Raw genomic sequence first — 72,089 nt, 5'->3', positions numbered from 1 at the left:
ATAAATATTATTTATCCGTTAAAATATCAATAAAAGACGATGTTTTCTATAAATGGAGAAGGCTTTAAATGGATATAAAAAATCCTCCTTATTCTCATGATAAAAAAAATTTATAAGTGAGTTTTTCACTTTACTTTTTTATAATCTTTGATTTTTGTAACAAATCTATAAGAAATTTTTTAACTTTTTCAATAAAAAAAAAGTAAATAAAATGTGATAAAATATATTTTAAAATCTGATAAATCTTAATTATAATAAATAAATTTTATAATTTTTAATCTATTATTAAAAACTAATTGACTTAACTATCGGAGGGACTCGTAAATAGTACTGTTTTTTAACATTTAAATGGAGATAAACAACATCTGAGTGAATCCATTCGTGAATATTTTTCAGTATTCATGAACAAATGCATTCGTTTCAATAAGTCGAATCGCGATATTATGTTATATTTTATATTCCAGATTAAATTCGCTTCAGTTCAATTTTCAAAGTAGAATATGTCTTAAAGTAACTGATTATCAATATACAAAGTACAGAAAAACATCCATCTTTCAGTAATGTTACGTCTCGAGTTATGCAGTAAACATCGAAGAACATTATACGGTTTCAACATACTATGCAGAATTTCAATCTGTACTATTCTATTTATTAAATTTGAGATGTTAGCGAATCATTTAATTAAATTTATTCAATATGTCTATCCAACTAGTTTATTGAATTTGTCGAATTAACATCCATTTTTCTTCAATTTATAAAGAAAATTTAAGATTTTTCCATTTTAAATAAAGTATATATATTTAGTATAATCGAAAATCCTTTAGATTTTCGTTTAATATCACTAGACTGTGACAATTCATTTATATATACTTTATATCTGTTTGCTGTTTAACAGGCGTAACGGATAGCATCTATAAATCGTGGCAAATGCAAACGTCTTTGAGTTTCATAATGTAGATTATCTAAGCAATGTAACCTTTAAACAGAACAGATTCCCTTTAGATATTTACATGACGTGCAAAATTGTTTATATATCAGCTCATAAATTTTCATAATTAATTAAAATAATTATTTAATTATATATTATTTTTGTAGAGTTGTAAAATATAACAATCAAATTAAAAATTAAACTCGTTAAGCGTTTAGAATTAATTTCCAAAATGGATATATATGATAATTGGATTTGATTTTACCATTAATTTTCATAAAGTTATTACACAGTTCTCGAATTGATAGAATGAATTATTTAATATAACTTTATATAGGAGATTCGATGGTAATTTATCCATAAAATATTCTACATCCGAAATAAATCTAAAATCATATTATCCTTACATATTATATTACACGATACAATGAATTAATTTCTTGTTCACTTGTATCAAATTCACAATTTAAAAAAGAATATTAGCTTAGATAGAACTTAAATTATAAATCCAATTAAATGTGGTTCAAAAAGTGTTTTATGTCATAAAAAGGCATTGTACGTTATAATCATTTGAATTATTCTATTGATAATTTTAAATACTCGAATGAATAAATATTTAGATGGCTAATGTTCTAATTTAATTATATATAATTAATTTCTCTTAATATTGTGGAAAAATTCAAAGATTATTGAAATTTAATTTGTAAACTAAATAAATTATTTCACAAAAAAATGAAAGTAGAAACGTGTTTAATGTTACTAGAAATACTAAATTTAAATATTAATTTAGTTTTGTTTTCCGAAGAAGGTTATTGGGGTGCAATTTTCAAAACTTGTAGATTTTTAAATGATGTCTGTCTGTCTGTCTGTTTTTTCTTCCTTCATCTCGAGAACGGTATTAGATGAAAGTCGACACCAGAAGTCACGTTATTTCAAATCAAATTTCCACAGAACGGAGTTACATAGATGGTCGGCACGGCACTGTCGTTACCAGGAAAAGCATGATGTACAGGGGCAAAACACTACTAATTTGAGATCGAAAGCATATATTTTAAATTAAATAAATTAAAAACATGATTAAAAATTGCAGCCCAATTTTTCCTGTTTTATAGTTTTATTTCTTTTATCATTTATCATATTTTAATAAATGTATCTATATTATGCCTAACTAATAAGTGAATATGTATATGTTTAGCAGGAGATAAATTTATATTTTGAATAATGTTTCTATGTTGTGCTAGATTCTGTAATATTACCTTTCCTTTGTAAGAAATAATAATTATACATAAATTATACATTCAATATGAAAATAAGTTTTCTTTTCTAAATTATATTTCATTACTTATGGAGAATTTAAATTAGTGTAAATAGTCTATATGCATTTTTCTGTGTGCATTTTTTGCAACGTGCACTATTGGCCAAATAATATTTGCTCCGGCTTACCACCATGAGCATCCTATATTGATTCCCGATCAATTCCTTTTTTTTTTCTTCTTTCAATCGACTTTACTATGACAGGTCTGGATAACTAGTAATAGTTATTTCATCAGATTTTGGACGATATAATAATGATTTTCAGGTTGAAAATGAAAGAAGAGAGTTCCAACTAAAATATAAATTTTTATTTTGAATTTTTTAAAAGATTTTTAAATTTTATATATAAATATAATTAAAATTTTACGGGTTATGTTGATCAATCATTACAAGTTAGTTGAAAAATACAGCGTAAGATCACATAGTAATGAATGTACGAAGAAGAATCGATTAAAAGCGATATTAGTTGAACGATTTAAAAAGACTTGAATTTTATTTTTACAGCGATACTCCATTAAATTTAATGAATATTTATGTGCAGATTTATACATATATAATATTTTTATAAAGGAAAGAAAAATTTTTAAAATATAAAAAATTATATTTTTGTTACTAAAATAAATAGTAACTTTGCGTCATATTTAGATCTAATTACCTAAGAGAATATAAAAAAATCTTCAAATTTCAAAACTAAATGCTTCAATATAAATGTAAGTGCATGTATATTGCAAATGTAAGTGCAGTATAAAAATAAGTGTGTACTTAAACGATCTGTTTCAAGAAATCTCTCTCTAACATTCCTTCTGACAGTCTGAGAACAATGAATTCTCAATCATTCTATCAGAATATCATCCGATAGAAAGCTAGTTCCTGTAAAATTCATACGTCAGGCAGTTTCAATATAAGTGAGGAATGAATTATAAAGTATTTAAAGTACGACTATTGAAGCAATATTCGAAGTGCATATATATAATATGGGAATGTTACAATGATTCATTACAAATTTTTATGTTTTCGGGGAATTAGACAGTTCAAAATCCTACAAAAAATTTGGTTTTTAGTACTGTAATATAATTTACTACAATATACCACTTTTGCTTCTGATTCAATAAATTTTCTCATTAATGTTCAGAAAAAAGCATATAAATTAAATGGTCTAAAATTTACTTTTAATTTCATTGTTTTTTATGAACGGTTTAAAAAAGAATGTCAATAAGTTTTACTATTTATTAGTAAAACTATTTTCATAATCTATTCCTTTACGTTTGTACAGAATAACAATTTCAGGGGATAATTTATTTTGACTCTTTCCTTCCTGTGGGTCCTATACCCATTATGAATTCAGCCAGGCCCACAATAGGAGAGCGACCAGCTATTTAGGGACAGGACCCAACATATGTGGGACAGCTCTCCCATGATAAATTCTGTGGTTGCTTGTCTAATTCGATTCCAGGTCCCTCCAGAGCGGTAGGATGATCTCAACTATCCCCCCTGTCGAAATAGATTCATTAGTTTCATTAACTCTACTTTACTGAAACTAATAGTGGGTTTTCGAAACATTAATATGAGAATATAATCTTGTGTGTCACTTTATCAGAAAAGGTTCTCAATTAAATCAATGATAAAATGAAAATATCGAATTTAGAAATGTAGATAGACGTTATAATATCGTATTGCACTAAACATTATACCAGTTTATTATTATTATATCATTATTATTGTACGTACATCTGTATTATGTTTCATCTACGTTACTGAAACTATTTGGAATCCTTAACTGTCAATCGACATAAAAATATTATTTACCTTTATGTTTAAATTACGTTAAGTACATTGATCTGCTAAGGATACTGAGATAAGTATTGCATTGCACAACTAATGACATTTATCTGCTTTACTTCTTGACTTGTTCGTTGAATGTAATGTCCAATTACTATAAAATTTTCTACAATAATGTTTCTAAACACGTAACATCTGCTAAAATTAATGAGTTTCTTATGGAAATGTGACTCGCATTAAAGTAAACACACGTGGTAAACTGCATTTATAAATCCAATCGAAATTGATCAAAATTAAAGCACAATGCGAATTATAAATACTACATTTGTGCAATTTAAAGCATTTATTGAATATGCAGAGACTTATGAGACTAATGAGACTTATTCACTGGCCTAATTTTATACAGAAATCTTAAGTAAATCAAAAGAAAGATTTGTAAATTAGACTGTAAAATCAACACAACGTTCTTCTAAATTCTCAGTTATCCTTCCTCAGTTTTTGATACCAATGTATTTTTTTTTCCGATGTACAGTACCACAATTACGTGCTTCACACACATACCCACACACATGTCTCACACACACTCACGTAAATATGCAAACACGAACAGAAATATAACAATTTAATAATCACAGAATATTCTAAAATAATCTATCATTTATAAAATATGTATCGATTTTTAATAGTAATCTGTACAGTTAATGTATAATACATGTTTATATTCAAAATAATTTTATCCCGGGTACAAAGATAACGAAAAATATTCTCCTTGTAAATTAAAAATCCTTCCCATTGCCTTAATACTTTTTAGTATTAAGCCTGAAGTGAGATAAAGCTTACACTTGTGATGGTCGAGCCAGTCATTCACTAATAAGAGCATACTTTTCTCCAGTTTGGTTTGTTGAGATGAGACAAAAGGCAATCTGCCTAGGAGGATGTCACTCGGAAGGACTTTTTAAAAGAAACTAACCCCTTCACATATGAAACTACAGGCTTCATATGTGGGAAAAAACTAGGAAAACGTCATGTAATCAGTCCGTTCTTGCAGCGGGAACCCTTGACCAGTGTTCAGTGGTTTTATATTGGTAAGACCGGTAGCCACACAACTCTCTCCGAAAGTTATAATAATATGTTAATAGAATTAATTAAACTAATAAATCTACACAAACTGTAATTTTTGTTAATTTCGTATTAATTTTTGTATAAAATATTAAATATTTGAACCCTTCTCTGTCCGGGGTTCGTGCCAAATAAGTTTGTTGGTCTGTCAATATCAACAACAGTAACAGGGAAAAAAGTGAAACATATATGTTTTAAAACATTTAATTTTAAAAAATAGTATCTTTAATAAAATCTTAAAATCTAGTAGTATTTAAAATAGTATCTATTTTAAATAGTAATAGAAAAGTAGATCTGTTTTCACGAATTCTATCATCAAATAAAATGAATAAATATAGTTAAGAGCATACTGACATGTATGTACAGTACTGTACAGTACATACGTACATTTTAAACAAATTTTAATGAATATTTTATTTGTAAATTTTTAATAATAAACGTTATAATTTATTATAAGTTAAAAAATAATGAGCAAGTTTAGCTTAATTCATTCTGAAACTGAATAAATATAGTAGTCTCATTTAATGTAGAATGTTAGAAGATTAAATAAAGAGAGTTTAAACTCATTAGATGTATATTTATCGTTTGATTATAACATTATTAAGTGATTTTTTATACGTTAAAAAGAGTATCTAAATATCTAAATTGCATTTGTTAGAGGAAAAAAAAACAGAAATAAAATAGCTTTTAAATTAATGTATTTGCTCTTATTTTATGGGGATTAAAACATTTTTTTAACTTAATTGTCCTAACGAAGAATTATGATTATTTTTCTCATTTTATGCATAAATTTAATCTCTTTTGTGTTAAAACAAAGAGGCAATTACACTTTCAATATATATTCCCTACATGTCTGAATTATAAAAGATAATTTAATGAATTAACACTCATTAACAAAAAGAGTTACACGCAAAAGGAGGATGAGTTAGATCGAATGAAACTTTATTAGTGCAAACGTAATGACGATGCTGATAACTGTGTATAATATTATAGTAAAGGGATAATTTTTGTAGAAAAACAGGAGGCTACTATTTAAAGGAATCTTTAGTGTGTTGTAGGATTTTTTCTTGCCTGCGTGCATGCAGCGGAACGGTTGGCATGGAGGCACACAGACACTACATGCTATCATGTAACAGATTTTCTCACAGATATTGTAACTGCCGCACAAGATCCCTCATACCGTATATGGCCAAAAATGGCTCCCATTTTGTCTCACAAATGCTCGATAGGCGACAAAACTGGAGATCGAACAGGCCTAAGAAGTGTTGCAGCATCACAGAGGAATTCTTAGGAAACCCTAGCTGTGTGAAGCCGAACATTATCTTGTTGGAAAATGACTGTCTGTAGCCTGCCATGAAAGACAACAAATGAAGGCACAGGATTTTCTGAACCTACCGCTGTGCCGTCAATGTCATACGAGATGTTTTCCCAGACCAGCATGTCAGCAGTAGAGGCAGTGTGTCGCTCACCAGTAAAGGCAAGATTGTAGCACTCACCAGTGGTCCTCATTACTCTAACATGGCAAATAAAAGGATGGACTAGATGGTTAAGGCATCATCCTACTATCTCAGCCAGAGTCTAGTCCAGACGGTCAAAACCTGTAGAAATTTTTCATGGACTATTTGTAACGGATATTTAGCTTATGCTAAGCAAATTTGCTAGCATAAACATAGGCAACTATGCTACTCGCTTGTTAAAGAGAAAGTGTACTGTAACGAGGCTTGTTTCTGCTACAAAGAAACCTTTGAAGCTGATCGTGAGATAAGTATGAACATGTCCTGGTGGTCTGTATGTGACATCAAAGCCTGCCACCCATATATGTGTATCCTAAAATCTCTTCACAGGTTAGAACGGCCTAGATGACGGAAAATTCAACAAAACGTCCACTTCGGAAGCACTCTTTATTCTGTCGATATGGTCCTTCTCAAACTCCATCAGCTATGTATAATGTCTGAGCGCGTCATATAAATATGTCACCGTTCAAAAACCTAAAAACAACGACCGAATTGACCATTTTTTATAAGATGTAGCAGTTTTAAAGTACTTTCGTGGCATTTACCCAGGGTGCAATCGGATCACAATTGTAAATACAGTCAAACCTGTTTTTATGCGCTCTTTTTATGTGCGATTTTTATTTGTGCGATTTTTTTAATGCGAATTTTTAATTTGTGCGGTATAGTTGGCGACTAGTCTCGTGCGGTTCGTCATGTCTTACGTTGACTTATTATAGCTAAATAAACTTATTATAGCATAAATGCACTTATTATAGTAATATTATTGCATGAATATGCGAAAAATGAAATAATTTACTTATTAAGTCAACAAAACACCACCTGGACAAAAATATGTAAAACAGACGATAGATCAGACGATGCAGTCAAGTGCTGACATCTGTTGTCAATAAATTCTATTTCGTACGGTTTTGAGTTATTTTCTATGTGAGACTTTTTTTATGCGGTCCCTGTTGACCGCATTAAAAAAATATTTTTTTAATTGTGTTGCGAAAACTATTATTTACAGCCATTCGTGAAGTTTCGTGAGATTTTTTTTATGCGTTTTTTTTAATGCGGTCCCTATCCCCCGCATAAAAACAGGTTTGACTGTATTTACATACTTGTTTGCGATATATCTGTAAGACGAATTTTGCAGTAATCGTGCAATCTTGGCTGCGTAAATTCTTTGTCAACGAATGTATATTACATGTATAGAAACATGTTAATAGAAAATTTATAAATAAAGAAATTTGTCATATTTCAATATTTAATTTGCAAAATCTCAGATATTTTCAAACATTCTGACTTCCAATATAAAACCTAATACAGTAGATCCCCTATAACACGGTAGATACGTCCCGTGTTATATGAACCGTGTTGTACGAGTCACTTAAATATATGAGCCAATCACAGCCCGGCACTTGTGCAGTTTAGGGGCTACGGCTGTTTGAAAGGTTTTCTTCCATAAAATTAATCGATTCTAGACTAATTTGACTCAATATTTCCAAATCACGTATAATTTTTTGGGAATAATCCATATAAACTATGCTATAAACAAAAAATTGTAGGATTACTTACCGAGTGTGCACCGTTCGACGACGCCATTACTTAAGCTTGTTTTCGTCGCGGAGCGGTTTATCGAACGGCGGGCGCGTGTTTCCCGATAAGTTATTTTTCTGCAAAAAATTCGCTGAACTTTGGAGACGTCATTAATAAAAATAATTTTTAAAGCCGTTGAATAATAAATGTTTTTTAGTACGTCCAGTGCTCGTTTAAACTCAACGGTTTGTACAATATCCGCTATTGGTCCAGATTAGACCAATCCTGTCGCGACACGAGTCGGCGATGACGTTTCACCGTGTTATACGAGTTCTTTTTGCGTGTTATACGAACACGATCGCAATTTTTTCGCCGTGTTATACGAATCCGTGTTATATGAATCCGTGTTATAGGGGGTCTACTGAATCTCTAAATAAATTTAAATCTTAAATCACTTTCATTTCTCATTAATATTTTTGAATTAAGTTAGATAAAATTGGAACACAGATTTGCCCTAGAAATTGTATGTGTAATATATTTATAAATTTTTAAAGAGTATTTTTTTTATTTTAAAAATATTTCGAACTTATTTTTAACAGTAATTGCAGCGCAAAATTTTGTATGTTGTTCAAAAGATACTAGAGAAACTACTGCATGTAAGCTGTTCCTGTTATGCTGTACAATAAGTATACCCTTCAGATATCTTTTAAAGAATAGTCCTCTGGCAATATATTTTAAACATTTGAAATGTTTCAACTTCAATTATTCTAATATTATTTAACGTATAATAATCTGAATTAATTTTATTTTAAATTGAAAAATAGCATTATATACTATTTGTTTCCATGAAAAGTTTTACTTTTCTATAATTTATAAAAATATCTGTTTAACATTTGAAATTTTAAGTAATAATTAATAGATAAAACGAATTAAAAATTAATTTACATTATTGAAGTTGTCAAAAGTCAAATTTATTAAACTCTTTTGGAAATAAGAAAGTTAAAGCTTAATTTTATATTAAATATATTCGTATATTTCTGTATAATAAATATAGTTATTGATATAATTATGTATAAAATTAATATACAAAATATTTTTAAAAATTTTTAAGCTGCAATTTTCAAAACTTGCACACCTATAAATTCCCATTGGCATCTGTCTGTCAGTCTGTCTATTTTTCCTATCTTCATTTCGAAAATGGAGTTAGATGAATCAGATATGGAAAGCTTACGGGCAGGAGATCCCAATTAGCTATATACGAATTTCCAGTTTAGATCAGAAGTCACGTAATTTCAATTCAAAGTTTTCTCCTGAATGGAGTTAGATAGATGACCGGCATGACTATGTTATTAACAGGAAAAGTATGATGTACAGGGGCAAGATATTACTAAAATTGAGAGCACTGTGACAAAAAATTGCAGCCTGGCATTGTGACGATGTCACAATAATTGCTCATAGTTAAATTTCATATACGTATATATTATGAATTATTTTATTTTCAACAGAAAGTTTATAAATTAGGGTTAAATTATATTCAATGATACTGGTAAACTTCTTTAGAAATATTATTATTTTGAGTAATTTAAGATATGTAAAAGCTAAAAAAATAAGAAAATAAAACTAAGATTCGTAACGATTCAAACTTTAACTAATAAAAATATAAAAATTAAATGAAACTTTCAAAAAAATGATGTAATTTCATATTTATCTGCAAAGTCACAAAACTCTGGACACAAAATTATATACCGCAGAAAAAAATAAAGAAAAAACTCAAATGATTATCTTCAGATTAGATCCATGTATAATAGGGAATCAGTATAACATTGGCCCTTCTACTTTTTTCTACTTTTCATTAATGTTCGCTCTGTCAAGCCATTCGAAATTTTTATAGTATATTTATTATTCTTAAAGCTATTTTTATAAATAGTAATACAGGGCGATTTACGAACGGTGAAACCCGCACTCCAAACGTCTGTGTAACAAGCATCCGTAAAAAAAGCATGCAATACAATGCATTACGCACTTTGAAAATGAAGGTGGTCATTTTGCACTTTGAACATATATTATTTATATGATTTATTTTGCAAATATATTATTGTCAGATTTCTCGAGTCGTTTTTCTATGTGGGTTGCATCATTCGTGAGTAATTTCAATTGACATTCCTCTTGATAGAAAGTTTGAGAGCATGCAACAATATAAAAAAGAGCGATATATATTAAGTTGCCCCAATAAAGGCCATCACCAAATAAGGCCCATTGTGAAAAAGACTATGAATTTACGCTTTCAACTGCTAAATAATAGCATTATCATAATCTTTCATTTCTCATTCGTCAACGTTTACCGCCATTTTTCTTAAAAGTAAACTGTGGCTGAATAAAAGTAAAAACTGATAAGGTAAGAGTTTCATCAACCAAAAGTACTTTCATACATGTTTTTAAAATTGATTTATGACATTCCAATCTATTTAAACTGTAGACTCACATTATTAGCTAATATAGTAGGATATAAGATTATATTTTCTGCAAAAGTTAAACTTTTATCATAATTCTTGAGCCGAAACATTACTACGTGATTTCGAAATGACTGATTGTTTAAACAAGACACGCAGAAATGTTCCTTTAAAAAGCCTGGGTGTCTTAATAGATACTTTACACGCTACTGGTGGTAAAGAAAATATTGCGACACTTGAAATTAAAATTTATAGGATTATTTTACTTTGATTTAATAAGACACAAATGGCTCTAACTTATATGGAAACGAAGAAACGTGCTCAATGGACATCGAAACATCTGAAAGCAACATATTACTCCATTAAAGATGGTCAAAGGATAATGAGTGTCGCTTTCAATTTTCCGCGTCGAACTTTAATCTAGTAAAACAAACGAAAGAAAAATTAGACATCAAAAGATATTAAGATTAAGTAACGAACAGGGAAAAGATTTGAAGGATCGAATAATGACAACTAAAACTCTTCGTCATCGTGCTTTCAAATTTGTTGAGATTAATAACTTACCTCGTGTCTTCAACAAGGAATATGAACAAGCAGGGAAAAAATAGCTTAAGCATTTTATGAAAGACCATCCTAATATTTCAAGAAGGTCACAAAGTATGAATCCAGGAAGGAAATGAAAGCTTAAGAAACAGCTGTCAGTGATTACTTCCAGAAATTGGAATCAGTTATGCAGGATTTGGACATTATGGGCAAGCTTGAAAAAATCTCAAGTATGGATGAAAAACGCTGTCAACCCGTAATCCAAGAGAGGTATTTACTCAAAAAAAAATCATTTAATTGCCAATGAAAATGCAAGAAACGTAACTATTACGTGTGGCAACGCTTTAGGAAATTTCATTCTTTGAATATTAATATATTTGTTGTTCCGAATTCCTCAACTACTAAAATGGAAAAAATTAATTATGAACGGTAACTATATTACTTTTTATACTGTTTTATTTTTCGATCAAGAAGACATACCATATAATTTGCTACGTTTGTGTATTTTAAAATTGTTAATTACCTTATTTCATTTTTAATAATTGTCCTTTGTTATAATATAATTTTGTTTAATATAAATGTTGGTCTTATCAGATACAGTGATGTTAAATAAAGCACGTTGCTGGAGTTCTGCAAAATGCCTTCCATGGAAAATTTACAAAAACAAAAAAAAATTCAATAGTTCTCTTTTCCAGTTAGAGAAGAAGACCAAAAGGTGACATCACGTTTATAGAAATTTAAAAGGGGAAAAACTTTTCTTAACTTATGATTTCATTGTTTCTAAATGATGGGTTTTATTGGGACAATTTACCTTGGTCTAATACAGATAAATTATTCTTGAGTAGTTAATTTTTTGAAGTATTTCCTAACTATAAAATAAAAAAGCTTTATTCCTTAAAAATTAAATTTTTTAGCTTAAATTGTCATTTTAATCTTCATTAAAACATTTCAAAAGTGTAATATGAATTACCGAGCGAACATTTAATTTTAAATTTAAAAAAAAATCACGAAATTAAGACTTTTCTTCGTTACTTTATCAATAAACCTGAATATTAAATATTTTATATGATAGAAGTTCTAGTAAAACTTTATTGTTTCATTCATTCACTTATATTGAAATATATTCTATATATATTGCATATATTTCAATGTTTCTGCAGCCATAGGTTATGAAAATCGTCTTCTTTGATGTTATATATTTTGAATTTATGTTTATTTTGAGCAATTTTGTCGTGTTTTTATTTATTTTTCGTATACTTATTGAATAAATTGAGTAAATAAATTTGAGTAAATAAATTTTAGTTTTGTAGACAAAGAGATAAGTATTTTTCATACTGCATGAAAATTCGGAGTTTCATAAATATATCTGCATGATTGTTGTCAGTCTATCATTTTAGTTATATTTTATTTTGTTTCATAAATATTATAATTACATTTAGTTTTAAAAGTCTATTAAAATCAAAAAAGAAAGAAAATTGCAAGAAAATTGCACACATTTCGTGTGTGTAAACAATATTTAGTATTGTACTGTACCTTTTCCTTAATTCCTTAGAGATATAATATATTTTTGATATTTTTAATGGAATTTAAAGAAACATTAATTGCTTTTAATGTTTCTAAAGATGTAGTTATTTGCATTGTCTTTCTTAGAAGTAAAATTGGAGCCGATATTTTCTAGTCTGCGTTTACAGAAGAAAATAGTTTCGTGTTCTTTACAAAGTAGGATATGTTTAGGGTTAATCCATTAATTACGTATACAGCTATGAGCCACTTTTGTCCCTTTTCCTCTTGTGTACAGTGATATATTTCTGGCAAATTCTTCCCCTTAATTACGTGTACAATATTCCATGGACACTCCCCCCCTGATATTGAAAAACGAACTCCTAAGTTCTGAAAATATTTTCTAACTAGTGGTTTATTCACGTGATTAATTGGTAGGTTTGTAAGGACAAATTTATTCGTATGCTACTAATATCATTAAAAAAGAGTTCACGTAGACAATGCTCCGACTTCCTTTATCATCGTGCAGATTGATATGGGCCCATCCCTCTTATAAACTGTACAAGTATTTAATGAGCAGGTCCTTAGAAATTTATATTCAGACTGTTATAATTTACTTGAAATTTTCAAATTTTTGCAAGAAATTTGAAATTATAACAAACAAAAAAGGCACACGATTTCATACATTGGTTTCATTCTTATTCTGGAATTTCAACTGTTTACATAATTAGTTAATTCGTTGAACTGTTTAATAATTTATTGGACTGTAAATGAAATGTTGATAATAAGTACCTAAAAATATATACCGGAAATAATTGTTCAGGCTATGTAACTGCATATTGAAGGATATGTAAATATCCTTCAATATTCAATTACATAGCCTATGTATATGTAAATTCTAAGAAATGAAAACTTAAAAGAAAAATATGTATACAATTATTTTCGTTCTCATGAATAACGTATTTCTTGTTTCTAAATATTTTAGTCTCTCTTTAATGTGGAAACAAGGAAAAAGATTCAAATTCTGATGATATAGCTAATCCATTTGTTGTCATAATATTGTATCAGAGATCTGCTAAAGGCCTTAAGCAAATTAAGCAATAGAACTGGATAGGCAATCAACCTTATTATAATAATCAGTATCGGTTAATGATTATTAATTAATGATTGCCTGTATAGTTATTTAATATGCTTGATTGCTTACAGATTAACATGATGCATATCCCCATGTGGCCATGCGGTCTAGTTTCTATATTATGCTGGAGGAATCCAAAATCGAACTGATTCTCATATAACAACGTTCCTACACTTTATTTGTTACTCACGGTTGAAATAAACTTAATTTTACAAATACATTTTAGATAATAAATAAAACAGATAAAAAAGCAAGTAAAGCGATTAATAAAAAAATTTTTTAATTAATTTTGAGATCTGAAATGAAGTTTGGAATGTATATGTATATATTATAAATTATTTGAAACAAAAAAAGGAATTCTTGATATATGTTAGAATTTAAATTTAAATTCAAAATACATCCTAGTACCATTTCCTAATATACGTAATTGATTTATATAAAGAAAAAAAATCCTACAATTTCAAAGTTTTTCGTTTTTAACAAAATTAATAATAATAAAAAAAATATCCAATTTTATAAAATAAGTAAATTATATTTTCTCGAATAAAATTAAGAAATTTTTAATATCCGTTTGAGTATTAAAAAAACTTATTGATTTTATGATTATTTATCTGTGATTTCTATTATTCGAAATTTATTATTTAAAAAAAATTCTGTCTCACGAGAAGAAATTTTTCTTTTTATTTTAACACAAAAACAATATTAAAAATTATTTCGAACTTTACACATGGGCATAAAAAAGTGTTATCCATCATCACACGTTACTTAATGTTACTTTAATTAAAATAAAATATTATCATGAAACAAATGAATTTTCAAAAAAAAAAATTTCAAGAAAATTTACAAAAAGAATTGATCGAAATTCTTAATCTGCTCGTTATCATTTATTTATTTATATAATTTAAATTCGATGTAGAAAACTAAATAAGAAAAATCAAAAAATCTGCACCCAATTTCCTTAACAATTAGTAATCATTTTAGCTTCTAGAGATTTATTTTTACTTTTTTAATCATTATATGCCTTTACTAAACGTAAATTAAAACTAACAAACTGTTCCAGTTTGACAATTGTTCGAAGATAAGAGAAACAAATCTCACTATTTATAGTCTAATAGTTTTCTTTATTGTAATGGTTGATAGTAAAGTCGCTTGCTTATGGCCGCGGGGTTGAAAAAATCCTAATTACAAAAATACAATTGCTACAAGCTAAATTCCAATTTCTATAAGCTTTAGTTTATCACCTATTCTATTTCAAAATTCTCAAATAATAATTATTTAGTATTAATCTTCTTAACCATCAAAGGTATTAAAGATACTTCTTATTGCCTTATTACAGAGAGAAAGTATTGAACTAACATGAAAAATAAATTTTAATTGCATAAAGAAAATTTATATGTAATTATACAAAGAATTTCATTCTTAAATGATTGTATATCTGAATTTAAAATTAAAATAGAATCAATTTATTATTGAAATTCAATTATTGTTTCTGTTATAAATTAGAAAGTATAACATAAAACATTTCTAAGCCCATTATCGCATAATAAACATTAATTATTTATATAATAAAATTAAATAGATCAAATTGATAAGTGAGGTGATGAGTAAAAAGAAATCAAAGATTTTAATTTGATTTTTTTAGTTAGGAATTTGTATTACTTTGTACTATACATAACATTCTAAATGGAAGATTACTCGCATTTTAAATCACTTATTTTTTAATGTTTTTGGAATTAAAAAGAATTTATTTTATATAATCTAATGAAAAAATTCTATGAAATTATAGAAATTAATTTAATAATTAATCAATTTATAAAGTCAAGAAAACTTAAAAGAAAACGTATACTTGAAAGCAAAAAATATAATAATTTTTATACGCTGAAATTCATTTTGATAAAAAAATTTTATCAATCCAATATGGCATTTCAAAACATTGTATTATTTTTTTTAATCAATAAAAGATCCGCAATCTTGTATGATAATTTTTAAATCAATAAATAATCCGATCTGATGAAAAAATTCTTAAATCCTCTTAATCTTACATTTGTAATTTAATCATCAGTTTCCTTCTAAATTTCCATTTATTTTTCTTTCGTAAAACTTCTAAAATATTTTACTTTTCTTTTTTTTTCGTGTTGGTTAGCACATTGTTCACTTGTATTCCCCTAAGCTTTTCTAACTTGATTCGCAATATAAATTGAAAATATTTTTCAAAATAAACTCAAATATGGACAGGTTATTACAAAACACATTCTCGACAAAATCTATCGGACTATAAGATTTCTTGACATTCTGTCCAAGACTGGACTACTCCTTAAAGTGACACCACCTCTTCCAGTTTCTTAAACTGGCCACTCATCTCTTCCTCGATCTATTTTTCGAGATTCTTCAATTGTCTTCGATTTTCTCTTACCAGCTTCTCGTTCCGCTTGTCTAACATGGCTCCTAACATTTTTCATGTCGGTGGTATTACAAACAATTTAATATTTGAAAAAGAGAATGTCAATTTTGACATAAACCGTAAAAATTTTGATAAAATATCAAATCGTATTATAAAATATTATTGTACTAAATAATGATGAATGGTAAAACAATTTTCTTGTTATATAAATTCACTTGAATAAAAAAAAAAAGTTTTTTGAAAAATTGTAAATGTAAGAAACTCTTACAAAATTAATGAAAAATCTCAAAAAATTTACTGTTTACGTAAAAAAAATGTTCATCTTTATCACTGAGGTTGCATTCTCTTTAGGCATTGAATAACACGTGCTTGTAATCCTTCCTAAAGGGCACGCTCCAACATCATCAGTTTCCTGAGAATCCTATTAAGTTTCCTCTATAGAACAAATTTCCATTCAAACTCTTTCAAATTCGAATTTTTTCTCCTTAAATGTCTTTATAATCTTCTTTTCTCTGAATTCAAACTTACAGTAATTTCCTATTTACCCAAAAAACAAAAAAAAACCTTAAGTCTCGTTCCACATTTCTTTAAATTCTAATTCTCATATATATATATATATATCGGATAACGTTTAAAGAATCTGAACAAAACATCAAACAAAAGTAAAAACTTCTTATTCGAAAAAGATTTCCCTGGATAATAAAATAAATTAAAAGGATATCCACAATAAAAAAAGGGAAAATACTTCTTCGCGTAACATAATATTCATCGAAGACAAAAATAAAAAAATAAGAGGACTACTTACGATGTGAAGTGAATAATCAAACAAACTTAAACTCAATAAAAGTATCGGGTAAAGACAAATGCAACTTCACTTGATAGATGTTAAATTTCTGCATGGCGTAACGTATTCGAGATTATCCTTTTTTTAAACAAAGTTTTCTAACACAAAGAATGCTTGCCATAGTGGCAATCACTTACATTAATTATTTAAGCAATAAAAAGCTGCGGTCTTGTGCTGTCAGCTCTTACTACACTAATTACACCTAACTGATTAATTATATTTGTAACTACTAAATCTTTCCACATCCTCAACCATAGACAACACTATACATCAAAGATACATGCTATCTAATCATCCCGAATCTATTTAATAATTTTTCTTCTTTTTTAAAAATATTAAACAAGAAAAAAAAACAAATTTTAATGCTAATTTTTTACTAAAATTTCTATCAATCAGGTAATTTTTCAGAGTTTTCTGAACTCCATTCTTCACATAGATGCGAAAAATAACAGGAAGCTGTACTTCTACTTCTTTTTTCCCCCTTCACTATAATGACAAACTCATTAATTAGCAGCTGAAATACTTAGAAAATTCCTTCCTTAATTGCACAATTTCATATTTTTACAGCATTCAAACTATGATTTATTATTATAAAAGCCATCATAAATTTAAAAATAAATGTATAAAACTATTTCAACTGAATTTATTTATTAGTCAAATAGCTCTTTATTAAACGCACCTGTTCAATTCACTAGATTTATTAATAACCTATTATTATAATAATTTTGATAATATATCTAGTATAATATTACCTTTATAATATAATCAGATATCAGTAAATCATTAGTACGTATAACGGATAATTAAATTTAATTATCTTAAATAATAAAGGATATATTTATGTATTATTGAGTTTTTAATACTTGACTTTCTGATAATATAAATTTAAGACTGTCAACAGAATTTTAATAATTAAGAAAATAAATTATAATGTATAAACGATTATTAGAGCTAAATATAATTTTTTTAAACATTTTTATAAAATAAAAACTATTTAGTAAAATATTATTTATAATTATTATCATAATAAATTGCTTGAAATGGCTAATGATGTTTAGTACGTGTATATTTATCATTTGCATATTATAATTTAATTGATAAATATTTAATATTAGAACCATTATAATATTTATTTTATAAAATATTATCATCATTAGTAATTTCAATTCATTTGTAATAAATAATAAGAAAAATAATTACTAAACGTTGCCTAAATTTCGAACTAAATTTAGTTCTTCATAGCCAATTTTGAATACATAAAAAAATTAAATATATTAATAGAAATATACAATCATTCCTGCATGTTCATTAAGTATAATGTATAGTTCTAATATGTTAATTTATATAGTAACAAACTTTCCTCATGTTCATTATATTATTTACATATTATTTGTTTAACATTAGTATTATGTTTATTATTTAAAACCATCACGTTAAATATATCATATCTTTAAAGTACTATTTGTAATATTTATCACAACATGCAGCTTTGTTTACAATATTTATCACTCTATTACACTACAGTAAGTGTTAATTCTGTTCACTACATAATATTCTCTCCATGCATTCTCTCAATTATAAAATCCTTCATTACATTTATGTAATATAAAATCACATTAGTTTAACTCAGTTAATGAGCTATATTTATGCTAATACATTTACTAAGATTTTTTGAACTAAACTTGATTAAAACAGAAAGAATTTTTGCATGTATAAACTAATATTTTTCTACCGCACGACGTTTAATACTGCATTTATTCTGTAAGAAATCGCGCCAGAGTTTCCCATTCATTATCAAAATTGCATCAACCGCATTAATACTTTTAATAGAGGAATGTTTAATGAACGTGTAGAGCTAGAAATAAAAGTAAAAATTAAAAAAAAAGTGATAACGTCGTCGTCCTCTCTGTCGATTACTAACCAACCTTTCATAAATTACAATTTATCCTTACGTATCTTGTAATTAAGCTTTGTTTTTACTTTTATAAACTTAATAAGTAAAAATAAAGATCTCGGTGAAAGTTGTTAGTTTCGTTTTCCTATTCTCTAAGGTAAACAGATTATATTCCGTTGTTGGATTATTTACTTTATTAAGGATTAACGTCAAAGGAAAAGAAATTACCTCCGACATGCTCCTGTGACGGTGTATCCCGCAGTGAGTTGACTCAATAGCCACAAGAAGAGAAGAAAAATAACACAAACTAGTGATTTGTCATCTGAAGTAGACAGAATGAAGGAGTAGTGTTAAAGCCAACCTATAACAGGGCGGGTCTGTATCTGATACCAACCTTACAGTCACCTAGCTGAGTGAGATTTTTTACTTTATGTGATCGAATGAAATTTCATCGCAACTAACACAGAGTCGTATGTAAGTGGTATTAATGGAACTTTGACATTAGACATTCCAACAGATATAGGAAAATGGAATGGAACGTTTAAAAAATAAAACATTAAAAAAATAAATAACTGTATAACGTTTCGAAAAGTAATCCTCTACTCAAATGCATTAGAAGTAGAGAAAAAGTAAAGTGTAAAAAGCACAATAATATTCAATTGCAGAAATTATATATGGAAAACTTTACACTTTGCATTTTAATTCTTATAATTAAATCTTTTCACGCATTTATGGATCCGAATTTTAACAGTTTAACGTTTCCTTTTTTATATATATTTATTGATCTGAATTTATTTTTATTTTCTTAGAATCGCCACTTAATACCGAAACTAGGCTAACGATTATTGTTACAACAAAAGAATTTTTTTTATTTATTTATGATTAAGTAGAGAAAATATTTATCCGTTTAATGATCTTTAATATTTTTATCTACATATAAATATTTTAAAACTTTACATAAAATATTAAATATATACGTAAGCCGTATTAAATTACAGAATTAAGAGCTGTTTGCATTTAATAAGATGGAGTAAAGATTTATGTTCACGCGTGAAACAAATAAATAAATTTTAATACTTCAGATTAGATTTTATAAGAAAATAAATTATTTAAAGTTTAGTTAAGCTTTTCTGCTAACAAATTCTGTTTATTTTTCTTACTTTTGTTGAATCACTATGTTAAACTTTTCAAAGTTTATTTCTCTTACAGTAGACTAAAGTTAGAGAAAATAATTTTATTCTTGTAATAATTTATTTGTAAATTTATATAATTCTTTCTTCATCTTTCTAAACGTAAATATAAAGATTAATCAGCATTTCGACTTCTTGAAAATTTAAAATTCGGTAATAATTTCCATCATTGATCCATGTATATTATCAAAGAAGATTAGAATTAAGAATCGCAAAGTAGTAGTAAGTAAAGCACTATAAATACTTTCAGATCTTCAAAATTGAATTTAAAATCTCGTGGGTATCTCATCACATTTTAATTTAGGGAATTCTCTTTACATATTTATATATATTTACGATAATCTTGACGGAAATTGGTCGAATTTTCCGATAAACTTCCCTGTCTCTGCTTATACCCATAGAGTAAGTGAAGTGGTGTAGAGGTAATTCGATTTCGTCGCCTCACTTATACTAAGCTAGATGAGAGAAGCTACGCTTTACGATCTCGTAATGCATGCACATGAGAACGTGATTAGTTTGTGAGCCGTATCGCTCATTGACACTAGCCAGAAGCCTGCATTTTCTGATATATTCACTACCACAGATACACTGTACAATTTACATCTGCACTGCAGGGTAAACATTTGCGTTAGGTTACGAAATGTTCGAATTTTAGATCTAGACTAATTATCCTCATCTCAATCTTTGAAGACAAGCAAAACGAGTTTCACATTTTAAGCATTTACTTAATTAAACAAATTTATTTTAACCCGATATTAGTTCGAATGACTTATTATATGACCTCTGGTGTATTGTAAAAGGGTATAATTACTGTTCTGCTATATATTATATATATTTCCTGATGTATTGCCCATTATGTTTACTGTTAAAATTAATAATTTATAATGAACATGAATAAGTCATATAATATCAATCCGTTAATCAGTATCGAATGCTTAAACGAATATTCGAACTTTATGAGTAAGTAAATTAAACTGTTAATCTTCGTGTATTAATCATTTTCTATGATATTACCAAATTAAATCAATAATAAAAGTATCCGCATTTAATAATTTTATATCCTTTATAACATAAAATTCGTGAGGATATTGCTAAATGCGTACGAGAATATTAATTACGATTATCGGCATAATTTTCATTAATCGTTGGTCATATCAATTAATACTAACTTAATTGATAATAAGGTAAAGATAAGTTCGAGTAAAACATTATAATTGCTTTTGTCACGTTAATGATATCTACTATAATTCACGCATCATGTAAAAAAATTCGTTACCTACTTTATTGTTTTGGCAGACATAAGAGGAGCATTCATCAACCGATATGTCTCTTTATCATTAATGTATTAAAAAGTCTATTCGTGTCATCAATCAAGATATATAATTCAAAAGATTTGGACATGGGCACATATTCAAAAACCTTTTTCCATTCTAATATATATATAAAGCTAAACAAAAACAGAAATCATTTATATTTCGATCTGGATCGTTTCCATTCACTAAGCATTTCCTTTTTTAACACACCAAAATGGCGGCATTAGTCATTTAACCTATTAATAACTAAGTTTCTGTTACACATATACAAGAAATGCGAGTTTAAGATCCATTTTCACACGATACCTTTTACTCTTTTGTTGTTGCAAACGTCAGAGATCGTTAATATCTTCACTTTCCGAGTTAGTGGATTAACGACCAAATCTTTTATGCCCACACTCTTGTCGTTATAATTAACGTAATCTGTCTAAACTGCGTTTCCTCTTCACTGCTATATCTGATAAATAAATTACACTTGTATAATTCTTTTTGCCTTTTTAGTTTACCTTTAGTCTTACTTTTTGAATTAAATAACTTAATGGAACTATTTCTGCACAATAAAATTTTATGTTTCATATTTAACGTGTTAAGTACATTGATGACATTACATTTAAGTTTTCAAAATGCAAAATTTTATTTATTGTTATTTTAAATGTATGTTTCGTATGAAGTTTTATACGTGTTTAATGGTTTTACTCCATTTTTGCTTGGATAACTTTTCTATTAAGTACTCGTTGCTTGTTTAACTACTTTTTGTATTTTAGAAATGATGCTGTAATTCTTTACTCATGAGAATATTACATTTTTCTTTCTTTCTCTAACAACATTTATTCGTCTTTTAAACAGTTTTAAATACAGTTTTCGATCATTTCGATGTCTAGAAATTGTTAGAGTGCTTCAGATTACACTAAACTTTCTTCCATTCAACTTTGCATATTCACTCCAATCATCTCGTATAAAAAAAATCTATTAACCATAATTTATCCAACATTTTTAAAAATTGTAGGTAATCAAAATGATATTAATAAAATGTCAAAGGCGATATGAGTATACCTATCATGATTGGTAAAAAAAGCATTTATGTTAAGTAAAGTTCTGCATACCTCTTGACCCTTTACTCTAATCGAGTTGCTAGTGTCATCCATCACAGCCCAAAGCCCACTTCTCTAACACAAGCGTAGTATTTCCAGTCAGCGGGCACAGTACTCTTCCTATCTGGTTCAGACTTGCCTGCTAGAGGTAGATTGTCATGCGTTGTTAACCACAGGTCTGCAGTTACCCTTAATATGCACTGGTAATTTCAAAGTTTGCGGTACAGCCTATTCTGTCTTTCTCTGTTACCTATTCTTGCTCAACTAGCTGTGAGTTATTGTGAATTTTTTTCGCTTCTTATCTTTCTTCACAACCTTTTGTTACGATAACAATAGAAGATTTCCAAAACTGGACGGACTTTATATCTTCGAGACGTGTTAATCCTTAGTTAAAGTGAAGTAATTTCTTTACTTGTATATGCATTTTAACTGTAGACAATTACGTTCCTGTAATCGCGGATTATTTGTAAATAGCAACAGATTCTAGGAAGAAAAATCATTTTTTTTTCCTCTTTCCTCCCTTCCTATAAACTTTAATCCTTTTAAAATGTAATGGACTTTGTAGTAAATTGCTACACTTTCTTAATTTTTAAACTGGATAATCATAGTAATTAATTTAATTCGTGTTAATTATACTAAAGAACTGTTAAATTGTTAAACGAAAAATAATAAAAACATCAGTTTACTAGAAAGAAAAAAATAATAATAATTTATTTTATAACAATTGTTGATTTATTTATTATTTATTTATTTTTCAATTTATATTTAATACGAAAAATAAAAATAATAATGAAATTTAATAATACATTATATATTAATATATTTATATACATTATATTTTTATATATATTAGAAAAATTAATTTTGATAACGTAATCTAGTCTTTGTTTTTTTGATAAGTTAAATTTTTATTATATAAAATAAGGACAATAAAATAGAAAATATTCTTTTAAAAAAACAGCAGCGAGGAGATATTTACTTTTATTCAGTTTCCTTTTTAGAACGAAAGATAAAAAGTTTTCTTCTGTAAACATTTTTATAGAATAGTGGAATGCCATATAAAATTTGATTTGAGTATTTCTTTTATAGAAACAAAATGCAGCTTTAGCCAAAACTGAGGTTTGAATCTATATATTAAACTCTTTCTATTGATATTTAAATACGTTTTTAACTAATCGATATTAATTTTATTTCGTTAAAATTTTTAAAATTATTCAATTTATTTTAATGCATTCTTTATTCTAAAGAATTTTTTTTCGAGTTTTTAAAATTTTATAAATTCAAAAAACAATTTTTGCTATAGTTTTGTATACTTGAAATGCATTATGTGCACTGTACATAATGCATTTCATTCGATCTAATATTTTATTTTAAGAAAATTTCAATGAAATATTATTAAAATTTTAAAAATTATTAAACAGAATCGTTTTTAGAAATGTATATATTTTTTTTATTTCAAAGAGAAATTTATTAAAATAGCTTAAAAGTTTTAATAAAAGTTGCAACCATATTCGAGTAAGTAGAAAGCACCTCTCAGAATTTATTACAAAAAAAATATTGATTTATGCATATTTTTACAACAATATTTTTTATTTTAATTCGCTTATAAGAGTTATAATCAAGTACAATATTTTCTACGCCATTCACTTAATTACAGTATAGCAACTAACAGATATGAGATGAGAAAAATTACATATAAAATTCACACAGCAGAATATTAATCAATCGAGAGAGATGAGAGTGAATAAAACAAAAATTCCCAGCCAGATAAAGCAACAGTTTTAAGTTGCAACGTTAAAAGCTAGAAATATTGATGCATGTACAGGAAATAGTATACATTAAGCCAAGAAATAAACGAGTTTATTTCTACCCTCTTTATGGCACTATAACTTACTAGTAAAGGTAGTTTGGGTGAATTTGATTAAACCATGACGTGATACCAGGATTTTCTAAATGAAACTTGACCACCTGGTATAAGTCCCTAGAGAGAACATCACACACATTCCTTTTATTCTATCCAGCAAATAAATGTTTATTGCTTACATAATGGCAATATATTATTTTCTAAGATTCTTGTTAAGATGCTAATTATCATGCATGAATGTTTGCAACATAGTTAAAGTAGGATAAATTCTTTTACGATTCTTTAAAATATTTATATCCGGTAGACTAAGATGTCAGATGTGATTGTTATCTTAATCCTGCATTTACACGTTTTCTTTCTCTGTCAGAAGAACCATAAAGATAACAATAAAATCTGTATTTTGTTGTCATCTTACGTCGATTATTACTTTTTCCGGGTATTAAAATTGTCTTTTTTCTTATGTAAAATTGTAATTTTAACTCCTTTCGAATAAATTTGTTTATACTGAATACAGGTTTTAATTGTTCGTTCTTGTACTATTCTTAAACAAATTGTTAAGGTAATGGCCTACTTAAAACTTTCTCTATATAATTAAGCAAATTTTTAACAATAATAAATGCTCATAGAGAACTTAAATTTCGGTTATATACTTGTTTTTATTTCGTGTAAAACAAATTTTCTGATTATTATGAACTTCGTACAGAAAATAATTGTTACTGTTATCGTAGTTAGACAAATGGCTAATGATCTTGTTACATGTTAAAATAGCTAAAAATCGATTAGGGGGGAAAAAAGAATGATTTATTCAAAAGTTGACATAGAAAACAACACGAAACAGCAACAGTTCGTTATGATTGTGAGTAATTACATTATAACTTTCACTAATTCTCTTAAATAAACTCGCTGATAATTTTTAGAATCAAAGTAACAAATCCTACATCAATACGCCAAAAGATACTCACATATAAATTCTTCATAAAAATTTATTAAATTACGACTTCAAGAAAAGTTTAAATAATTAAAAAGTCGAATAATTTCACGAAGAACTTATACGAAACTTTAATAAAGTATTACTGACTAAACTAATTCATAATTCCTAACATTATGGTAAAAGAAAAAGAATTTATATTTTAAATTCGAAGAAAATTCCTTGACTAACCTGTCATTTATGTCTGTCAGAAATGTCACATAAATTTGGAACTGTCACGTAAATTTTGCTATCCTCGTTTAGAAATTATCATCATTCCATCTATCCAAATGAATATATTCAGATAGGAATTTATATTTTATTAATTTTTAAAATATTGATTACTTTCATTATAAATCTACGTAGAATAGTCTACTATTAAAAAAGTTTATAATGAATATTTTAAGATATTCTTTATCAAAGAATTCAAAGATATTTTCAATAAAAATCTATGATTAGTCTGTCAATATATATCATTCAAAATTATACTTTTCTTTAGAAAATTACTCGTAATTCCAACGAAAATGCATAATAGAAAATGGAAAAGTTTTGTTTCTAACTTTATAAATTCATTTTTTTTGTATTTTTTATTTTTGATTTTTCTTTTTAAAAATTTCTCATGCAATTATTTAATTTTTATAATTAATTTCAATATATATTTTACGTCTGCAAAGTAATTTTTATTTAATTACCAGCTAAAATTTTGTAAATTTAGAGCAAATTTTAAACAGAACAGCATTATCCCTAGGAAAATTAAATCAAAATCAAAAAAGAATTCCAAAATATGAGCGAAAAAAAGTAGAAAAAAAGAAATGTCAAATCGTCTCCATCAAAATGGCATTTTATAAATTTTTGTCTTGTAAAATTTTCTCTTATGAAAATTTGAACGAATGCATCTATTTTTCATATTTCATTATTCAGCATTATAGTCAATGCCAAAAATATTCATCGTCTTCAACAATGCAATGACTATTAAATATACATCACATCCTAGCATCATCATTCACGATTCCAATGCTTAAATTTGCTTGAATAAATAAGAATCGAATAGTTTTAAAATTTCAGTTATTTAAACTGAAACAAGTTAACTATAAAGAATAAAAAAATACGATTTCATTGCAAATATTCGAAAAATTGGTAGAAATCAAATTCTTTTTATTCGAATTGAAGTGCAAGTTATCTAGTATATATGCATGACTTCTTTATACGATATAAATGGGGGTTTACTCTGCCAGAAAGATCAGCAAACCAATATTTTTCAAGAAACCTTGATCGATACATTGCGATCATTGATGAATTCGTCAACTAACTCACTGTCTTAGTTGAATTTAGGTTGCTTTTAACAATGATCTTTCAAAATTATTACTTTTAAAAGGAAAAACATCGTTTAATATTACTGTAATATTTTGATTTTTTAAAATCTATATACAGTATTTTAGCAATGTATACAATTGCTAATAAATAAGGTACGTTGATAATCAATAATGTTGCATTGTTTTTAGCTATTTTAATTATGTTTTAGTGCTAATAAATAATTTTAAAGCTTTATTTTTAAGCAATTTAAGCATTGTAATAAACAATCTGCAGAGTTTTCTGGCAAATTTATAAGTTTATAAATTTTTAATTAGACTTTATTTTTTGTCTAAATATATCTTTCCCTTTATCACACGTAAAATATAAATACTAAAATAAAAAATAATAATCCAGTAGGTGGTTTCTAGAAAAAAAAATCTAATTTGCTCTTTCTCTTCTTAGATGTAGCATTATTGTAAAAACTAAAGTTAAGGGGAGAAAAAAACACTTTGTTACTATAGTAACATATAAAAAAGAAGTGGAAACTTTTCCGCATTAAATTAAAAAACTTATAATAAGCTTCATTCGTGATGAGAAAAAGCAAAAACCGGAGTAATGCAAACTTATTTTAATTCATTAATTTGTATGTCTGGGGACGTATAATGCAATCTGTTTATGGCAGTTGCTTGAAAGAAATGCATAGTGCAATCTCGATTTTTGCCTTCTTTCAACTCACCAGTTGATCGACTATCATTTAGGAGTGAATAGACCTGTGAGGAATGAGAAAGCTTTGACACATACCAATGTCCCGACCACATTCTTTCAGCTGTTATATCTCCCCGATGATTGCTTAGAGTTTCCCTCTTATTTCTTTCCATATTTGCATATTTATAAAACACAGCAGTATTTGCATGTTTATGAAATAGGGGAGAAGAGGCATGCCAGTGCTAAAATTGCTGCAGACCAATGGGTTTTCTAATTTCCATGTCAACACGCAAAAGGCTATGAGAATCTTTTGACCTTGTATGAAAATCACTGGTTCGGAAAATTGAGCTATATGGATGAAGTAAAAAACAATACACCTCGGTTAAATTTAATTTTACTACGTAGACTAATTAAGGGAGAGAAGTAGATAACAATTTTCTTGTTCTTGTATGAATTATCGTTATCCTGTTTACTTAACTTTCAACATCACTTTATCGAACAGATACTCCTCATTAAAAAAAATCATTATAATGTTTTTAAATTTTAAAAATTCAATTTTTATCTTATTAAAAACTCATTTTTTACACTATTTTTCCACATTTTGAAAGTTTTTTTTTATTAAAAATATATCAAATTATTTATATCACAATCAAAGTAACCTCATAAAAATTTCTAATATTCAATAAACTAGCAGAGAGCATTAAAAACAATTTCCTATGTTTTTTTAAAACTAATTTTTTCCATAAAAAATATATATTAAATAAATTCTGTCTAACATTTTATAATAGAAGATTAATTTTTCTGAATGTTTTGCGTGAACAATTTTATTTTTATCTACATGAAATTTCTCAGAATAAATGTATTAAAATCTATAAACGTGACACTATATAATAAACATTAGCTACAGTATTAAATTTACTGGCAGTAAAATCAATTAAGTAATTTATTTCTTCGTAAAAATTATTTAAAAAATAATAAATATTTTTTATTATTAAACATAATTTTTATCTTGATACTTTTTATACGAATTTTATATAATGTAAAATATTTAAAAAAATAATAATATATTTTTAATACGAAATTTTATATATTATATATAATAATTTATTTTCATAATAAGTTTTAAAAAAATAATAATAATAAATTTCGTAGTCATAAATCATTTGTACATTAACTGTAAAGATAACTCATTAAACAACATTATTAGAGAATTAATATAGCAGAAAATATTATCTAGAATGTTGTGAAATGTGAGAAAATTGTTATAATGAGTTATAAATTGATTAAAGTGTTAATTTTAATTTTATTCTCTCATATTTGACCCTAATACCTTTGAAATATTTATTGATATAAGTGCGGATTATACACGAATCCGATGCTTTATAAATTGTTATACTAAAAAAATTTCATATATAAATTAAAATATATAATTGTTTTTAGTAAAAAATATATAGCTATAAAATTAATATAAACTTTATCACGTGTGTACTAATCCATAAATCTATACAGTATCTTGCTAGTAGATTAGATAGTTCCTGACAATCCACAAATAAATGATGTAAGTTCAGATCGACTAAGACAAGACTGTTCAACTTCAAACTTCTGAAGGACGTATTGTCCTTTAGTATCTATCTATTCTCAATTTACTACATAAAGAAAAAAAAAATCTAAATATCTAGAACCTGAACTAAAACAAGAAACTTTATATTGATTAATGGATCTAGTCTATATGAAACTCAATACACAAATAAATTTTAAACTTATAGTTTCAAAAATACTTTAAAATTTGTAATAAAATCAATAATTTAATGATTAAAAAATAAGATATAAAACAAGAAAAATACTTGACAGATGACCGGCATGACTCTATTGTTAACAGGAAAAGTATGATGTACAGGGGCAAGACACTACTAAAATTGTGAGCATTGTGACGAAAAATTGCAGCCTGGCATTGTGACGATGTCACAATAAATGAATTATATTAATATTAATGAATAAACCGTAATTTAATAAGCAAAAAATGAAACTAATAAAGTACAATATAATAATTATTCAATCGAATTATAGGAAAGAATTTTCTGATTTTTCAGAATTTTTTGAAAGTATTTTTTTTTTCCTATGAACAACTGAAACAAAATACACGTTTTTGAACTCTCAAGAATTGCAGAAAATTACATTACATAGGTTCTCAATTACTTTAAACGGAGCTAAAATTGAAAATAAAAAAAATACCTGGAAATTTTATATCACATTTAATTGTAGAAGAGTTTTACTTTAAGCATTAATTTTTAATATTTCTAGATAAATTCTATATAAAAATTTTTGTACATCATATTAATTCATATATATATATATATAATAATTTTAAATTCATTTACTTATTTTATAGTTTATTTTTTCTTAACGAGTTATAAAAATCTTCCGTTATATTCTGTATGTTAAAATAAATATTATTATTAATTTAATAAAACAATTATTTTAAAAATTTACAATTAATTTGATTACTTTATAAAAATTTAATATAAATTAATAAAGAATCTGAAATAATCTTATACAAAAATCATACATTTTATAAATTTTTTAATAAAATAATAATAAATTGAATTATTTTACAATACATATTTTATTTTTTATTTTTGTGGTAAAGATATTTAATTATATTTATTTTATTTTAATTAGTTAGCAGTTTGTAAGTATAAATTAAACATTATATATGGGTATAAGAATATTCGTTAAAAATTTAATTAAAGTTAATTTATAAATTATTAATTTAAAATTACTTAATTATTTTAAAGGGCATTTAAAACATTTAAATAAACGTATAATAAATAGAAATCATAATTAATAAATAAATTATCTTTTATTTTGAAAAATTTAAATAAAATTAAATTCTATATTTATATATATTATATTAATTTCATTTAAAATATTAAATTAATTTTATGAAATTAATATTATATAATTAAAGTTTAAATAGTTATTCATTTTTAAAGACAGTATGCAAATTTTTGTATATAATAAATGAAAATTTAATAAATTAAAAATAATAATATTTAATTTACAAATAAATAAAATATTATAATATAAAATGCTACAAAAAATTTTCTTTTAAATTTTTTAACGCCCTAAATAAAGTAAATATAAACACTTTTTAAAGAATTTATAAATATAATTTATTATTTAATGATAAATATTTATTAGAAAAATAGATTTAAATCAATAAAACCCGTAGAAATTTATAATAATTACATTAAAATTGTCGTAAAATTTTGCTTTAAATTCTATTTATTATAAGAAAATAAATAAAAAAAGGAAATATCAAGCGTAAACACGAAATTATTATTACTATTTTTATAAAATTGATGTATTTAAATTTTTACATGTTAAATTGAAATGCAAATTATTATTGACATGAATATAAACATGACTTTTATTATTATAATTTGTCCTTACAATATCATATACGCTGAATAAATAAATAAATAAATATTTTATATATACACGTACAATATATAAGTAAATTACTTTCTTTTCATAATTTTTCTTACTTTCATTTTAACAATTTAGAAAAAAATTAATTTTAAAAGAAAGATACATTTTTAATCTTTAAATAGTTTAATAATTTATGATGAAAATATAAATATAAATATTTTAAGCTCTTAATGAACTTTTTACGTAGATTTAATGCATCGCAAGGGATTTTTAAATGTAACATTTAAAATATTTCTTCATTCGATGCCCTTAAAGAAGATTTTAAACCTGAAAAAGAATTATTATAGAGTGAAAACCCATCTGAATGATTACTCTATTATTAAAATAAACGATATATATGGACATAACTTTAAATCTCTTTCTTAGATTATATTATCTTTGATGTTTTCTTCTCGACCAACTATCCAGATAAATGTACAGATATGAACCATCAAGATATGAAAAGTTGTAGCCAAAGGCGATAGAGTACATTTAAGACATTTTGCCAGGACTGCTTTTGATCGTTAAAGTTTATTTTAAAACACAATAAAAGAAATAAAGAAGAATAGACGCAATATCCAGGGTACTTTTGTCTTGTTGAGCAAGACATCTATACCTTGCGGGTTATACATAAAACATCAAGTAGAAGGACGGGATCATTCGGAAATTTTCATAATCTGTAAGTCTTGCTAGGAAAGAAAGATGAAAACAAAAGTTAAAAGAAAATACCTAGAAAGAAAAATCGCATGGAAATAGTCTATCCGTCTCGGAATTTTCACTCTGTTTGCAGCTTTCCAAGATTGCAGTTTTAAACTTTTTAGTAGAGTGACGATAAATCCGTCAGCAAAAGGTAATAATACAACCTTTTTGTCTCAAAAGTCTGTTCTCCTACTTTTTTGTGGCCTACAAATCTCTCTTATAAACTTTCTTTAAGCGACGTCTTAAAGTATTCTGCTATAAATGCTTTTTTAGCTAATGTTTTTCTAATGCTACTAAATACATAAACATCATTTTCTTTAGATTTAAAATTTTAAATAAATTTATATAAAAAATACCTTAATTATCATGTAAATAAAATCCAATTTTTTTGTTGAAAATTATTATAATTAAATCGCTTTTATAGCCAAAGTAAGTAAAATTCAGTGTAAAAATTTTTTAAAATATCTTTTCAAATATTGTGACTTCAGGGAATTTGGTTCCTTTAGTTTTTCGCTGGGGAAGCATTTTTATGATATATATATATATATATAAAGCCAAAATCTTCAACTTTGCCTTAAGAACTTCAACCATACACTTCAAAATCTGAAACTTGATGTCAATCAAAAAATATCTGGGATATTTGTGATTGAAAAACTGCCAATTTTAAACACCTTTCTGCTGAATTTTCTTTTTAATTGACACCTGACAAAGAATAATAATAATAATAATAATAATATTATTATTATTAATAAAAAAATCAGTAGATTTATTTTCACATTTATTAAATCAACACACTTTTATTGATCTTTAAAAAAATATTTAAAAAACACATTTCAAAATTTTTTTAAAAAAACATTCTTTAAATATTTAAGATTAGACGTTCGTATTTATTTTAGGATTCGAGTAAACATATATTAGAATGTTTTAGTTCAAAAGTTTTTAAAGAATTTGCATATCGCTGCATTAAAAAAAAACATTTCACAACATATATAATATTGAATTTTGTCTAAATTCGATAATATTTTATTTGATATTTACTTTTTAATTTCTTTTTCTGTTATTGCATCAACTGTCATGGATTTATAGATCAATAATTCACGTAAAATTTACTTTTGGTTTATCTTACATTCAATATTTCTAAATATGTTTTTTCAATTTTTTCGTTTTTAGTTTTTTTTTTACTGTAAAAATATAATAAATATTCGATTATTCTTAAAATTTTGCTAGTTTTTTTAACTTGAAATCATTAAGAATAATTTGTATAGGTAAAATTCTTTTCCAAGTATTGGTAAAAGTATAGATAATTAACAAAAAAAGCAAAAGAGAGACAATCGAATCACGTCGTGCCGCACTTCACTCGAACATCTGTCAATAGCATGTTTAGAGTAGATGCCAACACAAAACAATACACTAAAACTTCCAATAATTCCTATTATAGAATGTCATAAAGATCTGTTTTTCCATCAGAAACGACACGATTTTCATCAAATTTTGTCAGAAACATGTTTTCGTTTAATTTCCCAGCAGGAATATTTTTTCCTGGCTATTCAACTTGAATGTCGCCCGTACAATGTCCTTTTCTTGGTTAATTGTCTACTTCACCCTTAGAAACCTCTAAGTGTAGATTGCTGCTGAGTTAATCGCCAAGTTTAGAAGAAGAAATTAGACAGTAAGCCACACCATCGATCCTAACCTGATTGTGGTCCGCTTATCAATTGAAGAAAACAAACTAACTTTCAACAATTGTTCTTAATTTACTTGACCCCAACTCTTTGTTATTTTATTAGAAAAAAAATAATCGAAAGAGGATCAGACACTCGGCATTTCTTTTATCCACTCGAAATGTGATTGAAAAGTTAGAAAAACTTTATATGGCGTGGACAAAAACAATAAACAAAACTCTCCATGTCGCAAATGAAGCAAGAGACTAAGAAGATAGAATTAGGCATTTAGTATAGTAAAAGTTAACTATTTATCAAAGACTACCATATGGTATATTTCTTCCGTTGAAATTTCTCAAATTTTCATAAAATTTTAAATAAAATCTTGTTTAAAATTTCAGTTAAAGCTTTCAAAATATGAAACAAAATAAATTATAAGCAATGGCGCGTTAATATTTAGTAAATTTAACTCTTCACTTAGCAATAAGTTTCATCTCGATAAAAGTTTCATCGTTCTAACTTATATATATATATACACACTTTTCTATATATATATATAAGCTATATATGAAACTGATTTATTAAAGTAAAGCTTATTTATTATAGTAAATAAATAAGAGGTCTCCAGAAAATTTTCTTCATTAAAAGAAACTACTTTTCTTCCTCCAATTACATCATCCTGTTAGCAAAGTTATGAAGAGGTTAGTTAGGTTTTTGTCAAAGTATTGTTCATAGTATATCATTTCCTCGAGGCAACGTATTTTCTATTCATAAAAAAATATAGCAGAGATAATCATTACACTTTCATTTATTCTACTACTAAATAAAAATAAAATAATTTATTTGATTGCTTAACTTACGAAAAAATTTTCCTTTGATAAAAGCATTTTTCTTTTATTAAAGACTCGAAATATCTCAATCCAATGTCATCAACATCATTAAACTTTCTATTTTTAGAGAAATTATGGACTCTCATGGTAATCAGTATCAAACTATAATTAAAGTTATTTTCCATAAACTATATATATGAAGCGAAAGTTGTAGAAAAACTAATAAACCCTTTAATTAACTAGAAATGATTGATGTATGCTAATTTTAGCGATTACCGCTCTGTAGTAATTTACTCTTTAAGTTTAAGAATCGAGATCATTAAATAGAAGAAATTGTACAAGAATGAAAATGTATTGCGACAATACCCTGATAAGAAAAAAGAAAAAGGGAAAACTTCTGAAAGTTGAGATTTCCAACACCTCCAAAAACCCTGATCGTGTTATTGGCAAAGTGAAGGTATCGAATTGGTTTTGTTGCCATTTAATTGAAAAACTTGCCATCGTACTTGTTCAATTTGTACAGCGACTCACGTATTATACCAGTGATGGTATTGTCAGTCAAGACTTCTGCTATCGTAAAAATTCTTTTACTGTTTCGTTCCAATTTCTTAATGGAATACAACCTTGAGTCTATCTTTACTTCTTTAACCTGCTCAACATGAAAACATGGCCATCACCGTAACCAAAGAGAGACTGTAGAGAATAAGATTGATTGTTGGTAGACATCATAAGCCACGCACAATGGCTGTAGCCTTAAGAGAAACAGGAGTGAGGCGTAACAGGCGAATTCGACTTTGTTGATTGGTTCCTATACTATAACCGCTCGTCTACCACTTTACTTCATAGTTCAATATCTCTGGTAAAGATAACTTTTTGTACGAGAGTCACGATTGACATCAAACAGTTGTTAAATGTTTTTCGCTTGTAAGAAAAATCTTAAATGTGCTGCCGAACCTGTTGTGAAGTCTTATAAAGGTTTTACCTCTTTAACTTTTTTTTACAACTCTTTTTCGATTTTTACTGTTATATGCGGATAACATTGTTTCAGATAACAATTTACAATATTTAGTGATATAAAAATATACTTTTATCTAACTATATTGCTGTCATCAATGAGGAAAAAGTATAGAAGACTATTCAATAGTCTCCTAACTTATACAAGTTCCATCAAAGTCTGATAATTTTTCTAAAATGGAATTTGCCTATTAATATAACTTATACTTTTACTAAATATCTTAAATTGTTTGTAAATATAGTAAATATATTTAAAGTTATGGACGTTTATATATATATATATAAACGTCCATAACTTTTATAATATACGGGACAAAATCGATAAATGCATTGGATTAAAGCGGTTCCATTTTTTTATAAATTGATTGACAAGTAGAGTCTTTACAGGCTTGAACCTGTCAATCAAATAAAATACAAATATCATGTTTTATTCACAAAATATAAGAGATTCTATGAACAAAGTTCTATCTTTTCCACACTTTACCATATTTTAAAGATACATCATTTTTTTATAAATTCCTCAACAGAAATGTTCATAAAAAACTAACCCTATTATCTAATATATGACAAAATTCCAGCGAAATCTTTTTAAAAAATATAACTACATTTTGATGTTAGCACATTTATTCTTTCCTTATCGTTTCATGACATTAGATCCACTAATGCTGACACAGATTTATAGTGTTAATTTGTAACCCACTTACAAACAAATGTAATTAACTGAAAACTAAGGCAATTATGAATAATTGTTACTCAGATGTTCTTTGTGTCGAGTCATTATGAAGTTTTGCAGAATTGTCTACTATAGATAATCAAATTTGTTACACAAAATAGAAAAGTATTATTTTCCATTCTTTGTTAGCCACACGACTATTTATCATTGCCATTTTGAGATTATTTGATGATTATTGTAGAAGAAAACTTTCTTTTCGTTTTCATCGTCGATATTCAGCATGTGCAATTAATGTTGATAAATAAATTCTTTCTTAAAACAAAAAACATTTGGTTGTTTGAGTAGAAATTATGATCAGAATTGCTAATAAAAATTGTTAATAAATATATATACATATATAAAAAATAATAATATACTTAGTTTATGTTGGGATAATCGACTTTCATCTCATAAAATTTACATTTAAAACTTGAATAGTCTCGTAGAATAAATGATATTTTTCGTATCAAATCTTACACCCAATAAATTTCATATTTATTTAATCTTATGTGTGAGATTTGAGTCGTTCTACTTCTGATGAAGGCCACAATCGTGTCATTTATCTTACCAATGATGCTGCTATAACTATCGTTAACTTTAACTCACCCTTCTTCCTTTTGTGCTACGCATTCTTTATTTGAAAACGTTATTGCCCTTATAAATCTTCTATATATATCGATAAACTGTTATTTTTATTGTCTATTTAATAATTATAAATACTTAAAAATATATAAACACACAACCACAACATAGCAAAGAAACTGAACTTTATCTAGCAGTAAAATATATTATTTTAAATTAATTATGTAATTTTAAAATAATAAATCTTTTATTAATTATAAAAATTTTCAGAAATAATATTTTAAATCGGATTATTTGATTATAATATACATAAATCTCTTTCATAAATAGCCTATACGTTAATTTGATTTTATTGTTAAATATTAAGATAATAAAATAAAAATATTCAAATATAAATTTTACAAATTTTTAAATTTTTATAATTAAATTAAATTATTAAATTTTGAAAATTTTTATTTATTTCACTTTATGAAATTTAATTTTATTTTTTTTTAATTGTAGTTTACAATGCCATATTTTCATCGTAGAATTGTTAATGTTAAAAAGACAGAAATTCGTTGGAAAAGGAAATAAATTAAATTAAACAACTCCAAATTCAATTATAATTTATGTTTAGATTTGTAAAACAACTTCTGAATTTTATTTATTTAATTTTTTTTTAATTTATTTTTATTCAAATAAAATAAATAAGTAATAATCAACAGAAGTTATCTTTAAAGAGAGAGAGAGAAAGTGAGAGAGAGGGAAAAAAGGTACCATAAAATCAGTCATTATTTTATTTTTTATTTTTTTATTGTAAAATCAATCTCATGAAAATTTAAAATTTTAATCAAATCCCATTCATTACTTACTCCAACGAACAATACTTTGTAAACTTCATCTCGTCTCACTAGGACACAAACAAAAAGATGATGATAAAAAGCATTGAAAAATATCAGTTAAGAACTTCTTAGTAGTTTCGATCCATTAGTGAAATTCCCTACTCTACAAACATGTAAAAATCTTTAAGAAAAATACAATCATTGAAAAACAATTTATTATATTAAGTAGGCGTCACGTCATATTCAGGACACTTCATTTAATGTATTGAAGTTATACTAAAAACACCGAAAAGCAACAATAGATAACGTATTATATTCTACAATGTGTTACACAATACATCAAAGCCTCACTCTTATATGAAATGAAACGTAATTAATGATTTGTCATCGATGTAAAAAGATAAAAATTCAAAAATATGATTCGTTTTTAGTTTCAGTGAGATGATTTCTATATTTATTTTTTTATTTTTTTCCCCCTTTTCGAACCGTCTCGAGTGCATATTTCAAGAGTGCCACTCCTTTTCTTCCTTTATCTCAAGTACACTTGATGTGAATTTATTACTAATGACCTGACAGAAGAATTAATTGAATATAATATTTAAAAAAAAAATCAAATTTATATATAAATACGTTGTAGATCTTTAATTTCCAAGATTTTCTTGGTCGAGATTTTCAATAATTAGCAAATTTCTTTGGCCGCTTTTTTAACCTCAAAAATCGATATAAGTGTAATTTTTATAAATTAAATTGCACTTGAGTTTGATATTTATTCCAAAAGTGGTGACCATCTTTTAAAAGAGGGAAAAAAACAACTCCCAAACTTTAAATAAAATCATAAAAATTGAATTTTGAAGTTTTTCATTTAAAATTTCATTAAAAAGCTATTTGATCTACTAATGGCTATTTTTAAATATTTAATATAAATCGCTTTTACTAAACTAATAAAATGTACCAACTTATAAAGAAATAATTATCAAAAATGAATCATCTCTCCTTTACATTCCTCCTTTTTACGATAAATTCTGTAAAATTAAATCAAGCATCTTGATAGAAAATAAATATTTAAAAGCCACTTCCTGAATGGATAGAATTATTAAATTTATAGTTTAAAATAATATATTACAGAAGATGGTCCAATAGTCAGTCAGATTAAATTGCAATTAACTAACTAAAATTAATGTAAAATGCAATTAATTTAATTGTAATTTTTATTACGTTTTCGTCATTTTGTAAACGAAAATTACGTTGTCTTTTTTATTTAAATTTCATTTATTATTCATACTCAAAAGTGTATTAGAACTCAAATAATGTTTAACCGACTTTTGGTCCTTTTTTTCTGTTGTAGAAATATAAAATATATAACAAACCTATCGACAGTAAACAAGCAACAGATAGAGTGGATTGATATTAACAATACCAGTAAGATATAGAACAGAATTCTGGGTCTTGTAATTATAGTAAGCATGCTGCAATTCAATTTTCTTAACTGAAAGAGAAATTTGAGGAAATTGTAAATAACTTGGAAGCAATTAACTGATAAAATAAAATCATTTTAACGACCTAAAAATAATGTGACTTTAAATTAGACTAATATATGTTAATGACAATATTGTTGAACAAGATTAAAAGTACAAATTAAGACTATAAAGATATCATTTTAACGAAATAAATTTATTCATTCGTATAATGTGTATATAATTTATTTATTTATTCAAAATTCATAATTCGACTTTACTTAAACTGTATGAAAATACAATAACACGAATTATTAATTCATAAAATCATATCATTTAGTAAAGAGAGAGATTAATTAATAATTTATAAGATAAAATTCAACTTTCTAACGCTTGATATGTAAACCTTTTATGTAAAAGTATTGCATCCTTTATTCTTCTAACCTAATTTCCATTACAGTTGATTTATTCTATACATTAACAAGTTTACAAAAGAAATAATCCTTTGAAAATCAAAAGTGAATTTACACTTAAATCTAAAATAAAATCGTATTCTAATTCCGTAATATTTGAAATTAGATTATGTAAATTATTTTCGTAAAGAGATCACATGAACAATTAAAGAATTTACAGGGTGTTCGATAATAAATAAAGCAGATATTCGAACAATGAAGAAGATAATCGAAGTATTATTATTACTACTATTCTGTCTCACAGAAGTGGATTTCTAGAAAAGAAAAGATAACAACGGAAGGCGGAACTCGTTCCTTTGTTATTTCTAGGTTGTAGAGAAACGAAGACAACATTTCCATCGTGTCATCTTGCATGAATGACCTTTTAAAGTGATATCTAGTTTTTCTCGTCCAGTTTTGGATGAAAAGTTTGCTTCAGAAAGAAACAGGAAAAGAAAATTCTGATCTTAACAAAAGTTTGACGATATGAACGGAAATATAAACTTACTAAAAAGTTCCTATTTTATTGTTATTAATTTTATTTTAGAATCAATCACATCTTTCTAATTTTCTTTACATACTTTAATAGGAGTTAAATTTACAAGTTTATTGAAAAATTGATTTTTTTCTTTATATAGTAAAGATTGAAGCAATTATGTAAAATATTTAATATTTTACCACTAGGAAAATATCAAAAACGTTTCGTTTGCACCTTTCGATATTAAGAATTCTTATTTGAATTTCAGTTTTTTAATACCTTGCAAACCACTAAAAATTCCAATTTTAGATTGTTATAATGAAAGAACAAAATTTTAAAGAATATTTTTTTTTGTATATATTTAAAAATTTAATAAATTATTTGTGAAATGCATAATACTTTCACTAAAAACAATTTTTTCTTATTATAATTCACAAAATAATTGTAGTTTTACAAGCAATTGGTAATTAATCTAGCAATTTGTAATCGAAACCATTTATTGGTTATATAAAAAAATATATTGACCAATAAGACGATAATTACTAACAAAGCTATCGTATGATTTGTTACTAGATTATATAGTTTACAATCAAATATGGGCGTGGTTTCGATTAATTAATTATCATATTTTCTCTTTCATCCAATGAGATTTAATACCTTTATTTAATTCTAGAATAATTAACATATTATATAAAAATTTTGTATAAAAATGAATTATTTTTTAATGTTATATTTAATAATAATAAAAAATATTTAATTTACTAAATATAAAAGATAAGGTAACTAATTATAATTCTGTAATAACATTATTATAATTACATTAAATTATTATTATTGTTGTTATTATTATTATTAATTAAAATTTCTAAGTTTGAATAATTTTAATAATTTAATTTAATTAATTCTATACATAACTTGTAATTTATGTAATAAAATATCTTGGAGGGTTGTTTATTTTTGTTTTACACTCATACAAACAGCAATAAAATAAGATTTAAATGAAGAAATACAACTTTTACTTTCTGTTAAGCTAACTTTTAACTATGAACAATGTTTTTGAGTAAAAGTAATTTAAGTCGAAGTAAAATTAGTTTACTTTCTCTTCTTTCGTTGATTTTAGTATTTCTTTGTTGTGTGATGTGACTTTTAATGAGTAAAACGGTAGAATCTTTACAGATATCAGACTGAAGGAACGTTTCGAGCGCATAATTTGCTGTAATTTCTTTCTTATCTATAATGAATTTGTCATTTAATTATATTTTAAATTGTTTTAATTTTTTTCCCCTGTATACATTGTGTATGAAATCGTCATTATTTTGAAAATAATGATGATAAAGGATAAAATTTCATCTATTTTAATTCTTGATGTTATTAAGATAATGAAAGTAATGATACAATAAAATAAAAGCTTTTATTTATTTTAATTTTTTTTACATACTTAAATTCAAGTTTTCTTAATTTTGATGTTTTTATAAGTAAAATTTTGTACACAAATTATTTTAAATAATTTTTTTTTAGACTTCACAAAGAACGTTTATTCAATATTTTAATGTAGACGTCTTTCTAATTATTATTTATTTATTTTTTTAAAAATCTTTTCCTTTTATTTAACAGCAGATTGTTTATCATAAAATAACAAATGACCTTTTTATATAATTTAACGTTCCAGTTAAATTCAAAGAAAATAACTTTTTATTTTTTCTTTTCCAAACCTTTTAGTTTTATTCTAAGACATAATAATAAATTATTGTTTATGAAATTTATTTATTATATAATTGTTGCTTGAATTTTCTTTTAACTAAAAGAAAATGTAAACTTTTTATTGTAATTTCTATTACTTTAATATATATATATATATATATTTTTCCTTCTTACAAAAATTTTGATAGAATTAAAAGAAATTTTCCTATTCTGATTTAATTTGTTACAAAATTAGCATAACAATAATTGCTTTATTTTGAATTTTTATTCTATTATCATTCTTGAATTAATGAATTTTAGATAACTTATCAATAATACAAATAAAAAAAAAACTTATTGAATAAATAAATATTACATTTTAATAACATTTTTAGTATAATTCTATCAACTAGATAAGAAATGACATATAATACATCAAAAATAAATGCGTTATTTATAAATAATAGGTTTATTTTAATTTTTGAGATAGTATAAGAAAGAATGCTGTTTTCTTCCTTCATTATTTGAAATGTTTTCGATCATCTGGTAAGTTTTACTTAGAGAATTAAAGTAACTCAACCGTGATGCTGACCACATATATTTCTTTTCTCAATGGATAAATATCAGACTTCATTCTCTATTTCCTTCTAAAATTAAAGGAATGTTGTAAATACTAATTAAAGATTTACAGCATATTTTCTCTTCTTGATCGACGTTGAATGAATTATAAAATAAATACATTAAATTTTAAAGTATTAATTATAAAAAATTTGCAGCTTCGCACTACGTAACAAAAATTTACTAATTAATAAATTAATTAATATTTATAAAAGTAAGCAAAATTTTTATGTTAATTAGAATCTGTTAAATGAAAGTTAAATATTTTTTTATTAAAAAATATTTGTTAAAATACCATTTTTTTTTCTTGTGTATGGGTATTTTTGTATGTAAAGTTACGCCTACAAATATTTTTAAAGGATTAAATTGCTTAATACTAAGATTTAAAACGTCAAATAATAATTAAATTTTAATAAATCAAAAAAAATAATAATAATAATAAAATTTGATTAAAAGATAAAAGAATAATGAATATTCATAATGTTAAAATATAAAACTTTTCTGATTAATCAGTTTTATTTTTAATTATTTTTTTGTAAACGAGATTTATTATTTTGATAGTATTTAATTTATACACGTATAGTTTTTTTTTATGTTGTTTACTTCATTATTAAAGATTGGGTTCTTTTTTAAATGTCGAAGTTACTATCTTTCAAACGATTCTTTTCCATATCTTGAAGACAGAAATAAAATGAAGGGTAAGAGTTTATGGTATGGAAGATATTTGCGATATCACATCAATGTCCTGAGGTTTGCAGTAACATTTTACTTTAGATCAGTCCTTCTCTTACTCCCTTCTTCTCTAACTCACTCTCTTCTCTCTCTCGTCTCTCTCTTTCTCTATATATATATACTGATATTTTTTTTTAGTATTTTTCTTATACCAAACCACATATCGAATAAAGATAGTTCTTATATTCTGCATATGCACATTTTTATGGTTCGTCTTAGATATTAATATAATAAAAATAATATTATAGTAAAAATCTATAAAGTTTATTGTAAAATCGATAAATCAATAATATAAATTGAATTTTTTTCTAATAGATTTTTAATATATAAATTTTAATCTTTAAAATTTATAATTTAATTCTTTTTTGTGTGTTTTCATATAAACGTAGACAAAAGGTTGTAATAAATAAAAGTATAATACTCATATTAATAATAATTAATAAGCATTCATTTAATGCCTACAAGCAATTATAATTTTCATAAAAATTAATTTTTTTTAAATATTTTAAATAGCTAATTGGATAAACAAACACGTAAAATTTCCGTATTTAGAAGATTATAGTATTTAACTTCTAAATAATTAAATAAAATACAAAAAAAAATTTATGAATAAAATTTAAACTTTTCTTTGTTATACACTGGTTATTTTTATTTTTATATTACTAAATTTAAAAATTAAGAAAGCTTATTAAAATTTCTATTCAATGATGGATTATACATTCTGAAAACGCGTGAAAAATAATCAACACGGTCTTATACTTTAATAAAAATGTTTAAAAAATTCTTTTATATCGATAACTTTTCTTAAAATATAAAACTTAAACATCGCAAATTTTCAAATTTTTAAATGAATAATGGCTTTACATGATTGATTATCTTATAAACTTCACTCTAATGACGTTTAATATACACACACACATAGACATATACTCTTTCATGTAGTTACAATTGTTTCTTTATTATTTCATTTCCGATAAAAATAAAACAAAAAAAAATATACTTAAAAAAATAAATTGAAAGTTATATTATTTTGAGATATCCGTTTTGTTTTTATTTTTTATTTTTGTCTGTTTCAATGATTTATTTAATGCTCCCGTGTCATCTTTGATATTTATTTAAGTTGAAAAACAAAACGGAGTTTTCAGAAAACAGAAAATTTTCTGAAGAATTTCTTTTGTTATTATAGCTGTCAAATTCACTTATGGCGATTTTCCTGTAAACTATCTTCATTGCGTTTTTTGCTTGACAGTTGCAATGGAGCTGTCATGATTACCACGAACTGATTTATTACCACTTATTGTAACAATTTATCAATACAATATCTTCTTATTTATCATCGTCATCCTCATTATTGTTATATTTATCGTATGCAATGTTCTAAGATACAGAAATTGTATTTAATACACTGTATCGAAGGTTACTTTGATCGACATTGTAGCTTTACTCTTGAATCTTTTTTTATCCACTATACACTGTTTCGATTGTGTATTACGATAATATGGTAATAAATCTAGTGAGTTTATTGGTTATTGATTAAGCAGAAATTTCTCTAGCAAGCGATACTTTCTTGAAGGTGATTCAACAGAAACAAATGAGTGTGAGAAACTATGCAATATCCTGCTTAAAATTAATGAAACACTACATCACACTTAAAATGTACTATAAAATATAGCGGTGCTTAATTCTAACACCCTTTAAAACATGAAAAATTATACTATTAAGATAATATTAAGTGATTTATATTAATAAACTAACAACCGTATTCCGCTCTATAAATACTATTAAGAGCAGAACACTGTACTATCGACTACACTATAAATTTATGAATTGAATAAATTTTTTTTCTTTTAAAATTGATTTATTAAATCGATATCTGTAGATAAATAATAAACAAAAAGTTAATTTTTACTCAGCCAGATAACGATGCCTAATAAAGGTTAAGTTTTATAAATTTATTGATGGAAAGTATGCGAAATGATATGAAAATTTTACTTACATCAGCGGCATTTTTATTTTTTATTTTTATACACTCCAATGTGCTATTAAAACAACAGTGAGAGTTTATCTATAATGTTACTAGGAGTTGTCGGTATCCCTTCTACTTATACTGAAAAAATATATAAAAAAAATAGTCATAAATAAAAGTAAAGTGTAAATCTGAACAGTTATCATCCGTCATTTTATCAAGTCAGTAAAGCGTAACTTAAACAAACGACGATATAAATATGAGCATCAAATGGCAGTAGCCACTGAATGTAACTTTACTACTAAAAAAGACAATAACCGGAAACTGGATATTTGGCGAAGTGGGAGTCGTTTCTTCATTTTAATGTCGTGCCAGCATTACCATCTTCAATGTTATACTTTACTAGAATTCAACATTTTTCTCTCTTCCACGTATTCCACATCATAACCGCATTGTCTTATAAAGGAAGTAGGACATCTTTAAAAGCTTATAAACTGCATTCCATTTTTCTAATAAATGCTAACAATTCATCATCTCCCGCTTCTACTAAAGAAACGTTCTATTGAGATAAGTAGACGATAGAGCCTATACTAATAAATAAGCTTGTTTTTTGTCGTAAAAATATATTCATTTTAAGAATACTATTTTCAGTTTTTTTTATTTTCCTAATCCCTTTTACATATTTAACAAATTCAATTTCCATAATATACGTATATTCACTAACGGATGACTGACATACAGTCTCACTTTACAGGAAACAAATGATTAATTTCCTTAACTTGATTACTATCGAATCAGTACAAAGGAGTAAAGTTATGTAACACCGGACATGGAAGTACGCAGAAAATTTTTCAAGAGGGAGAGAAAAGTTTGGAAACAGATAATTACATCAATGCACTTTTATTTAAATTCTGGGGGTTTTTCCTCCCAAGTAGATTATAGAATAGCCTTACATCAGTACCGAAAGATAGACAAAGTCTCATGGTCGAAGGATGTAAGGTTACGTATCTTGATCACTTTTACGATTATAATTTGTGGAATTTTTTACTCGATCCGAGGGGTAAATGTTCCGTTTCCCCCTTTGCTTAAGCTACGTCACCGGATATAATTTTCGAAACTAAAAATAAAGATTAAAACTTATAAAATTTTCCTGATGCCAAAACATTTTAAGTATTTACGGATTATATTAATAAAATGTTTGCGTTTCGAGAGAAAATTCCAAGAAAATCTTTGTTTCTGAAAATCTTTTAGACTGATGCATTTCTTTCAATCTATGCACCGGAGAATTGTAGCAATTTATTTTATTTTATTTTCCTTTTTTCCCTTCTCTCTTCTTTTATTCGTATATTTAGAAATAGATTCAAAACAGGAAAACTTAAAATGATTGCTCTAGTCAAAAATCTTTCAAATTTTCCACATTTTTACATTCCATTTATATAACTACATTATATATTGAAGCTAGTAAATAAAAATGATAATCGTGTTTATGTTAAGAATTTTATTATCTTCCCGTGATTTATGTTCTGGTAGAAAACTGAATTGATTCCATTAATATTGCACGTCTTGTACAATAAATTGAAAATAAGAGATTAAATTGGTAGAAAAGTTTATAACTATCGACAAGTTTTTGCTTGATATCTCTTTGTAAACTTAATTTAATGGTAAATTGAGAGAAAAAAAATAAAAGATATAAGCAAAGATATAAATCTTATATGATGAAAATTGCTTGTAAATATTAAAAAAATACCAGAGAACTTACAAGAGATTATCTGGTTTATATAAAAATAATATACATATACTTTACAGTTTCGCTGTATAAAAGACATAATAATATAGATTTATAAATATCATAGACAGAGATATTTTATGGTAAATTTATGTAAATATAAATAAATTCCAAATGACAAATGTAACGTATATTGTTTTGCTTCTAGAATAAAATTCATTTATGCATGACAATCGTTCGACCAAATCTAAAATATTTCAAAAATTTTTCTTCAATTTTTTTTAAATTTTATATCAAAATTTTAATGTGATTTTTAAAATAAATTTTCGGTAAAAAAAAAATTCTCTAAAAATATTATAAAATATAACATTATAATAATTGTAGATTAGTCGTAAATCGCGTGTAAAAGTGAATGCTAAAAATGGGAATTTTGTAAGTTTAATGTTGTGAAAAGCATTACAGAAGATTCTTCGAAGATAACTTAAACAGGGCTCATTTATATTCTGTAATTTATAGAAGTGTTTTATTGAATATTCACTATAAAAATTGATTTTTCTTTTCCAATTGTCATTATTGTACAATAGGGAAAAGAAGTTTAAAAATTGTATATCGGTCCAGATAATGAAATGTTTTAACTTTATAGCTCGGAATTTCATATATTTTTTTGCATTTCTGGAATATTTTTCAATTCGTTTCTTATAAATTTTATCGAAAGTATAAAATACTTTAATAAAATTTATCGTGGAATGGCCTATATTAAAGTGATTATGAAAAATTTCTCTAAATATTTTGTTACTGTGCCGTATTAAATTTCCAAATAAAAATTTATAGAACGATATAAGTAACTTTTCCAAACATTTTTTTCTGTAGTAAATTGATAAAAAATTATTCAATATAAGGCTATTTTGAATATATCTTATCAGTAGCTAGCGAAAATGTTACACAACAAACCTGTAACATTTTAGTGTATTGTGTTGTATAAATTTTTATATTAAAAAAATTTAAACTGTTTTTGTAGATATTTTATTTTATTTCTTTCTATATTCTGTACGAATAGGGAAATTGAAGCAATTTTGTAAAAAGTATAGGAATGAATCTTTCGTTTGATAATTTAGCATCTTTCTAGACATCCTGTATATGTTATAAATAATGTAGGAAAGGCAAAAATATTTTTTATGGTGTATATGGCTTACAAATTGTTTCAAATCTTTTCATTGTTTGAAGTAAACAAAAAGGATATGTTAAGAAGCTAGAAATTCGGTGTAAAATCTGAAATATAAATTAGCAAGAGAGATAAGACTCTGTATACAAAACTGTTAACAGTGCAGTAAAAACTAACATATCTCTCCCAAGGGATCAACTTTTCATCACAGGACTAAAATGCCTTTTCTTTCTAATGCTTATATATTGTATCTACGGATCCGGAAGCAAATTTTTATTCATATAAAATGCATATATTTATTATAAAAATGCAAGCAATGCTTTTTGCTTCTTCGTTACTCATGATTTAAATTTTAACATCCTTCCTTTCCAAATAATTATCTCAGATTTTGTATATTATATTTTATTAGATTCTTGAAACAGTAATGAAGATAAAATAGGAGATTAATTTTACTACGTTTACTACTCGAACAGAAGTAAGTTTTATAGTAAAATAAATCTCGGAAATTTATATTTTTAAATATAAATATTCTTATTTAAAGTATTTTTTTTCATTAAAGAAATTAATTCCTATTTATTTATTTTTTTCTATAAGAAACGAATAAATTAACCAGTAATTAAATATAATATTTGCCATTGTTTAATGATTCTGCCGAGTTTAATGATTGTAATAATTGTTATAAGTAAATTAAGTTTCTTTGCATTTGACGTTTACACAGCTTATAAAAAACGGGCAATTTTAATAAATGATTACTTTTAACATCATTAAAACAATTAAAAATTTACAAATCAGAAAATTATTTATTTATAATAATTAACTGATAGCAATTTTTCTGGAATAATTAATAAGCGAAAAGTTGTTAGTCTAATGTATATATTTACTTATTTTGTCTTTGTATTTTATTTATTTTTTCTTCTATTTATCATAATTAGTGGAAGAGATGTACAATAAAAAGAATTCTGTATGAAAAAGTGAAAGCTTTCTCTGACTCCCTAAGGAAAAAGAAAGATGCAATGTTTAAGTATTCAGGCTTTCTAACAACTGTTTAAAATAAACATATTAAAACTACAAGAAAGAATTTCTCTGTTTAAGTTTCTTTTGCCAAACGAAAGAACTTAGGAAAATTTAGTGCCTATGGGACTAAATGGGATGTATTTGTTTCAATTGATTTTTCTGTACTTTTTACATGACTTTTGAGGTTATAATGATGAAATTCAAAAGCCAGATATCCTTAGAACATAAAAAAGTATTATAATATAGAAAAATTTTAATAATTCTTGAATAAAACATCTTCAAAAATCCTCTTAATGATGTCTGATATCTGACGTTTCTTACCTTTTCTTGTTAAAACTTTTTGTTTCTTTCCAAAAAATTCTTAATGACTTTTAAATATTGAACTGCTGTTTCTAAGTTTTAAAATATCGATCTTTGATGTTCACTTTTTTTTTTCTTCAGAAAAATGATAAATACGTGAATGAATAACGTTACAAATCCATGTATTTTTGCAACTACTTGTAACAAATTTTTTAGTCTTGCATATAATGGATGTTTTTTCCTAATGGTTCCTGATGAATTTTTTAAAGTTAGTTATAACGAATTTGCATAATTGAAATTCTGGAAATTACTTTATATTTTGAATATATTAAATTTTGAAAGAAAAAGTTTATTCGTAAAGAAAATAATAATTTTAAATGCAAAATAAAATTTTAATACATTTAATTCTAATAAAAGTTATAGATTATTAGAATTTTCTTATATATATGAAAATTTTTAATAAATAAATTTCATTTAAATGAAACTTTTAATGTGATTAAAGACTTTCTAACTCGAAAAGTTTTATAGAATCAATTGAAAATGATTTAAGTAAAAATATTGGAATAATAGAATTTCATTTTAGAGAATTATCCTGATAATTATATATATTTATATATAAATTCAAACGTAAAAGTTTAAGTAATTTTACTTTGATCCCTTAAAGGTTTCCTTTCAAAATGATTAATTTTATTAACGTAAACAGAAGCCTTTACTTTACATGCAAATTTTCTCTTAAACGTTCCTTTGCACGGACTAAATTTTAAGCAAGATTACTAATCGAAGGATGGCGGTGCAAGATTTATATCTTGTGTTCTACTTATCAAAACAAAATTGCTTTCATTGACGTCCTAACTAAGCACGCACCAGAAGGAAAACTGGTTAGTTATACACTACAGCAATTTGTTAAGATAAAATATATTAGAAAGTTGTATTCTCATCTTTAAGATTCAATAAATGGAGGAGATGCGGTTCCTATAATACATCACGAAGAGTTTTCTTGTTTAACCAAAAGCATTTATCTTATAAAGTGGGCCTTTGATAGCGATAGAAGCGTAAAATTTACTACCCTTGTGTCCTCAAAATACTCTACTTCTTGTGATTTATTTGCATCACGACTACTGCTGCAACTAAGAAAGGTTTCAGCCGATAGTGAGCGTCAATCACGTAAAAGGTAAGCACCCGTGTCGACCACGACAACGCTATTCTCCAGAGCATTCAATTAATGGACATGCCACACTCTCTAACTGTGGGTAAGTCGGGTTCATTAGCTGTAGAACAAATACAATACTTTCTATCGTACAGAAACTAACATGTCTCAAATGTTTAAAGGATGGTCTTTAGGGATTATTAAGGAGTCAAACTCAGCAATGGTTGAAACAATGTCCTCTTTCGCAACTAATTACTACTCTGTAGTGGAAAGTATTGATTGGTGTCGTGATTTGTTGTTGCAACGTGTAATATGAAGTTGAACGGTTTGTGAATAACAATTACTTCTTCTTTCAATCGGTTGATTTTTGGGTGACACGAAACATTCTTTTGGCAACGCAAAGGAATTCATCCTTTACATAAAATATTTTAAATAAATTCTTATTTTTCTTGATTAAATAATTAAATTACACAGCAAAAACGAAAAGTTACAATATTCTTCGTTGTCTTATCTTTAAATTTTCTAAATAAAATTAATGATTAATAATTTTACAGATAAGTATCTCTGCGAGTAAAATTACGCAAAAGCAATCCATCAATAATTTGTCACAGCAAAAAAATTCCTAGGCAAGGAAGCCATAAAAAGTACATTAATAATTCAGAAACATGAAAATAATGCCATTAATAAGCTTTATTGATTTTCCTTAGTCCAATTTGGGATATTTACAGAATCATGCGGTTTATAAATCTCGCGTAAAAATTTATATCAGCTCGTATAATTAAATATAAAACTCAATTAATTGATAAAAACATTAAAATTCCGATAACATCGAACTTAAACGCATTAAAAATATCTTTATAAATTTTTTAATGATTTTTATAATCGAAAAATAAAATAATAATAAAAAAAGAACGTTAAAACGAACTTTAATCACAAATAAAAATCTAGCACAAAACTTATATTTCTAGCATCTACTGTTTCTTATATTGTTCCAACGAAGTTGAAGTATTTCCTTAACTCACGTTCTAATAGACCGTAACCACTCCCTTACGTTCCAATTTTCCATTAAAGCAATTTTCAAAAACTTTTGGAAACGTTTCAATTGTTCAAAAACAAAAGAAGAGAAAAGGGGAAACGAGGGGAAAGAAAGAAAGAAAAATACTCAATAAGCAAATAACCCTTCTCGTAATTGTAAACGAAACTAACAATAGAAGCTGATAATTGTTAATTAAAACGAATTACTCAAAACATTTTTTTTAATTATTTGTGTTAAAATAATTAATTAAATGAGTATTAAAACACTTCTAATATCTAACCGAAGCATTAAAAAGCGTCCATAAACAGGAAGAGCTACATCAGTATACAACCACAACACATTTCCATCAGACAAGCGATCGTCCCCTTCTGTTAGAAACGACCCATCCCAAGCCATTACCTCCCTCAGGAACCATTTGTACTAGGGTTAATTTTCCCACCATCTAGACATCTGTGGTCATTGAGTCTGTGCAGAAGCTCCCATACCATTCCGTTAAGAGATAGACTAGAAGTGAAGCTTTACCAACATTTGGAAGTACTGGGTAATTAGGGATTTCACGTGACAACACTATATCAGCTTATCGATATTCAATATCTCACCTCTACTAGTCTATATAACGTCGTCCGTTCTGAATGCAGTCTTCTGGATTTGTTATAGGAAGACTATTTTCTTTCACGCTGGTTTATACTGTTTGCAGAAAAATCGATGAAGACCAACGACATACGGATGGTTTCGAACGGTCAATTTTATCAAGTGACTTCTATAATTTACATAGATTACCACTCGAGTTCTCTATAAAAGTAGAATTATTAAATTTTTGTCCTAGTTTCTGTTTTTAGAATGTTTTTTAGCGTTAAATATTAGAAATGGTTAACTTAAAATTTAAAAACAGCCGAAAATTAAAAGTTTTCATTCGACTTTTTTTGTTAAATTAATTTAAAAATCGAAATTTCAATGTAAAACTATGTTAAAGTGTGAAATTTTACAATAATATTTTCTATTAAGTTTATTTATATATTAAAGTTGAAACGATTTCGATAGTTTACTACAGGTAGTCAACTCTAACCCGCTTCATCACTCCTTATTAAACTAATCTGGGAAAAGTAGAGCAGCTTAATACAACTTAATGGTTCCACTGGAGCGTTTTTCCATGGTAATAATTGTTGATCATTATTTTATTTACTATTCCAAACATTTTTTCCCAACACTTTTCCTGTTGTTTATAACGTTTACGAACATTTTACTAACCGAATTTAAAAATACTCTTTATAAATAAGTAAATTAAACATTTTTAAAACCAATTTTTATTAATTTATTGATAAAATAATTGAATAAATTCGTGAAGTTAATTTAGTTTTTAATTAGTTTTAACAACTATAATCATTAACACGTAACATTAATTGGAACCTTTTATACGTGTGGATTTAAGTAAGGCAAACAAGTTTTGGATTACTTTTCTCTAAAAAGTAGCAAAGTTTAAAGCTGTTAAAAATAGCTTTACCTTATTTTACAAATATTTAGGTGTTTGGTAGCATCTAACAATTGACCCGAAGCCGGTTATAGCTGACAACGCCATGTTATACCCTGATCCACACTAATCATAGCGACTTTAAAAAGTTAATTAGCTTGTCTAACCAAAGTGGTAGACAATGAGAAAAGAAGGAAAACAGATAATGTTTTCTTGACACATAGCAATTTAGATAAGGTGAACCTATTCCTGACACATACCCTCTTTAATTGTCCCTACCTCGAGGAAGTACAGACAATTCTACTAACTTTAAACCCTTTAGCTAAGTAACGTGCCATTGCCATCGTAATGTGTCGCACTTTGTTGACTTTAACTTTCGCTTTATTCATCTTATCTTCTAAATGTAATATTCGATAGGGTAATAAATAATTTCTAAAGACTGTGGATAATTTTATTTTAGTGCTAAATATGTTAATTTATTTTTAAACTCGATTAAGAACGATGCATTCGAATTAATGAACTTTAATGTAGTTTATAAAGTAAACTAATTGTGCTCGTTATTAAATCAATTTTTAGAAAATAGTTATTTTAAATATGTTATAAAGTTTATAACTTTATTCTTCTCACAGAAAAATTAGATTTTATTAATTAAACATTTTTTAATTGACCATATATTCGCACGTATATTATCCTCAAAAACTTTTTCATAAGTTATATAAAATTTTTAAAATATATATTGTGATGCATAAAATTACGATAAACATAATTATAAATTTAATTCTTAAAGTTTTGAAAATCTTCAAGTGCAAACATTTTTTTTTCCTTTTTACGAAGATTTCCTGCATGACTCTATTGTTATCGGGAAAAGTATGATTTACAGGGGAAAGACTCTACAAATTTGAGATTTATATCATACATTTTAAATTAAATAAATTAAAAACGTGATTAAAAAAGAATTGCAGCCCGGCATTGTGACGATGTCGCAATAAATTTCTCTCGTTAAAAATAATAAAATTAATTTTAAATATTTTTTTTAAAAATTTCTAAATACAGAATGAAGAAGAAGAAGATAATATTTCAAGTTAATGTTTATTGAATGAATATTCGTACCATCATCGAAGGGGCAGCCAGTGACTCGACAATCGTTTGTTCTTTATTAAAACCATTCAGAACCCAACTAAATAACCAAGGAATTCATTTAGTTCACAAGACTTGGAATTCTCTGCTAAAAGACTATTCTAATCTGAAGCTAGAGATCCGTTCTCTGAAGGACACTCGAGAACAAGAGGGACTAGAAACACTCTCTAACTACAGATATAAGCAAACGAAAAAGGCAAATCGATAACGAGAGAATTCTTTTATTTTTATTATTATTTTTTTTTATTATTTTCTTCTTCTCTATTGCAAGGGAATAAAGGAGAAAGGGGAGTAGTAGAAGGAAAAAAAATTGTCGGGAAGACACTCCGAAAATTGTCGGGAAGTGTCCTTGCTAGAAGCCTTTCTTTCCACCCACTTAGCGAAGTGACGGGAAAGCTCAGTGTCTCGCCAAAGATGTGTCTGCATGAAAGGAGATCTAAATTGAAGCTTTCCCTTGATAGGATTTGATTCGACGAATTCTTTCATAAATAGAGAAAGACGTCTATGTGATTTACCCTGAATATAATATCCTTAAGCTAAGATCACAAAATTGATTTCTTGCACTTTTAATCTTTGCCTATTTATGTTTTTTCAATTGCATCTTTGATTACTAATCCAACATTAATTTGCTCATTTTTTTCATTTCTTTCCCTTGTAAAATTAAACGAAATCCAATTAATTGTTTATCGAACCATTTCAATTAAAAGCATATTAGACTAAAATAATTATAAATTAAGTAAATCTGAATTAAATTAAACGAGCTTTTGTTGTATTAGTATACATATATATTTATTTAAAATATAATTAATTTGTTAATTTTAGGATAAATTTTAATTTATTTTAAAAATTAACAAAATATTAATTGATTTATATATATAAATAATTCACTACTGTATGAGAAAATTAAGATATTTTTAGGATATTTTCATATATAAGCGTAAAAATTATCTTAAAAATATTTTTATGACTAAAATATTTACTTATTTATTTCATTTTTATAAAAGAAAATTATCCACATACTTTTTCTACGGTCTTTTAAAAGTTAAAAATATTAAAGTTGTCATAAAACTACTTTTTAATTATTAATTATTTACAAAATAAAAATATAATTAATGGAATTAATGATAATTGCATTAAAATTATACTTTTAATATAATTTTAGAGAGCACTTAGGTATATTTTAATGACTTTCTCTTTTGTAAAGAAAACTTTTGAAAACCACTTAGTCAATTTATTTGAAGAGAAATTGTTCATAAAATAATTTACGTAACATTTTTAAGATTTTTCAGTGATTATTTACAGAATAATAAACTTTGTAATAACATTTAATTTGTAATTTAAAATTCATTTCCAAATTATTTCTCTCGTATTATTCCTTGTTTATTATTATTGTTATTATTTTAAATATAATCATTTCAAGAAAATTTAGTTATAAGTTAATGGAGTTTGAAAATTGCATTAAAATCATAAAAATTTAAATAAAATCGCTTGATTTTATTGGAAAAATATGTAATTTTATCTTATGATAAATCTATTTGAGTAAAAATAAATTCAGAATAAAGATGCGTGTAGAAAACTGAATAAATACATATAGATATAGTCAAGGTTAGCTTTGTGTTGTATTAAAAAATATAGGCTATATATAAAAATTATATATATATATATACATATAATCTATGGGTTCTAAACAAAAATAAATATATTTTTGAAAAGAGGAAAAAATAATTATTATTTTCCCACTTTATAGAAAAAAAATTTAAGGAAACATTTTCAGAAGTATTTTATAAAGTTTTAAAAATTCCACAGAAAAAATTATTATAAAAAAGGAAGAAAAATCTGTTATGTTGGATCTAAAATAAAATATAATGAATTCTTAAAATCGCATCAATATAGAGATTTGACCAAAGTTGCTCCTACTTTTCTTCTTCTTTTTAATGTTATACTTTTAACAAAGTACAAAAAATTCATTCTTTTCTTTATATATATATATATACACACATTTTTTAATCTTTGAAGGGGAGAAAAATACACAGTATCAAAGTCTACTTGTCTTTACAATATTTCCTAACACGAATGTAATAGGTTATCTGTTCTCAATCACGTCAACAATACATTTACTAGCTTTAATCCCTTCTTAAATGTCACCATTTTAAATTCTCTTTCAAGAGAGAAAATTTAACTTTACGTTTCAGTTGAAAATTTATTCTAAATTTTAAGAACATTTCAATACATTTTAAATTAAAAAAAGGAAACTTAAAAAAAAATATATAAAAGATTTTTAAGCATTAAAAAGATCATTTCCTTCATTTACTTCGCGATCATCTCAAGGAATAAAATTCTTTTCCTCTTTAAGAATCTAAATATAAGAAGTCAGTTTTGTCTGAATGTCATCAAACCATCTGTTTGAGACAGTGATGGAAGTTTTGTAATTCTGGATAAAGAAGAGAAAAAAAAATTGACTTTTCTTCTATTTTTTTCCCTTTTTTTACTGTTTTTTAGTAAGCTCTGCATTTTCTCTTTGATTTAATAATTGATTCTATTTTAATTTAATTGAAACTAAACAATACTTATTTTCTAGTATTGTAATTAAATTAAATTAAATTATTTAATTAGAAGATGATGGCTTTTTTTTATAAAATATAAAATAATTTTATTTAGTTACAGTTAAAATTTATAAGTAAATTCGATTAAATTTTACTCTTTTTTTTTTGGTAAAATATTTGTGCTTTAAATGATCTAAAAGTATTTTTACACTTTTACTTAATGAAGTTTTAATAATTTATACAAAGAATATAAATTGTTAAAAATATTGAAAAGTTTTAATTCCTTTAATTTTCAATTTATTAAATTTAATAACTTCAAGAAACTTATTTTAATTGGATTATTAAAAATTTTCTATCCAAATTATTTTTAATTAATTATTTAATTGTATTATTGAAGTATTGGAATTTAATCGCATCAATTCAATTATTATTTGCTTTTAACATCTTTAAAAATGAATTAAATTTGAAATTTGAATTATTATATTTCATAAAATTTTAATAAATATACCTTTTACCATATTTATATCTTTATTTGTAGTAAATTATTGATTTTACTCTCTTTTTTTAAATATAATTATATTAATTTTAATTATATTTAACACGTTTCAAATTAAAGAAATACATTTCTAATTTAAATCTGAAACATTTTAAACATTTAATTACTGCAAATAAAATTATATAGTTTATATATGAGAAATTAGAGATGAAAATATTTAATTATAGCAGATTTGCTGCTCTGTAATTAACTTAAAACTGTATATGTAGTGAGCGAAGTGATAATTCTAAAATATAAATTCGCTATTGCTTTAGGAAATATATAAGGTTCAGTAATCTTATATGGGAGAAAAAAAAGGAGAGAAAAACTCTTAATACGAATTCATAAAGAAATGAATTGTCTTATTCAGAATGTTGCCAAAGGGAAATGATCCTCTAAAGTCGGATCTTCGATATTCTCTTCACAAGAGAAGACTTTAAGTCGAACATTGATACCGTATAATTAATGATAATAGCATCCTGCCTCTTAAAAACCGAATAGCTCAAGCCATCTCAGCGCCAATTAGTGTAAAGGTTATGCCTGCTCTGCTTTCTAATGAAGTTCTAGTCTTCTAGCGTAACTTAATGTTTTACGGCATGATGTCACTGGAAAGATCGATTTCTCTTTGTAAATTTAAATGTTTAACATAGTAAAAATTTGTGGTAATAGAAGGAAATAAGGAATTTCCCATCAGACAAATCCTGTAAACGTTTCCATGAATTCAATGCCTCTCACTAGGTTGCAGCAATAAGTTGCAGCTGCCATCCATTATCATTTATTCACTAAGAGGACAAACACATTTTCTAGTTATTTTTGCTACTCGCAACAAGAAATAAATATTTAGGATAATATTTTTCAATTTTAATGTTCTCAAATTAGATATTTATACTTATCTAGCTATTCTGTAATTGTAATTAAAAGAAAGAAAGGTATTTACTTTTATGTTACGCAGTTTTAATATTTTTAAAATTATTCAAACCTATAGAAGAATGTTTAATATATGCGATTTAAGAATTTTTTCCCTTCATTTTAAATTGCTTAATTTTGGAGGAACACGGAAGGAACTTGAAGCAAATTACTATTCACATATTCGTCGTTAATGTATTTATTTGTTTATATCGTTGATAATACTATTAGTAACATATTTTCAAAATATGTAAATGTACTATTTTATTAATTAGATGTCGTTATCAACAGGAAGAAAAACAAAAGTCGTTTGTAAACCGCATTTGTCCTGAAACTGCACAAAGTCGATCGTTCTTGTTCAACTTCGTTAAGTGAATCCTGATAAGCTACTTTTAACGATTCTGACAGATCCCCTGATGGTACCAATTAGTTCTTCCTTCGTGTTTTCTCGTCTCGTTAGTGTCCAATGGATAGCAACATTAAGGTAAGTATTAATAAGCTTGCAGTGAACAGCAGAGAGATATCAACATCTTAACAAATAATTGTATCTGCAGATTCAGTGTGGAGTTAAAACAAGAAAGTTTACTTAAGTTTCTCTCCTTGAAACAAGAGTTCTAACTAACAACTAACTTTACAAATTATTATACAAGTTACTTGATAACTATATAACTTAAAAATTCACAAATTAAAACAGTAATATTTTAAATGTTAAATTGATATATATGTCTGTATGTATATCAACGAACAAATTTAATAGTAAATATTTCTTTAAAAAAATATTAAAAAATATCCATTTATATCGAGTTTATTGAGTTACTACGCTTGAAGATATTAAACTAAATATTTATATATAAAAAAAATTATAATATATTTTTTAGTTGTAAAATTTTTATGAATATTTATTAGTAAATATCTCACGAATACATCAAATCACTATATAATATTAGATATTTATTGTAATGTTCGCAAAATATATTTTATTCAATAACATTTTTATAAAAAGAACATTTGAAATTCCTGTCAATCCTTCTTATACGGACCTGAAGTCAATTTACTTTCTATACGATTGGTTCAAATTTTTGATAAATGATGTAATATATATATTTACTAATCCTATCAACTCTTTCCTTAGAAATTCCCATATGTATGGAAATATCTGTAAACCTTAATAGTGTGACAAGGATAGTCAATCTTATTTGATCACAAGAATAATGTCTAGCATCATTCAATAGATTCTATTTCTACATTTCTGGTTGGAAAAATATTTTGAATAGCTTTATTTTCAACTAGTTGTGTTGGAACTTATCAAATATTCAATATTTAGAATTTTAAATTTTCATAAAGTACTATAAAATATAAAATATTTTTTTATTAGATTTGATTTGCACGAATTTAATTTATCGATTAAAATATTAGTTTTATTTATTTATTTGAATAAAAATATATTTTGTAAAGAAATTTATTAATGTTTAATTTAAAATAAATAATAATTTCTTTTATACATTTATATATTTTTATTGTTTTTTCAGTTTAGATTTTTATAAAAATTACATACAACTAAACCTCTGAACAACGATCACTGACGAGAACATATAAAAAAATGGTAGTTTTTTTCTCAGGTTGTAGTTGTTTGGAAGTTATTTTGTATTCTTTATAGGCTGCAATTTTTAAACTGTACACTTATAAATTCCCACTGGCGTCCGTCTGTCAGGATATCTGTCTGCTCTTCCTTAATCTCGAGAACGGAGTTAGGTAGTAAAAGTCGAGACCAGATAGGGAAAGAATAGGGGAAGGAGACACCGATTACGAACTTATATACGAACTTCCGGACTACACCGGACGTTACGTTATTTCAATACAAAAATTTTCTCTAAAAGGAATTAGATAGATGACTGGAACGAATCTGTCGTTATCAGGAAAAATATGATATACAGGCGCAGGACTCTACTGAAATCGAGAGCACATATTTTAAATTAAATAAATTTGAAATATGATTAAAAATTGCAGCTCGACGTGAGAATAAGTTTTGCTCGTTTGTTAAGAGTTGCTGAAAAAAAACCCTGCTGTGTAGAGGTGAGCATTGTTGGAAAGTGACATTATTGAAGATTCAAATGTATTAAATTTTCATATAAACCTTTAAGTTTTATACAATAATTCGTAAATACGGTATATTAAATTTTAAAATGTATTTATTTATTTATTTATTTATTTATTTAAAAGGTACAAAGAAATGTCACATAAAAATGTAAATCCTCATTTATTATAATATATATATATATATATGTATATAAATAGTTATAGTTATGTAATTAAAATGTTAGATAGGTTTCTGTATTAAGAATACAATTTAAAAAAATTAAAACTTTTGTTTATATTCCATATAAACAAAACTCAATTAGTGTTTGAAATTATATAATAATTACAATTATTTTCCCTTCCAGTTACTATTGTTTTCAAAAATTCCTTTAAAGCACAAATATTTTTTAACAATATATTAATGTAAACGTATTCTTCTAAATTAAGAATTAAATTTAATTTTATTATTTTTATATTAAATATAAATATTAAGATAATAAATTTATTTATTTACTATATAACCTGCAGAATAAAATTCTATAATTAATATTTGTAATAACATTAATCAAATTTTATAATTTTATATGAATTAATAATATTAACATTACTTTAACTATTATTAAATTAATATTAGTAATATTTAATTTTCCTATTTTAATATATAAATATTTTATATAATCAGAGTTATTTAATTCCATTGCAAAGAAAAATATTTAGTTATAATTTAATAAATTCAAAATGCAAATTTTTATTAAATTTCTACTTTTAGAAGTGTGTTTGCATTCCTTTACCATTTTTTTATTATTATTTTTTTTACAATTCTTTTAATATGAAAATGAAATTTCTTAGCAAACTTTTAAACACAAAATAAATGCTATCCGTTTATTTTCCAAATACAGAGTTAAAGTAAGTTGTTAACTTAATAAACCTTACAAAATGACTTTTGAATATATAACCGAATTTTGAAAGCAAAAAATAAACTTTTGCAGATGTGACTAAGTAAGCAAAAGATATCAAAAATGCAAAAATTTGCGTATAAACTTAATTAGTTTGAGTTGAAAGAAGGATGAGAAATATACATATAGGCTACATATAATTCTGAAATTTGTAATATTTTATTCAAAAATTAATTAAAAACTTTATCAAGTTAAATTTTAAAAAATGTATATATATATATAATAGTATAAATTTATATTTTTATTTATATAAAATTATGTTTTAAGACTTTTCCTAAATGCCTCCATACTGTAGATTTGTTGCTGTAAAGCCTAGAACGTTGTGGAATTTAGGAATTTTTTTTTTTACTTTTTTATAATAAAAATCAATAAATTAGAAGTTAGTTTATACTTAGAAAATAACTTAATTTTAACAAGAAAATTTTTAAAATAGATTTTTGAAATAATAGTAAAGAAAATCAATATTCTTAACTTAATTGAAATTTGCAATTATATAAAGTAATCTTTCATTTTCTTATCTAGATTTAAAACATTGATTATCTGAGAGAAATTTCGGGAAGAAAAATAATAAAAAAAAAGACATTTGAAATGAGAAAAAATTGTAAAAAAATCACCTGTTTTAATTGCATAATTTGAATTAATTAAATATTTAATTAAACAGGGTTGATATTCATTATATATATTTATATGAAGTTTCTTGTTAAATTATATTTTTCTATCATTATAACTAAACAGTAAAAGAATATCAAATTATTTTCATTCTCACTAATTCAAAATTCTTGTTATGTTACAAATGATGACAAGTTAAATTTTCTTTAATTTATTAAAAATTAATAATCGAGAAAAATACTTTCGGAGTAAGTTTATATTATTAAAGAATGTAAAAATATTATATAAAATAAGTTATTAATTAAAATTTAAATTATTTATAATTTTAAGAATTTTTTTTTTCTAAAAATTACTAAAATATTAATAATTTTTATTTAATGTAAATTTTTAATAAATATAATGTGCTTTCATTTTAAAAATTCATCGATAATTTTTAGTGAATTTTTATATAGACTTTTTGATTATTTATTACACAGTAATTAAGAAATTTATATATTTTATTCATTGATACTTGATCATCTTTCTCTTATAATATGGTAAACATTTTATAATTTATAGCTAGCCATACAAGTAATAAAAGTGTAGTAAAATTTTATTCAGTGTTATACTAGCTTTAATTTAAAGATGTCAAGAATTTAAAAATGAATTTACAAAGAGATCAACTTTGATTTGTTTTATATTCTGTAAGATTGATAGGAGTAGAATTTATTGAGAAATTTACGCTGTAAAAATTGCCAAATTGCAAAAAATTAAAACTCATTTTATTAGTGATTGAATATATTACACTTACTATTGATTAAATTTAATTCAATACACTTTTATGACTTGAAAAATAATTAATGGTAATGTTTCACGTGTAATATTTGATTAAAAATTAAAAGAAAATATTATATTAATATATTTATAGCTGTTAATTTTTCTTTAATGTTTCCTCCTCTCAATTTATCAATAAAAGTTAAGTTTATCGAGTGAATATTTTATAATAACTTTCTATATATTAACGAGCAAAAATATTTAATTTATTTAATTTAAAATATATATATGCGCTTGATCTCATATTAGCAGTGTCTTGCCCCTGTACGTCATACTTTTTCTGATAACAACAGTGCCATGCAGACCATCTATGCAACTCCGTTCTGAGAAAAATTTGAATTAAAATCACGTGACTTCCAGTCTAAACCGGAAGTTCGTATATAGTTAATTGGGCCTCCTTCCCCGAAGCTTTACGTATCTGATCTTAATTTTCGTTCTCGGTACTAAGAAAGAACAGATAGACAGTGAGAATTTATAGGTTTAGAATTTTTTTAAATTGCAGCCCAATAATACTTTCATTGTTCGAATTAAAAAAGAAACTTTGATTAATACTTATCGAATATAGTAAAAGAAACTAATTTTTTTCCTCTTTAATTTTTCTTTTTGAATATAATCGGTGGAGTTGAAGCAAAAATTGTTATTTGTCACAAAAATGATAAATATAGCGTAGAATATTTATTATAGTTAACTGTGATTTGTAGGGTGTCACACTTTGCAGAAGCGGGGCGTCAGAGAAACTATTTATTTTGCACAAACCATTAACAATAACGGCTAAGAGTTAACTCCACGGGATCCACTCTACATAATTAAATCTAACTCGTTTAACACGGGGGATGTGGTTTGCATAAGTCAACACAACACGCACTTTTATTTATTCTTTCTGCTTGTGACATTAATCCATCGGATCAGTGGTTGTGGCACAACTTAAAACGTTTCTAACTGTATATAAAGTAGAGCAGATGAGACCCAAGACAGAAATAAACTCCTCGTTGATACAAGAGTTATTTTATAATTTTTAATTTGATTTTTAAAAAAGAATTGAAATTTAATTATTAAACTATTGTCGCTTATTATACGCATCAGACGAGGCGTATTACACATTTAAATTTCTTCATTGAGTTACAGTTTTAAAAATTGTAGACCCATAAATTTCCACTGTCGTCTGTCTGTCTATCCTTCCTTAATTTCGAGAACGTTGTTAGATAAATAAAAGTCGAGACCAGATATAAAAAGATTAGGGTAGGAGACCCCGATTAACTATGTACAAACTTTCGACCTAAACGGGAAGTTACGTTACTTTAATTCAAAAATTTTCCCCAGAACAGTGTTACATAGATGACCGACATGACTCTGTTGTATGGTGTACGGGGGCAAGTCACTACTAAATTGAAATCGAGAGCATATATCTTAAATTAAATAAAATTAAAAATTTCTGCCCGGCATTGTGATCATGACACAATAATTTTTGCTCGTTTTATTCAAAGAATAAATCATATCTTTCTCATTACTGGTTTAAAATAAGATCAATTAAGAATAAGTTTAGAAAACCAAAATGAAGGTCTTCTGTATGTAAATCAGAATCATTAAAAATAATAAATTTTTACGAAAAAACGTTATAAAAATTGATTTTTTGATTTTCTCTTTCTATAAGCAAAAGAATTCAAAGTAATAATTTGTAAAATGATTCCTGTGACCTTGCCATCATTGATTTTCCTTCCTTTCCATCCATGATACTTTGTAATTCGTATAAATTTTATCTAACGTCACCAGCTTGCTTCGATATTCAAAAATGTTTAGAAACAAAGAAATTTAAAAGATTTTTAATAAAATAATTACAAAATTTAAGAGAATATTTTATATATTTTCTTAAGTTTACGTTGAATTTTCCTAGTTAATAAGATTTATACGTTTCTATGCAGATCTCTATCGATTGAATAATTTACTAAATAAATTAAATATGTTCAAGATATTGACAAACTGTAAGTTTACATTTTGAACAAATATTTTAAAGTAATATTCTTAATGTTATCCGATTAATAAATTTTCTCAAAAATTAAAATGTAATTATAAATAATTTTAGCGAATATATCATATATTAATCTATAAAGAATTAAATTTAGTTTCATTAAGTTTCTTTAAAATTATTATATAAATTGATATAAATTTTAAAAAGAAAAATTCAAATTTTGCACGACATAATAATACAAATTTAATAAAAATTTATTTAGAAAATAGATAGAAAGGAATAACAAATTTTTATTATATATGCAATGAATAATTTCTAGAAAATAGAATATTTTGTTGGTTTTTTATCCTCTATTTCGAAAGGGAATGTAATAGAAAATAAAAGTAGAATAATAATAAAAATATATAATGAGTTTTTTTTAATATAAAAATTTGCCAACTCTGAAAAAGTTTTGCCAATCATGAATGAATTGCTGTTTATGAGAAATAGATTTCCTTTATCAATGTATGTGCAGAAGAAAGAATTAGATTTATGTGACTCCATATAGACATTATTGTCAGATTTTCGTGATAATGAATCTCTTTCCTAGTTTCATATCAGCAAAAATTGTTATCAGATATTGATCAAAATTATTCTACATCAAGAAAAATGGGGTCTAATATATTCTATTTCTTTAATAGATAAATTAATTAATTCATTATTTATTTCCCCTTAAGTTCCCTTAAGTCGACAAATTCTGTTCGTTTAAATTTATATATATATTTCCCTTAAGTCGACAAATCTATTCGTTTAAATTTACGAAACAATTAGAAAAATATTTAAATTTGTAATATAATATTAATTTTTACGTGTATATATTTTTTATAAATTAATACGTTTATTTTTAATTATTTACGATAAAGTTTCCTTTGAGTTAACTGTAAAAAGTAATAAATATATAGAATATCGTAGTTTTTATAAAGATTAATGTACACTTTTTCAAACGTTGCTTTATGTTTTATAAATTTATATAAAGTATCAAGTATCATAAACAGTTTTCAAGAAATGTTACAATTACACAACTTGCTTGATTTTTTTCATTCATAGTTTAATTTTACTTTAGATATATTTGTATATTTTTGTTTTCTAAAAAGAAAAGAGAGTTTTTACGCTTATAAGTTTATAAGAAATTTTTATCTCAACTTATAAAACATCAGAGAGATCCTCGTATCAAGGCACGCAACGTATAAAAACCAAACTAATCGATTTATTTTAGAAAAATTTTAAAGTAGACAGCATTGAATTTTGATATATTTTAAAAATTTTAATAATAGATATTTCTTAAATGAAAATAGAATTTACATAATAATATTTAATCTCTTTTAAGACAACTTTCTTAATTAATTAAACACTGTTTTCGATTCTCTTTTATTTCCTTACATTTAATTAAATGTAAAACATTTTTAATAAATTTTTATTTTAATTAGATTATGAAAAATCATAATTTAATTTGTATACTATCAAATATATATATATATATATATATATATATATATTTGCTGATATAAGTATATTCTATCATTATAATTATACAATTTAAATTAAGTTATATTAATATATAGGGAATCAGAGTAGAAAAATTAAAAACATAAAAATTTATGTAAAACATATATTTATATGTAAGATAATAAAATTTTCTTATTTCTTTTATTCAGTTTTCTTATATGAATTTATTCAAGAAGCAGAAAAATTCTATATTTTCTAGCAGAGTAACCGTGGAAAGAATTTTGGCTTTCATTTCCTATCTAATGTACTGATTTTTGCAAAACTCTTCTCAATTTTTGCTATATTTTCTTATAGATTTGAAAATTTTTCTTAGTATAACCTAATATTTTATACTTCATCTTCCAGCTCCATTTCTTTACACATATCTGTCAAACTACTTTAGTTCTACAACCAATGTTTTATATTTATATCCTTCCGTTATCATAGTTATCTTTTAAAGTACACTTACAGTTCTTTACTTAAATTTTACTTATAATTTATTTTGTTTTCTATACATTAAAATATATATCTTACGACACTATAAAATATATAAAATTTTGGCATTTATTAAATATTAAATTGTATAATTTTAGAATTAAATTTATTATTTTTATTATTATTAAATTTGAATAAATGTATTTAAAAGTGTGTATATATATATATATTTTTTTTTGGTTAAATTTAATGTATTAAACAAGATTAAATTTAGGAAAGTTATCAATAACCAGAGATAAATTGAGTCTCAATAAAAGTTGGCGAAGAAACTTTGTATTCTTCTGGGTATTATAGAGAACAATTTATCAGAAGATATTACATTAAAAAAGAAAAAAAAAATTCAAATTATTTAAAATGTTTCCGTGTTAAAGTATATCAATAAATTCTCAATGCGTTAACAATAAAGTAAAAAAAAAAGAAAGAAAATTTTCTTTTAAAAATAGAATTAAAAATATTAAAATTAATAAAATATTTAGTATAAAAATCATATTTTTATATCGATTATGCTTTTTAAAATTAATATTTTATACATAAAAATATTAATAAAATACATTTTATCAGTATTTATATATTAAAAAATGTATTATTTTTATTTAAAATAATTTTAAAAAGATCATTATTAAGTAGAAGAATAGTGTTGAGTTAATTAAAACTATTTTCTACTAAAGTAAGAGCCATGTAATAACCTGAAGCACTCATCTTTTCTAGTAACAGCAGAGCAGATGGTGATAATAATGCCAAAAGTATTACATCTCTTCAACTGAGTGCAATTTATAAATAATGGAAAGTAACTAAGTAATATTTTACTTTTCATTAAATTTTTTATCCTACATTTTATTCAACTTTAATATTTTTATATATTTTTTAATATATATACAGTATATATATGTGTGTGTGTATATATATATATATATTATGATAGAAAAAAGAGAAATAATTTCAATTCAGATTATTTTTAATAATATAAATAAAAAGTTTTTTTATGAAAATCTCCGAGAGTTCTATATATTTTAAATTGTAAATATTATGAATAAATATCATTTTTTCAAAGATATATTCTAAAATGTAAAATATTGTTTGAATGGGATATTAAATTTCACTGAAAAATATTAGAAGGAAGTCTCCATATATTTATATTTATCTTTAAAGCAGAATAAATTCTTCAAAAACAAAGTAAATAAATAAAGAATTATAATTCGTTCCTTGGTCCTTTTTGACGCATTATTCATTATTTTAAAATATGATAAATAAGTAAATAATTATACATTATATTCTTTAAAGGCGTAGAAGCATACAGAAAGTTGGTTTCCTCACTAATTATATTTTAAAAAATAAATGGAAAAAAATAAAATAAAATTCTTTTTATTAAATTATTAAATTCCTTAAATAATTCTTTAAAAATAGTATTAATTATATAGTTTCTAATTGCGTGATTGAATTAGGGAAGGTGAGAACTTATCCTAACGTTTGTAACATGACACGCCATGCCAATTGGCAACTTTCTTTTCCCATTGGATATTGGCACATGTTTCAACACGAGTCACTCATTCCTAACATCTCTGAGGAATTTCTATCTCTGGTTTAATATATTGTCTCAACATACTTCCTAACACGGTATGTTTACAAATTGTTGCATTTCTGGGTGGGAGAAAAGTGGGGAATAAGAATAAAGGACGTTTCCTATTTCGGGGTTTGTCTCCAAGGAACTGAACTCTACCACGATGGGGAGTGAAAAAGAAAAAAGAAGAAAAAGAGACGAAATTGCTCCCGTGAATGGAAGAAATCCATAAATTTTCCAACAGCCTAGGAAGAAGTGAATTCTTCGGAGTTAATAGAGAAATGTGGGAAGTTTTTCGCTGATATATCCAGTCTCGGGAGCAAAACTTTCACTTGTAACTATGTGTTTACTCTGGTCATAAATAAGTATCGAGTTATAAACTTATATTACGGATGTGTTTATTAGTTGTGTCAAAGTACAGGTGATGTAAGGTCTGTGATTTCTGTTTTCTTAGACTTATATATATATATGTATATATTTTTTTATAAAGAAATTTGTTAACTTTCTTTGCAAACATTTGAAAATTTCTCGTTTGTTTTGTCAGCTGTGAATGTACAGATTTCGACGTATTATATATTTTCAATTTGTACAGAAAGTTTCTCAATTAACTTATTAAACTATTTTTATTTTAAATATACGGATGATGTAACATTATTTTAATACAGGGAGAAGTGTAAAATCTATTATTAAAACTTGTTTTAAATAAAAATAGCTACATTTTTATATGATAGTTTATAGTTTTTATTCAATTTTATGCATAAAATTCATTATGCATAATGCAGAATTACAATTGCCATTATGCTTATTAGTAACAGCTGTTACTATGCATATTAACTCTACCACTAACTACTTATTAGTTTCTATATGTGATTAGCCATTAGCTACCCTATATTTACGTCATCAGTACTAAGTTACAGCTGTTATAATGCTTATAACAGAATTATTACTAATATTGTTTCTGTACTAAAAACGTAATCTCACATATACTTTTATAGTTATAATAAAATAAACATAAAAGTATTATTATTATTATTATTTAAATTCAATATTTATAACAACATTTATTCTGTTTATTACGTTACTATAGTGACACTACTACGAGTCCCATTTCCTCAAGGTAATAAGCAACATTAAATATTGTTTTTTTTTTCTAAGAAAATCTTTTATACAGTTTTAAGAAACGATATTAAATAATTTTTTCTTATTTTATTTTTCTATTATGATGGATAAAAATATGTAATATAACGAAATAACTCTTTTCTTTTTAGAAATAAGATTACAAAAAGCCGTTAAGTAAAAAAAATGCGATAAAAAAATGAAAAGATGACGTAGTTTCTTTCTTTTCTTATACTTTTTGTCCTTCTTCTTCTTCTTGCCCTCAAGAAATAAGAAGAAATTCTGTCATCGAAATCCTTCTTCAAATCCATCTATTGCCTGAATTTCTTTGATAATCTTACTGAAAAGGAAGCCAGAAGTATTTCTTCGTCATCTGTAACTTGCGAGTCTTTAGTGTAATCCTTTCCATAGGTACAGATTTTCCGTTTAAAATCAATCTTCGCTCTTGATAACTTGACCAAAAAAATAGTAATAACTGAATTCTGTCGTATAAATGCGATTATTACTTCTTATCTCCCACATATATATATAGCACTGTGGAATTAAATTATGTTATTCGTGTTGTAAAATGATTATATATACAGTAATGTTTTGATAGAAGAAATCAAGTTTAAAGTAAAAATTTTCACTTTAAATATATTTCAAGTAACATGTTTATCGTGTTACATTGATTGACTCGCCGACAGACTGACTGATACGGGGAAAAAATATGGAAGATGTAATTATAAACATACCTGGAAGTAATTAAATCGTTATCAAATCATATTTTTATCAATTTAAATTTAGAAAAATATCTTATAATTAAATTTAATTGATTTACTGTACTTAATTGATTTTTAAATTTATATATATTTAATATTTCTCTGTACAGTACGAAATAGGTAAAGTACAGGAACCGCTACTTTGATTATCTTGTATATAGATTTTTGTTTACTCGACCGATTATTTGGAGTTATAAATTTGAAAAGTTACATTTTACTTTTTTAGTAAAAGATTTTTTAAAATAAAAAAGTATAATGGGTTTTTAAACATTTTCGGTATCACTCGCTACTTTACAAAGAATTCAAAATTCTAGAATTTATATACAGTAACAATAGTAAAGGGGGAAAAATTCCGATTTCTGAATTCAAATCTAAAAATATATATAACTCTTTTATAGAGTAGCTAGAAGGATACGTGTTTTTCATAGTAATCTTTTTCGGAATAATACGAAAAAGTATGAAAAGAACAAAAGTTTCTCAATCGATAATTTCTATTTCGAAAATAGCACAAGGAAATATTCTCACAAGAGGGAGAAAATTCAGAAGGAAACACGTCTGTATAAAACTTCTATCCCAGAACAGGAATTTCTGCAGACATTACAATGCCTACGAAGTAAGAAGCATTCTAACGTCTGCCACATCATTCAGCTCTCTGGCGCGGCAGATGATGGATTGTAGAATAGTGAGCATGCACAGAAAAAGCTCTGAGACAACTGGTGGGAAAAAGACGCCTAACGTATTCACGCCCAAGGTGTTTAGTGGATCACTGCTCTGCACTTTTTTCTGCTCTTCTTCACATCACACGACATTTGTCTTGACGTGTTTCGTAGACCTCAACATTTAGAAAGTTCTTTTTTCTTTTTTTCTTTCTTTGTATCTGCGTGATAATCACTCGATAATCACGTGGACTACGATTTTGATTTCTTTCTAGAGTGTAAATCAAAAATAGAAACTCTTTCATCATGCCAGCTTGATTAAATAATCGATTCTGTCGAAAAAATAAATATGAGTCTGTGACGTGAAAAGTTTTTCTTCTCTATGAATTATTACAGCATTTGTTTCGTTTTGAATTTATTTTTTTCCGATTTAATAACTTTGTTTGCTGCCATATTTAGTTGTCAAAGTAAAATTTAAATGGTAAAATTAATTTATTTATGTAAATGAAAATCTTTGCCACATCATTATCAAGACACCATCAATCTTAATACTAAGATATAAACTACACTTTTATAACTAAGAAACATTCGTATCTTATGAAAATACTTTTAAAAAAATTCATAATTTAAGCAAAAATTTATGATAAATCTACTTTTTAATATAATTTACTTAGCATGTATTATTGAATTTAATTAGTTAGTGAGAATATTTAATTGTACAGAGTTACTGTTCTAATTGAATTGTATGATAATGAATTCTCAACCTAACATGTCTTTTATCATTATCATGAGTTAAGTTAATTATTCTAGTTTAAATATAAAATTTTCATTCGAAATATTTATTATCATGCTCTTACATTAAAGAGATTTAAATAAGGATGAAGAGTAACAACAAAAGACAATATTGTAATGTAATATAATACAAAAAAAAGCAAACGAGTAACATGAATATCAAGATAAAAGACACGAAAGAAAAGGAAAAAAATAAAAAGAATTGAAGAAACATGTTCCTTCTCATATAAAGAAAGGGAGAAAGTTAATAAAAATAACATGCAAAACTAAATAAAAGAATGTGCTGTATATAAAATTGAAAATAAAAGAAAAAGAAAATGGTGGAAAGAAACATTCTTCGAAATCTCAAAATTAAATTTAAACATTTTCAAAAACGAATTGAAACTTTTAACATAGAACTAATGCAAAAATAATAAAATAAATATAGTCATAAACTAAAGGTGTAATCTGTTTAAATACGTTGAGAGAAAACTGCGTGTGACTTTCACATTAGAAGGAATGCCACAGCTGCACATTCTCACACCCATACATCAATAGGAAATTCATCATTTCTTTCCAAAATAGGCTTTGTTCCATTTTTTTCCCTTCTTCTTCTATCTATCGAACTTTTTCCTCCTTTTCTTTCACTTTCGCTAATGCAATTTATAGTTGAAAATGAATAAATCAAGTTTTGATTGTAATTAACCTTATAGATTCGATTTAAAATTATAATTATCGAAATGATTAATTGCGTTATTAATATGTTGTTTAAATGATTAAATTTACTAGTTATTATTCAATTGATATTGTTTATTCATTACATATTGCATTAGTTTCTGGTCATTTTTATTAAGACTTTACATCTTATAAAGTTTTGAACATTATAACCCGAATCAATTGCAAATGATGATATTTTAATGACGATTACATGAATTTGAAATGTATTCCTAGTTAAATTATTGTATATCAATGAAGATATAAGCAAACCAGATAGCTAATCCTTCCTTTTATAAAATCAATAGTGAGAGATTATCATCTAATTAAGCACATTTTGTAGAAATATATATAACACGAAAGTTTCTATTCTTTCACAAATGAAGAACAAGATAATCAGATTTAAAATTATAAACCAAATTTATTGATGAAAGAATATCAAAACTAAGTTCTAAATGCGTTTTATGAAAGCTGTATAACATGAAACATATTCAATTTATCAAACTAACGCAGAACATACAATTACCACTTTAGAGGTGTCGAATGTGCAATGATAGTTCAGTAATAA

Source organism: Centruroides vittatus, unplaced genomic scaffold (genome assembly GCF_030686945.1).
Source record: "Centruroides vittatus isolate TY-2023 unplaced genomic scaffold, ASM3068694v2 contig_927, whole genome shotgun sequence".
In the NCBI taxonomy this organism is placed as follows: domain Eukaryota; kingdom Metazoa; phylum Arthropoda; class Arachnida; order Scorpiones; family Buthidae; genus Centruroides; species Centruroides vittatus.
The sequence above is the reverse complement of the archived record's forward strand: the minus strand, read 5'-3'. Positions refer to the sequence as shown.